General features: G+C 27.9%; 5 protein-coding genes across 8 annotated transcripts; 3 read left to right on the top strand and 2 right to left on the bottom strand.

Moving 5' to 3' along the window:
- Nucleotides 1–17223: 17223 nt before the first annotated feature.
- LOC111039721 (pterin-4-alpha-carbinolamine dehydratase) lies at nt 17224–20858 on the bottom strand. The gene is made up of 3 exons (XM_022323318.1): nt 20406–20858; nt 17654–17776; nt 17224–17586 (listed from the first exon to the last, which is right to left on the bottom strand). The coding sequence occupies exons 1-3, from the start codon at nt 20487–20489 to the stop codon at nt 17398–17400; spliced, it is 396 nt and encodes a 131-aa protein (XP_022179010.1). The 5' UTR covers nt 20490–20858; the 3' UTR covers nt 17224–17397.
- Nucleotides 20859–21392: 534 nt separating this feature from the next.
- LOC111039717 (cleavage stimulation factor subunit 2 tau variant-like) lies at nt 21393–25671 on the top strand. The gene is made up of 9 exons (XM_022323313.1): nt 21393–22129; nt 22198–22276; nt 22331–22500; nt 22577–22725; nt 22786–22893; nt 23464–23554; nt 23680–23824; nt 23891–24122; nt 24190–25671. The coding sequence occupies exons 1-9, from the start codon at nt 22084–22086 to the stop codon at nt 24313–24315; spliced, it is 1146 nt and encodes a 381-aa protein (XP_022179005.1). The 5' UTR covers nt 21393–22083; the 3' UTR covers nt 24316–25671.
- Nucleotides 25672–26240: 569 nt separating this feature from the next.
- LOC111039719 lies at nt 26241–38404 on the top strand. 3 transcript variants are annotated; one of them, XM_022323315.1, is made up of 6 exons: nt 26241–26484; nt 35312–35399; nt 36040–36276; nt 36433–36607; nt 36680–36774; nt 37954–38404. In XM_022323315.1, the coding sequence occupies exons 1-6, from the start codon at nt 26419–26421 to the stop codon at nt 38166–38168; spliced, it is 876 nt and encodes a 291-aa protein (XP_022179007.1). In that variant the 5' UTR covers nt 26241–26418; the 3' UTR covers nt 38169–38404. The 3 variants fall into 3 exon arrangements, with proteins under 3 accessions (XP_022179007.1, XP_022179009.1, XP_022179008.1); XM_022323317.1 differs by lacking the exon at nt 26241–26484 and adding an exon at nt 34318–34441; XM_022323316.1 differs by lacking the exon at nt 26241–26484 and adding an exon at nt 34627–35180.
- On the bottom strand, nt 29750–34124 carry LOC111039716 (arginine/serine-rich protein PNISR-like). Of its 2 annotated transcripts, XM_022323311.1 has the most exons (11): nt 33516–33695; nt 33248–33451; nt 32971–33191; nt 32795–32909; nt 31929–32083; nt 31691–31858; nt 31466–31568; nt 31275–31319; nt 30930–31036; nt 30663–30840; nt 29750–30335 (listed from the first exon to the last, which is right to left on the bottom strand). In XM_022323311.1, exons 1-11 carry the CDS (start codon nt 33607–33609, stop codon nt 29827–29829), a joined length of 1899 nt encoding a protein of 632 aa, XP_022179003.1. In that variant the 5' UTR covers nt 33610–33695; the 3' UTR covers nt 29750–29826. The 2 variants fall into 2 exon arrangements, with proteins under 2 accessions (XP_022179003.1, XP_022179004.1); XM_022323312.1 differs by lacking the exon at nt 31275–31319 and having other exon boundaries at nt 33516–34124.
- Nucleotides 38405–40548: 2144 nt separating the features above from the next.
- On the top strand, nt 40549–44211 carry LOC111039718. The gene is made up of 7 exons (XM_022323314.1): nt 40549–40777; nt 41605–41792; nt 41952–42156; nt 42221–42416; nt 42985–43194; nt 43258–43383; nt 44002–44211. The coding sequence occupies exons 1-7, from the start codon at nt 40723–40725 to the stop codon at nt 44123–44125; spliced, it is 1104 nt and encodes a 367-aa protein (XP_022179006.1). The 5' UTR covers nt 40549–40722; the 3' UTR covers nt 44126–44211.
- Nucleotides 44212–63016: the final 18805 nt, after the last annotated feature.

Below are 63016 nucleotides of genomic sequence, written 5' to 3'. Positions count from 1 at the left end.
GGGTAAATGGTGAAATGTACAAAAATTTCATCCCCCCCCACAACCATGACCAAATTACGCCACTGAACCTTTAGTCTGTACAGGCTAATGTGTACATGCATAGACGCATAGTCTAATAAATATTAGCGAAATAAATTACTATTATAGCAATATAAATACACCATTAAATATAATATTTGCTAATATAGAAGGTCAGTCTTACCTCAGAATCATTTTTTGTATGCAATAAGTTATCATTGAATCTAAATTTAATATAATATAATATAATGTAGTTTAGTAGTTACCTAATACAGTGACATACCTAGGCTCGACACCTAGTACTGAGTGATTCGGTAATACTTTTTTTATTTAATTAAATACTAATATATTTTATAAGTTATATTGTTTAATTGTTATAACTTTATAAGTTCATAAATAATTTGTATACTATAATAACAGTATTATGTATACCTAAATAATTTAGCATATTACTTATCTATATAATAATAATATACTTTTATTTAATTAAAACTATTATATTATTAAGATGTTAATAATTATTCATATGGTTTGATTTTTATTAAATGTCAATTCTTATAGAACACTAAATTTAATTCACTGTGAAATAAATGTTACCTATGCATATTATTTTATAAGTGCGTAAAGTGTTGGCATAATGTTGGCATAATTTTTTTTTCGATTTCAGTTCAAAAACGAGATAAGTCTAATTACTGCGTTATAGTTTTTAATATTTCAATTCAAAAACGCTATATGTGCTTATAATTTTTGTGTATTAAACCTTAAGTTAAAAAATAAGGTAATACTAGACCATTACGTCAAATACACATACCAAATTTGGTAATTATATCTCAATTGTACAATGATTTGGAGCATTTCTCCAATTCAATGATTTTTGAAACCATTATTCTCGAAAAAAAAAGTTTTTTGAGTTGTTGCAGTTTTAAACTGGGACGTCAATATAGTAGATATTTCTCAGTGGAATTTTTAAGGAATTTTCACTGGGCGACAAAAACACATTCTCAAAATAAATATTAAATTATAGTGTTATACCTACTGTGATGGAATTATTTCATACTGGCCCCTCATAATTATCAAAAATAAATATGAAAGTTAGAAAGTAGAAATAAATCGTAAAAGTTAATAAAAAAGAGTTATATTTTTTTTCAAATAAGAGGTAATTTTAAGAAAGATGTTCTATTTATTCATTACTTAATAATTATTTATTATTTTTTTCACACAGATTGTATAAAATTTTTTAATTTAAAATTGTTGTCTCTCAGTGTTTAAAAATACTACCAGACAAAATATTTTCTTTGGGTTGCATCGTGCCGCCTATATAGTTTACTAGTTTAAAAAATGCACTATTATTTTTCAGTGCTCCTCCTTGTTTAATTATTTGTACGTTGGTCTTTTTCTCGACATTTCAATATTTTAAAAGGAGTTATGAGTTATGATTAAATACCTACGTACAATATTACAATTTACAAATTGTCATATACCTCAGAAATTAAAATACCATTAAGTGACCAACGTTCAAACACTGATAATATTTATGACTTTAAGTTTATTAATAGGTATCAATTCACTCTCCTACTAAAACTATAATAACACAACATGGATTCTACAACTGAACGCAAATATGCTATGTTGCATGTTTGTGAGACGGAGACGACAAACGTGGGTGTGGCGTCCTCTTAACATTAATTACTAATTAGTATTCATGGATTCAAAACTGAATCAATTTGCTGTAATATGATAATTATAAAATGGCATAATACATTTGAGTATCCAGTGACCAGTATAGTGAGTCAAATATCAATATCCAAGGTTTTTATGTTGACTTAGAGGGAAGCTAGTGTAACACAATAGGCAAACAAATATAGATATCCATTAATTAATAACTATTAGGTGTTTAATATTGTTCCAGGGAAACAATTTTATTAATAATTAGTTTAGGTGTGTCGTTCTATAAATAATACTTAATATTATTAATTAAATTGCCAGCAGAAAAATACTTATATCATAAGCTAATAGTTAATACATAGTAAGGATACATGGGTACTATACTCATCGGCGTGTTTGCTTTGACATACCTAGGTAATTTAATATAATATATGTATAATGACTATTATTTTCAACTAATGTACAATTTTGAATGTTAGAAGTAGTATATAACTGAACTGAAAATTATTTTTAATTTGATAATTTATAGGTACCTACTTTATATCAGATTTAATATAATAAGTCGGTAATCAATAATAACACAATATTTAAACATTTAAACTTGCTTAATTTGAATATAATCGTATATATTATATTATCTTGATTTTATACACAATCTACAAATTATCTAGTTTAGATAGGTGTTTCCCTGTACAATTATAAGTCCTATGATACTTACATAAATACATTGAGACAAGGATTTTTTTATCGAGTTGCACATAGGTATATTATTATTTATTATAGGTGCAAAATTAATAATGTTAATTATTTGTCATAATGTTAATATTTACTTAGGTACCGACCACATATACATTATAAAATGTGCTACATTTAATATATTATAACTGCGGATTATTTTTAAACTAGACAAATAGATATCTATGTTATACAGACATATTTTTATGTTATTGACACAATTCAAGATTTAACGCTTGTATCATTATCCTTCTTTTCAGTACGACAGACCCAAATTTAAATGATAATCTATAAACTAGGTATATAAAATCATTACTTCCTAGTTAAAAAAATATATATATTTATATCGAAATCATATTTCTATAATTTATCAATTTATTTTTGAAATATTGAAATATTAAGGTAAATATAAAATGTTGCTCAGATATTAGAACAACAATGAACTAAACGAATTATTATTTATTAATTACTTAATAGTTAACTGTTAACTGTCAATCTTGAAGATTTGTTATCTCATTCTATCCCAACTAGGGTCTATATGGAATATGGCATGTATTTTAAGATTCTAAAAAATAAACTATGCTTGAGTCATGCTAAGCTTTGTTTTAATTTTTAATTATTTTTCGAAATATGACGTAGTGAACAGTGATTTTATCTAAACTACTAAACTATAATATTTTAAATGCACAAGACATTTATAAAAAATCTTAACTATAGGTATATATAAAAAAAATATATAATTTTTTATAATTTTGAATTATTACATGCGCGTTGCATGGTGCATCTAATTATCTGATTTTTCCAGAGGTAATAATCAGGTGAATATTTTTATAAAAAAAAACCGGTTTTACAATATTGTTACGTGGCTTTAAGCTCCCGTAACTATGATAAAACGTTGTCTATCTCTGATACGAAGTGGCAGACAAAATATTTACTAGAACACAAAAGGATTTTAATGTCAAATTTTACAAGACACTAAGTCATCATGATAAGTACAATTTACATACATTAATAAAATATACAACATATAAGAATATATATTTTACTTTACCAATGCAATACTCAGTAGCTAGCCATGAAACAAGACTGCTTTGGCGCACATATTTGATGTAGACCAAAAACTTATTATAATAGATTTAGTCAATTAATCACAAATAGTTAATGGTATAGTGGGCCTTTATGGTTAAATAAAACAAATTGCATTAAGACCACACATTCACACAAACTTCTTGATATATTTGGATATGGACGTATGTATATTATATTCATATATTTCATAGTAAAATATAAATACCGTAATCAATATTAAAGTTGAGAAAAAATAAAAATTTTAGCTAACTAGACATAGACATGCTTGATTTATGTAATTTTAAGTCGTGTCTACATGATGTAGTTAGGTACCTTGTACATATCCAATACCAAAGATAATGTTTTATAAGAAATTATTATTTTTACTTTATGAAGGTATCTAATACACCTAATATGTTTATTGCTTTTAATTAAAGCTGTTAATGTATCAAATAATAACTTTAATAACAACGTTTTATTTATGAAATTAAAGTCAATTTTTTAATTTTTAATGATTTTAATGATGTCAAATGAAATAACAATATTCTGACAGGATACGGTTAGATTGGCCAGATTTGACCAGAAAGGTACTAAGAAATATTAATCATTTCATTCGTCGTATTATCATAATCAAATATTAATAGTAATTTAATACTTTTAATTTAAATACAACTCTAAATCGTTTCTGAGCGGTTACGTATACAAAAAAATAGTGTACTGTATATTCTATAAGACTATATTTTTAAATAGATAAGTAGGTGCACCTTATTTTCAATGGTTCTAAAATGTTATTTACTAAAAAATACATTTTGAATAAAGCAAACATTTTTATTAAGAAAGCATATTGGTTTTCTTACCTTACTATTCGCCCTGCATCTAGGAAAATTAGATACCTATTGATTGTTAAATGAGAAGCCAACCCGCAATTACCACTGTAGAAGTTGTTTGAAGGTCTCCGTTTAACTGACAAGGAATTGTAACAAAGGTTTCAACTAGCGCAACTAGTGTTGAATCAATAAATACGCTTGCTCATAAAACTTACCATCAAAAATCCACAAAATAAATTGTAAAACATGAAACTATACCATGACCTATACTGACGGAAATATTTTTACTCTTTAAAGTCATGATTAAATATTTCATTTGAAAAATATCTTATAGGAAAGCATATTTTGTGTTTCGGTTTTTGTAAAGATGATTAACATTTTGTTAAAATTTCATTGTAAATATTAAATGGTAATATACATAATGACGAAAAATTTTAAATTCAAATACGTTGAATTATATCAAAATAACTAAAATCATTATATGATGTTTAGCTTAAATACTTAGTTATGCCTAATAGGCCTTGCCTATACAATTTAGTACAATTTTCATGAAATTATCTATTTCAATAAGGATTCTAAATTTTTTGTTTGGTTCAATTTTTAATTTGCTGTGAAGCATATTCTTATTATATATGTATGAGTATTGATCTTAAATTTTCAAAAATTGTTGGGTAAATTAGAATCAAAAAGAAAAACTAAATGTTACAACTATTGTTCCCACAGTGAGGGTAAAGTTATAGTAACAAGTTTATTAAAGGCCATCATTGTAAAAAAATACTAACTTGACAGACCTTTCTAACATAATCAAAACTAAAGAGTACAAAATTCTTGTCATGTGTTAGTAGTTTAGTAGTTTAGTACATAAATATATTAAATAAATAATCAAAATTTGGTTGCTACATAAAAAAGTAAGCTTGTGTTTGTTAAATAATTAATAAACATTATTTTTATTTTTCAGTGTCTTAATCACCAATTGTTATTTTGCTTATAAAATAAACATGATATCGGAAGATTGATAAATACCACCCATAATATAGTATTTACTAGTCAGTGTATTTTTTCAAATGTTTGTACTATTTTTATGAAGGTAAATATTGACCGTGTTACAATCGTATCGTACTGTACCCAGTAACCCCTACCTAATAATTACCTATTTATAACCTATTTGTTATTTATTTGATATAAATATAATATTTATTTCTAAGAAATGGCAAAAATCTTGTACTTATAAATATTTTTTCTACCTTCTATCGAACCATTCAAATCTACCAATGTCCGATCTTGCCTATGACAACATTGTCTATTTTAGACAAATAACTAGGATTAAAATGTTAACTACCCTATAATTTCGAGGTAAAAATTTCACATATGGTGGCTAGTTTTTTATAAACCTATATACAATTAAAAGCTATCAACAATTTTTAGATTTTGCACGGGGTGGTGTATAACATTTTTTAATGTTCAAACAAGGACCTGAGTTATAGGCTTATTACAAGGATACTGACAGTAGTTAGGCTATGAAAAATGTTGATATTACCTACTAATAAATTATTATCGTATGCCAATGTTTGGTTTATTTATTACAAGAAGTAATGGGTATGGATATTTACCTATACTATATGATATTAAATTATATAAATGCATTGTTTATTATTAATTATTATTATATGGAATTAAATTATTGTAACACAAAACAAAGTTGAGACAATTTGATTCTTGCTATATTGCCTAGTATAGAAGTAGGTATTTATCTGTTTTTATAACACTGCTACAACAGCCAATCGTACTGTTAATATAGGACTAACGAATGAGCACTTAGTTAATATCCCTCAGGTATTAAATGCTTTAGGTATTCCACCTAATAGAAAAATATAGAAGTTAGAAACCTAAAAATTAATCTTAGAAGTTACTACTTACTATTACAGTAGATTCTATTGCATAATATCGGAGCTTATAAAACCTTTATTCAACAACAAACGTTTAAGATCAACTAACCAGCGAAAGTTGAGTTATGTCACATTTATTATAAAAATTACGAACTGTAAAATACTATGCAGTACAGCTACCTACGTGTTTTCTCTTTCACTTTCTTTAACAGATCACATATTTTTCAATAATCTTTCTTTCTCCAAATATAATTATTACATTTGCATATACAACTTTTTGGAGAGTTTTTCTACTTAAATTACTTTCCATTTTATTTTAATGAATTCCACTCGTCGCCTCTGTGCTATCGTGCACTAATGTACTTCCTAGGTTTTAATTTAATTTAATTTTATGTAAATATTTCGATATTATATTTTACTGATTTCCTGAAAAACTGTATGAATAATAATACTTTTAATGGGATGTAACTGTTTTGTATTTAAATATTTAAATCGAAAATATAAATTAAATGAGGCAAATAGGTAGATGGTACGTTTAATATATTTTATAATATATGATACCTATACTATATAAATGTATAAATAACTCCTAAATAATTAAATTATTTATAAGATTCCGCAAAACATGTAATAACATACTTGTATTGAATATAATATTCACTTTTTAGATTTTTTGTATTATACATATAGGTACCTAACGTTGATTTAAATTACAATGAATTAGTTAATTCTTAATAATTGAATTAATGTTACTGTATATTAAAAAATTTGTGTTCTATTATTGTTGCATCTTACAAGTGTTAAAATACAGGAAATACTAATGTACTATCGACTTATGTGTTAATCATGATATTTTATTCATATTGTATTGTAACTATTATTGGCACCGGTCTAAAATAAAACATAAAATACGATAGAATGATCAATAACAGAAGGCATATTATATCAAGATTAATTATTTTTTGGTAGTGCCCACCTATAAACAACACCCAAATTGTAGTTAAGTAGGTACCTACAAACAGTTAAAAAAAACTGTTTTTGCTTCAGGTAGTGATTTATTCATACAACTATACAAATAGAAGTTAGGTACCTATAGTAGTGTGGCCTGTATTTTATCATGGTAATCATGGATCATGGTATCATACACTTAATTAGTTAAATTCTTAATTATATGATTTAGCTGTCAAAATGAAACAGAATACTGATAGGAACAAATAAATTAAAACCAAATTGATTTGAAACATTATTAACTATGATTATTACTACCTATAATAGATACTATATATAATTTATTAAGTCTTTAATTTTAAATAAAAATATTCATGAGTCAAGAGAGTGTTTCACTGCTTGTTTACATTTTAAATGATTTAACCTTACTGTAGGTATGTTAAATGTTTGTTTCAAGAGTTTCACTATAGATAGTTACATTTCCTATACAGCTGTATGTAGTTGTAATGAAACTTTACTGATCAAAATAAATGTATAGGTACTTGAAGAAATATTTAATAAAATTCTGGTTTTTAAGTTTGGTTAATAAATATATTAGAAAGGTATGGTATTTTCTACTGGTAGCAAGTAGATATAGATCTTAATATAAGTTTTACCTTACCTCTTACGTATGTATATATATAGGACATATAGCCATATAGGTACCAAAATAATAATAGGGTACAAAAAGCCAGTTGCTATTATAATATGATAAAAGTCGTGTAGCACCTTTACAATGTAAATATATACCTATATAAATAAAACCATATGTTTGTTTATTAGATGATCTATGTAAGTACATATTTACGTATTTATCTTAAAATAGATTCAAACACCATACCATTCATTAAACTTTAAATAGATAACACGCAGTGAGGAGTTAATACTAATAACACAAATTATGATGTACCTAGTTGATAATATTTAATTATATTAAAATAGAGTAATCTGAAAAATATTACCCTAATATTATGAATACTCTTCATCCTTGAAAGATAATTACCTACATCTTGATAATTAATTTAATTTCATTGGCTTTAAGATAATAACATAATATACCTACATACCTCTATAAGTGAATACAATTTTATTAGAAGGGTCCAATAATGTACATTTTTTTACAACTTTTCAGTAAGAACCAAAAACTATTTTTAACTAAAATCCTAAAATGATCAGTAATATTTTAGTTACAGTATAAACTACTTATGAAAAACCTTTTATTACATTTGCCATCTTTTTGATCAACATTTATTAAAAAAAAAATTAAAATAAATCGAAGAGGATCCAGTGAAGGTCTAACTTTTTGGTAACCAAGGTTAAACAATTATTTTAATATTAATATTTAAATTAAAAAAATTGTCTTGTTTTTTGTCCCGATCATTTTAAAAAGTAGGTATTAAGAATTTTATATTTCGACCTTCCAAAAATAACAGCTAGATCCGATTTGGTAAAAGAAACCTCCAAAGAAATTTTCGATCAGAGCATATTTTTTCCTCTAGAAAAAGTGATTCTAGGCACAAAAAAAACTACATCATTGTAAAATCAATACATTTATCTCTACGCTCAGGATCTAAAATTAAATTACACTTCTCTGTAATTTTATATTTTATTCATTTCATTTAATAAAAAAAAAAATTCAAATGAATATAACAAACTTTATTATATATTTTATAATATTGGTTTTTTGAATTATAAAAATAATGTTGTTCTCATTAAACCTAAGTAGTTAACAGGGTCAATAATTAAAAAGTAGGAAGGTACTTAAATCAAATATACTCGTTAAAAAATATACTACACGTTTAATATGCGGTGTAAAGATGATATTAAAGGCAGTAAAGATTAAAGTCTAGATAGTTTAAAGTATTGATCGTTTTTTCGATACAGAAACTAGTTCAGTTAATTTGAAATGTATAAATTTATTCAGAGCCGTAGGTACCCAGGATATTAGTACTGTTGGACAAACCCAGCTAACTAGGGGCCACTCTGTATGGATCTAGGTAAAAATTTCCGAGGTAAAATTGTCCAAAATCAAAAATTTTTGGAGTAAAATTGGCCAAAATAAACTGTCCTTGGCAATTGGCAAATTTGGTTTGAATCAAAAATAGGAAAAAATAGGAAAACTTACAGACTATAAATAAATTATTATACACATATACCAATTTAAAATTGTATTCATAACGTTGATTTAAATTTTAAAAATTCAGATAATTCATATTATGGAAAATTGTCTTTACCTAATACCTACTATTTATTGTTAGTAAATTAAAAATAAATTTTCGGTTTTCAAAAAAAAAAAAAATCAGATAGTTAACACATAAACATTAAACACATATTTAGATATGTAAAATACAATAAACATTATGTATAATGTACAAAGGTCAATGATGAACATTTTAAATAACTGTTCATACTTCTTTCATTTTCTATATTTATACTCCACACATATTTTTAAAAAATTTTCTGCAAATCAACACACATTATTTTATTTGCTGAATGTTGTCCAGCCTCTTTCTGACCTAATTTTGCTGATTAATAAACTAATTTATATTCCCATTTTTTTCAATTTTGATCCAATAATTTTTTTTTTTATTTCGAACATTTTTGATATTTTAAATTTTTTCACTCGTAACATTTTGGACAATTCACCTCGTATATTTTTGATTTCGAACATTTTTACTGTGGACATTGTTTCTTTAGACGTTTTTTAGAATACGACTATGTATAAACCATAATATGTAGTCTATTGTCTATAGCAGGGATGGCAAATCCATGGCACGCGTGCCCGAGGTGGCACCCGAAAAGATTTTGTGGGCACGCGAAAATTTAGAAATCGACGACGCCGCGGGAACTGCTTTCGCATAGCTTCCTCGAATATTATAGGACCTATTATTATAGGTTATTATTATTATTATTATAACCTATAAACTAACCTTTTTATACTAATACATTATTTATACAATCAAATTATAGTATAACAAATTATAATACTTTTTATATTTTTTTCATGGCACGCTCTAAAAAAAAAATGTCATTACTAATTTTGGGTACGCAGTGTTCAAAAGGTTTGCCATCCTTGGTCTATAGTGTATAGAAATTAGAAACCTACCTTAGGTATAAACTATAAGATGTAAATTATAAACGTATCATAATCTTCTCATAATTTAAACTTAATTTTTCATATTTTGATATCAACATAATTAATTTGTCACACAAAATACAAACAAAATCAAAACTTAACAAACGTATACAATTAATACAGTTAATAATACATAATAATATACACTATACAGTTTGATATTGAAATTTAAGTGTTTGATATTTTAGACTCCGGAGTGGAGCGAAAAATTGATTTGTCAGAAATTTGCTTTAATCTTTAACATTAAACTAGTAGAAAATTTTATCTAGTTGTTACATTGGAAGCTAAAAATAGGAAATGTTACTTTTCACATGTCAAATTATGCAACTACTTTTCTTAATTTATTCCAGAATTTGTAATCCTAGTCTTTCATTATCTAATTGACGGGATCAATTTAACTTAATTTATGTATTAATGTGGTTGATATAGGTTTAATTTTCGATAAAAAATGTGTTTCAAGTCAAAGATTGAAAATATGAATAAAGCACTTAAGTAATTAAACAATTATTGTTTGACTTAGTTAAGCGAGTTTGTACTTGGTATTGATTTTAACTTATCTGTATTTATTAAACATCGTTTTTTTTCTATTGTTCGTATTCTGTCTTCGAGTATGGAACAATTGTCTGGGATCATATCGCTATGCTACGAGTATTTCTGATGAGTGAATAGTGTCAGCTTTAACTTATCCAACGAAGATTCCTCAAGTCCTGTTTTAAAAATTTAATGCCTTCCACAAAACTACTTCCCTGCTGTCCGTGTCCATGACTTAAAATAGAGAGAAGGTGATAAAAGAATTGATAGTAATGTAGTGTATTTGTCAAACATTATTAATTCCGATAATGATGATGCTCCATTTGTATTGGGTAGATATAATTTTTTGTCTCTCTTCAGTACTTTTGACTTTTCTATTTTTTTTCTTTTGCTTTATTTTCTCCTAGGTACGCATTATTTGAAAAATAATTGTTTGTACTGCAGGATGACAAAACTGGCCAACAATCATTCCTTATTTTTATTACCTAATGTTACCTTATTAGTCAATGTTACTATTATTTAAATTATTTCATTGTCATTTTTACTATACATATTTTATTATTTACTTCAATTTTTATTTGTACGTTATTACTTTATCAGTCTTGACAAATAAAAATTGGATTTAATCAGTTTTTATTTCAATAAATAAATATATTAATAATTGGAAAAATAAAACAAGAAACGACAATACATTTAAGCAATACAAGTTCTCGACAAAATTGATTTTGGTTTTTGTTGTACAACTCAAAAAGCAATAACTGTAGAGTTCTAAAATTATTACTAAATGCCTACTTATACTGTTATTTTATTGACTTAAGGCATAGTAAATTTAATATAGTTTTCAAAATATTTCGGTTGTTTAGTTTTTTTTTGTGCTATTTATAGCCATTGAAATTGATGACTTTTTCGGTTTATTTGGATTTATTATAAGTATATAGATATTATATTATGTATAATAAAATATCTGTTTTTTAGTAAAAAATCTTGAAAATTTAATATAATAATTGTTCTTAAGATACTTCATGAATTATTGTTATCGTATTTAAAATACATCCGACTACAGCAAAGCAACTACCCCGATTTTTTTTTATATACCTACCTTAAGGTATGATTATTGAAAATGTACAGGATTGAAGGTTTCTCATGGGTGGTTTTGCAGTGATTAATAAATATCAAAAACTCATAGTCACAATTTTGTTATAACCATTTGAAGTTCAAAAATGATGACAAAATTGGATACCTCTTTCAAATGTAAACGAAAAATTTTGATTCCCCTCAATTGACATGAATTATAATTTCAAAATATAATCATTATTCGTAGAGACTGAAACTGATATAATATTACTTTGTACACAAAATTAAATTTTCACATTAAATGTATTTATTTATCGAAGTCTACTACAAATACAGCACTATAGCAGAGCGAGTTGTATTACGTTGTGTATTGATATATTATTTGGACTTCAAGAGTTCAGCACTCGAGTTGACTCTAAGCAATTAATTTCTATTTTTAAATATAGTTTTTTTAAAAACCAATCGATACTTGGTTATTGCTATATTTCATTTGATTTATAGTTAATAATAATAATTTTAAAACATGTGGGTTAGACTTGAACATGGTCTATCCGTAACGCAGGTATTCCCGACCACATAATAGTTTCACCTGTAGTAGCTGTTGGCTATTGCCTGTTTAAGTATTCGGCATGGACATTGTTTATTTATTTTTTAGATTACGTTTTTTTACAATTGACGGAACGACCACAACGTATAGTAATTGAACTCTTAAACTTTATACTCTAACCCTGTGTTTTCTTTTAAAGGTTACATGAAATGTTTCTGTCCCGTGATACTTCAAATTGAAATGGTCTTTTCGGGAAGGTAAGGAATATTGAAATACACATTTTCAACAATTTTAAAATCGATAGTCCTTTAGTGATGCGCAATGGTGCAATGCCACTTGCACTTTCTTAAATGAAAACACTACATTGAAAAGTCCTGATTTCTAAAAACATTTTAACCTTTTAACAGTGATACCAACATTAACAATGACTGGATTACAACAAGTTAAGGTTTCAATATTAAAATGAATAATTTAATCTATCAACAATCGACCTATGGTTTTCAAAATTACCATGAAAATTCAGTATTTTAAGTTGGTATATTATATTTATCCTAAATTTAACTGGTTGTAACTTGTAATTCAATCAATTTTGGGTTTAGACCCACAATTAAATGGTCAAGTGACTAAAAAAAATGAGTCTTCCCAATGCTGGTGTTGAAAATACGCGATTTTTCTTTAAAAAGGTTATTTGTATTGTGCGTCATGCACAAAACGAAAAATCAAAAGGCTAACAATTTAAAAATCGTCAAAAAATGTTTTTTTCAGACTTCTGCAGTATATGTTCCTTACACATCATTCCATATTTCGGAATTAAAAGGAAACACACTGAATACTCCTGCGTTCATCTGCTAGAAAGCCAAGGTAAAGGACCATTTTATAGTGCATGATGCAAAATGCATGTATACAGTGACCGCCGCATAGGTTACCAGAGCCAATTTCATTTATCCAAGTATCTAGGTTGAACTGGGGTGACCTCACGTCTTCCCCTTTAAACGGCATTGTTATTAATTGTTATATTTCCGTGTCCCGCTCTGTGGTCCGTGAAGCGTGTAAGAATTTTAGTAACGTTTTTTTTTTTGTTATTACAATGTCGATTGAAATTTGTATTCAACCTAAGTATCTACATGAGTATTTTTTTATAATGCCCACTTTAAAAAATATTATATTATAAATAATAGCTTATTATTAAATGGTACCTATAATTAATATTTATTGAATTTATGTTAAATTGTAGGTAGGAACTTTTTTTTTAAATGTCAGTAGGAGGTTCTTACTAATAATTATACTATCTAGCAACCTAGTAGGTACCTAGCTATATGGAATAAGCCCCCAGTACCTGTATATTATATAATATTACCATGTTGTACGAATATATACGATGTATATAATATACCTACAATAATATACATGCTACTACTTGAATGTTAATTATTTTAGATAGATAAGTACTACTGTCTGCAGTACTGGGTTAGTATATTATATACATATAAGTACAAACATATTATTTTATATTATGATACATATATCATAAATACATAGCTATCAAACACAAAATATATGATGTTTAAATGTTTAAAATATTAAACTAGGTAATGATTTTGGCCCCTGGCTGCAGTACCTACGGTTCATATAATATTTTTAAATAAAAGTTTTTCAAGGCCTTTTTTAGGATATTTTTCCAATTAGGTATTTAGTTTTGTACACCACAGCCCCACAGGGTACGCATATTATTACAAAATACTACCTAAATGATACAAACACCGTAATAAATATATAGGTAGGTACCAATACAAAATATTTAACAATGAACCTTGAACCTATTTAAAAGATATTTTACAATTCTTGGGCCCAGTACAATTTATAATTCGGGGCCTCAAATTGTCCATCTCTATTTCTTCAACGCTAACATACATTTTGCTACATTTTCCAGGATAATCAATTTTTAATAAATAATAACAAAATCTATTTAAAAAAAAAATTTAATGAAAACGTTTAGCTCTACATATAACTATATAATTACATACCAATATAGGTACCATAATATATATAAAATATATGTTACCGGCAAAAGTCGAAATCGGGCAAACCTTAGAAATGCCCGGGCAAAACGTTAACTGCCCACAATCCTTGGACAAAATGTCATAATTCGGCTTTTGACAGGGCAAACCTAGTTATGAGTTTATGATCAACCTCATTTGGGCAAAACCGTGTACTGACTTTTATCGTAAAGGCAAAACCGTAGTGTCTTAAAGACGTTCCCTAATATTAAATTCAAATAATTATAAAATAAATATTATTGTACAAATGTAATTGAATACACTTAAATAATAATAAAAATATAATGATATTAAGTACTCCTATAAAAATAAACAGACAATATTAGGTACTTTTATAATATTCAAATAATATTATGTTCTCTTGTAGTGTTAAAATAAAGAACTAAAAATAATAATACATTTATTAATACGTATTATTATATTACTATTATATCTGTGGTAAAGAGCCAAAAGCTTCCTGTGAATATAATGGGAGCCCGAGTCTCCCAATAGACACCTGTATTCGATTCTAGTTATAGAGTCCATACAATCTCTCAGGAGTAAGGAACTTCCCCGAGGAATGTGGCATTACTGCTTTTTACCCAAACTTAAAGCGGCCCTTCGAGATTTTCTCGAACGCTAGCATGGCCAATCCAGGCATGGGTAAGAGATATAATAAAACATATTGTTTTTAGTGACGAATTGTCATTTTACATTTCCGCAGAATTGACTCTTGATACTGTCGTTATTGGTCTCGCTCTAATTTTTAAAAAATGTCTCTCTTTGTGGAAATAACATTAGGTAATTAATAAGTCCTGACCTTGAGGTTTATTTTTTTGTATCAATAAGTAAGTATGGTAAGTTTATGATCGAAAAATTACGAAATAAAATGTTGTAGTAAATATTTGAAAGAGACGAAGGGGGATGTATTTTAACTCTTAAATTCATACTTTGCAAGCGAGTTGGTTATAGGGAAGCTATGGTTCAAATTTCAAGTTTATATCACCCCGTGAAAGAACGTCAAAAAAATGTTTTTCGTTACAAAAATATTTTTTTTAGCTCCATACGTAAGATACATTAATTTCAATAATCAAACACCATTGTCCATTAAACTATTATTAACTTAGCTACATTTCAAAGAAGTCAAATTTGTATTTAATATTAATGAATAATTTTTGCTAACAATTTTGTGGGCATTGATCCCCCCTTTTTTTTGAAATGTTTCATTAGATGACCGATTTTAGTGTGGATAAAATATGTTTCGGCAAAAATACAATTCTGTTAAAATACTTTTCTTATGATAAATCATTCGGAAAAAATTCTGTTCGGACGATTTATTTTCGTATATTATACGCATTCCCATTAGTATAAGTACATTTTGATTTAATTATGTATTTATATTTCTAGCTATTATAGTAATTGATTTTACTATAAGTAATGCAGTACTTAGGTTAAATTAATTTTGGGCTAAAACATCGCGTTTATAACATTATTTAGTATAACAGTATATATTTATATGATTTACTTTTTGCTTATTATTTTGGTAAACTTCAATACCAACTTACCGTAGAACATGATGAATATTGTTGTGTTCACTGGAAGTATATGTAGACAGTCTGCCATGTAGGTAGGCAAATATAGTTTAAAATGAATCTAATTTTATTTTGAAAATGTCATTGCGTATAGACGTATAGTAAAAAAATAACAACATACAAGTTTTTACACCCACAAATCATATTATTTTTAAATTACAACAAAATAACTGACATTTTATTCAAATTTAACCTTTAAATGTCTATAAAAAAACTGATTACTTTTAGATTTTTTGGTTACAGCATAAACATCTTACGAGGAACCTTGTAGGTAATACATTTTCAAGCATTGGTTACAAAAACACTTTATATATTTAGTTAGGATTTTTTTTTTTTTGATTTCTTAATTTAAAAAAAAATCTCTTATTCATATTTACATGGGATTGAATTGAATACATTGAATGATCTTTTAAATGCGCTCTCTGTCGAGGTCTATTGTTCATCAATAATAATCACTGAATGTTCACAAAAGGACTTGTGTTTGACATCTCTCATACCTTATACATTTGTACATGAATTGTTGACAAACGACAAAGTTAATAAAAAGTCATCCATTATTATATTCAGATTTGAAATTAATTACGATGAAACATATAAAAGCCAGTAACTAGCCTACCTAACCAGTGATTTGTATATTATAAAAATAATTGGATTGCACATTATATAGACGATTTCTAAGTTTTCATTAAAAATAAAATTGCTATAAAATTATAGCAAGATACCAAAGAAAATGTATTTATTCATTATTGTTATTGTTTTATTGACATAACTAATTAAACTTAGTGCCTTGCCTTGTTTTCTGTTCTTTTTTTGTCATACAAATAATTAAATAATACTTATGCATTGTATCAGTATTTATTTTAACATGATTGTTAAATTTTAAATTTATTGGTTTTATAAACACATAATTTTCCATGCATTTAATACTATTGAGTTAAATATACTAAAGAGAATACTAAAAAAATGACAAATAAAATTATCTTTTAAATATTTTGAGCAAAATTGAAGGGTTCAATTCAAGAAGAACAGGCTATTACTGCACCAAACTGTGTACCAGATATTTCCATTTTTTACGATATTAGCTTATTTAACAGAAGGAGATATTGGTTATCACACCAAAATGTAGACAACATTACTATTTATTAAAAAATGTAAAACATGTGTTTTGAATATAGTGGAGATAGATGTTTTAATACCGGACCTTTCAATTGTTTTTTTTACTAAATAACAATAGTAATGAATAATAACACATTTTGTACTTTTTCTACATATAATTTATATTTATTACAAATAAATTATGAAGATGATTTAATGCTTTTTTCTGTTTTGTCCAAAAATGTGGCAAGATTAACATCATTTGAAGACAAACCACTAACGTCATGAGTGGATAATGTAACTTGCACTTTGTTATACACATTAAACCATTCGGGATGATGATCCATTTTTTCACTTTTCAATGCTACTTGAGTCATGAACCCAAAAGCCTAGTTATTAAAATATTATAAAAGGTGAAATTAATACAATTATTAAATGAGTATACAATGTACATACTTCAATAAAGTTAGAGAATAAGAATTCCTTGTATATGGCATCTCTGTCTTTTACTAATGACCATTGATTAGAAAGTAATGGCTGGAGTAATTCTTCCCTCTGTTCTTTGGTTAATAAACTCGGCTAAAATAATAATAATAATATTTTATTAATTTTCCAACAAGACATATATACAATCCGGAAAATTAATTAATATACTTTGTTGGATCACCTCTAAAGCCATAGGCTGTGCTGGAGGTGAAAATAATTCACATACACATACTTCAGATATTAAAATATGATAAATTAAATTCTTAAACAAAATATATATATTTTACACATATTTTAGATTTGATGAATGTACTTATTGGTTATACACTAAATGTTTTTTTTGTCATAACCTTTTGAACAGTCAAAATTATTTAATAATTAACTTTGAGGATGGTTTTTGGTAGCAAGTTAGATTTAGTCAGAGAATTTTAGTAGATCAAATGTAAAAAAAACTCCCAGTACTTTTCAAATTAATTGGGAAAAACCAAAACAAAAAACCATAGAAAGTTGCTCTGATAAATGCAAAATCCATTCTGAATGGAAACAGTGTGTCAGCTAATATTGTATGATCATTGATCGTGAAAAATATATTATAATTTAAAATTTATATTTTCACCATCAATATCAGTAATGTGGTAGTTTAACTAATTTTTGTCAACAACAAATACACATAGTATATATTATGGTGAGTATTGTTATTATAATATTTCATAAAATATTACAAGCTGTAACTAACTAATAAGTCAATATTGAAGTACCATAACATGGTATAAATAGATAAAAAAAAAGTAGGCTAGTAAATAGTTTAAAATTTGGGTCAAAAATAGTCTTAAGATTTTTAAAATTGTACAAAGTGTAGAAAATAATAATTTATGTGATAGTGGAATATTTTTATGATGAATATTATTTTAATAATAATAAAATTTCAAATTCATTTAAGGGGAATTAGTTATTTTATGTTTAAATATTTATCGTCAAAAAATTTTAAACTCAATCACTCTTAAAATATGCATGTGGCATTAAATATACTTTTTTTCATTAACAGAAATCGACATAAACATACAAATAATTATATAGTAATTATGTACATATTTTTGTGATTTTCACAGATTTTGTACAAATTTGAACTTTAAACGCTTAAAAGAAAAAATTATGCATGCGTATTTTTACATATTTTATAAATTGTAATAAGAACAACTTATGTGAAGGAATCTTGTTTATTAAAAAAGTTTATTCTTTTAAATATAATAAATTTAATTTTTATTACATGGAGGACAATTAAACAATTGTCTACATGTTCAATATATTTAATCCATTCAACAATAATTATGAAAGTGTTTGATTAGGAAATCTTAGTAAATTTGTATTGCGGTTTTTAATAGGTAACTACTATAGACTTTATTTGGACTGTAAAAGAGTTAAATTGTTAGATGAGGTTTATCATAAATAATTAATATTTTAACTAAATAAATAACAACAAATATAGACTGTCTTCCAATATGCGGTCTTCTGTTGTTTTATGTACTACTTACCTAACTATAAATATTAGTATTGTATGTGTCATGTGGTCTACTATAGATAAAATTCTCAAATTGGTATTTTTATCATTTTATCTTTGTACTTCCCAGTGCATATAATCCATAAAACCAAAACTAGTAATTGAATGTAAAGAAAATGTGTCGAACAAATGAAGACTTATTAGACAGGTACTTAGCTGAGTATTGGTGGCGAGGCTTAAATAAAAGTGATAATAATTTTAATTTGTTCTTAAAAGATATAAAATTATGTTTTGAGGATGATTCATAACAGCTTTTTTTTATTTCTAAAATTGCATTCATTTTTTTTTTTTATTAATAAATTAAAATCAAATAAATTCTATTTTTTCTCTAGAAATCAATTATATTTAAATCACTAAATTTTAGGAGGTAGACTATTCTATACTGCACTTTTTAATACGATAGACCACATTCATTGGTATGATTCATATTGGGAGATAGCTAAAATATATGTATTTCTGGTAGGTACCTACAGTAAATCAATAATATACATCATGATTTGGTTTTCAATATTATTAATAATATATATTTGGATTATTAATTATTGTTTAATTTTTTATAAGCTTGTAATGGATGCCTATACTTAATATAATTTTAATCCTCCAAAAGTAATGGCAGTCTTTATAAAAAAGTATGTTTATAGTACCATATTGCTTAGAAATGATGTACACACACACTTAAGTACAGTTGATATGTTATAAATGTAGTGTATAAACCAAAAATACATTTTGCGATAGTTGACCATACCCAATTAGTTAGTAAAATACTCAGTTGGCAACGGTTAGCAAGTTTTAAGAAACCACCAATTAAAAAAATTCACATATTTAGCGTGACGGGCTGCCACCCTTTTATTTTTATTATTGCCCATAAATTAAGGCCTCGTGGACATGCCCACAAGTGATGCTAGACACTGACCACGCCCCAAACCCTTATGGGATTTTTAAAAATTATCAAGGTTTTTCTTTCTGGTAGAGGAATAATTTATTATTACAAATACTATTGACACATGAAAGACTGTGTCAAAATAGAAAACATTATCAACGGTTTTCGAGCCACAGTCAACCATAGCTGTGTTCAGAGATCTGGCTATACTATCAATACACATTACGATATTATTATATAGTTTACATTACACACCACATAGATCATCGTCTTTAATAACTCACCATTTTCCTCGTACGCTTAGTCGAATATTTAATTACACAACGGAGTACAGGCGTCAGCGTACTGTTGAAGAATACTGTCGTCATTTAGTGAACTGGTCGTAAAGAGAAAGTAGACGGACTATCGCATTATTAAAATAACGTTACGCAATATACCAGTATTTTAATATATGCGGGATTAGAACGCCGAACGGTGTAGGTTATCCGTTCCTAATGTCTATTGAAGACAAGCCTAATTGTTTTATAATTGCGGATATTATCGAGAAACAACTCGGCTCGATGTATTTGCACAGTACACGGTACTTTGGTAACGTTCGACAGTTGTCACTGTTGACTAGAGACTTTGAAACACTTTAATTATATTTTTAAGGTCATTATTTATTAGTTAATTCTTGTAATTACTAATTATAGTTATTATTATTGGGTTCTACACCGCACACCCACAGGCTCACACCAATTTCACTTATCATTTGATACCGCAATTTTCGTTATCGACGCCGGCACTTGATGATAAATGATAATGGGATCATCTTGTAACAGTTGTAACTTGTAACGTCGACATATTGTTCTGTCGTCAGCCAGCAGTCAGCAGGTTGTCGTAGCTGTCGCCACGAATTAAAATTATATACCGTCTTTATACCTATTTGTCCATGATTATATACCATTAAACCGTTTATAATAGTCGATGTAGGTATTTACAGTTCTGTGGTCCGTGTCATATTATACATCATATTTATTATACACCTAGATCTTAAGCCTTATTATCGAGGCTCTCTATTTATTCCTATATGATTATCTGAATTCGTGGTACAGTGACACCCCACACTCATCATATTGTTATATAATTTACAATAATTAAAATATTTAATACAACTACATTATGTACAAAATTGAATTTGATGACATTTGGGTTGAGGCTATTAATTTGCCACTGTCATTATCGTCTTTATAATGATTATCCACGTAATATTTGGACTGTAATACAAAAATGAAATATTTACTCTTGAAAACGACGGCTACACATTATTATTTTTACTGATAATTGATAAAATCATATAATATATTATTTTTACAAGAATTACCATCGCTTTGAATTCAAACGATGTCCAACTAACCTGGTTACGGGAGCATAATATAATACAATCGTACATAAATATTAAAATAATTAGGCATTAATATGTTTTTACACAAATCGTTTAACAAAATTAATATGCAATTCCAATTATTCACGAATTCGGCGAGATACCATGAGATAATTCTACCAGGAATTCTACCTGTATGGCTACCCTGTAGAATCGGAATTGTACTATCATAAACGTGTTATGGTCCGGCATCCACGGTTCATCAATTGATATCAATTAAAAAATCGGAATCGAATTTATCTGTTTATTTTTTTTGCAAAGAGTATTCCTATTGTGTACAGTTGTTCGTATTGATTTAATGATTTCTCCTTTGTTTGTAGTGCATTTGAAACTAGTTAACTGCTAGGTACATTTGGAATTCATTACAGCAGTGTTTGCCCACCTAACGGTTATTAATTAAATACCTATTTTCGACTCTAAATTAAATTATCATCACAATATACGTGTTTATTTTAAAATTCGTCTATATTGCTTTTCAGCAATCATAATACAACTTTTATTAGTAATCATAAATATCACCTTATTTCTATACTAATAAAATGACTGAACAAAACATTTTAGACAAGTCTATGAGAAGTGTTTTTGGTATGTTTATTAAACAGTTTTCCATAGACATATTAATAATCTAAAATAATAACTTTTTAAAATTTTAGTTGGAAATATTCCATATGAGGCAACTGAGGAAAAACTAAAAGATATATTTAATGAAGTAGGACCGGTTATATCATTCAAGTGAGTAATGTATAAATCAGTTTTTATCAAAATTTAAAACTTTGTTTCTTGTAGATTGGTGTATGACAGAGAAACTGGTAAACCTAAGGGTTATGGTTTTTGTGAATATAAAGATCAAGAGACTGCACTTAGTGCCATGCGTAATCTCAATGGTTATGAAATTGGAGGTCGTACGCTACGTGTTGATAATGCTTGTACAGAGAAATCCAGACTAGAAATGCAATGTAAATTTTAATGATTATCTTATATCCTATGATTTTATATATAAAAAAACTTATTTTAAATACACATATATTATAGCATTAATGATGGGAATGCCTACTTCTGAAAGTCATTATGGTGATGCAGTTAATGCAGAAAAAGCACCAGAGATAATAAACAACGTGGTTTCGACTTTACCACCAGAACAACTGTATGAACTTATGAAACAAATGAAAGAATGTATTCAAGTAATATTTATAAACAAATCATTAAATATTTAATTTATAATAACCGAATTTAATGTTTAGAACAATCCTGTAGAAGCTAGAAATATGTTGCTCCAGAATCCTCAACTCGGTTATGCATTACTGCAAGCACAAGTTATAATGAAAATTGTGGATCCAGAAATTGCTAAAGTAATTATAAATAAGTTATGTACTAGTATTGATTATAAATACTATTGACTCACAGTAGTATAAAATCCGTGCGTTGAATTTACTAACGATCCTGGTGCTGTTATTCAGAACTGACTGGGAAGCCAGGTTATAAGATACATTGCTTAGTGAGCAATCTATAGTTTTTATAATCAATGGAACTAGTTTAAATTATTGTTAGTGTCAATCAATATTTAATGAAACTATTATTTGTTATCTGTTATTATAATTTGCATATGTACATAATGTGAAAAAATAATTTTGATCACTGAATAATACTATTATTTGCTATCTATAATTATAATTTATTAATTATATTTCTTAAATTGATTAACTAACAATCATAATTAAATAACTGTTGAATACAATTTTCTAAAATTATTAGTTATTTTATACATTTATTTCAATATATGTAATACATGATAAATTATTTAATTATGTATAACCAAATCATAATAATAAAAATTTGCTTTTATAAAATATAATAAACATATAGTAAGTAGGCTTATATTGTAACTAAAACATTTAAGTGATATTATGATTATTTCATAGACTATGTTGCATCCTGCACATAAAGTTCCACCATCACTACACAGCTCAACAACTTCTAGAGCTCCGCCAGTTCATCAAACTTCTAATGATGGTATGCAGTATAAAATTTTTTATGAAAACTTAATTCCAATGATTTCACCTCTTTCTTAATCTGGTTAAAATAAAAGTGTTACACTAATATAAATAAATCATTTTGGAACACTAAAAATTTTTTAGATAGCATGGATTGGCAGCATAATAATATGTTTCGCGGGCAGAGCACAAGCCAAGATTTAAGACAGCCACCACCACCAAATCAAATGCCGTTCCTCCCTCCGCCACCACCATTGTTGTCCAATACTGAACTTCCTCAGTCATTTATGTAAGTAATATTAAAATAATGTATATTCTAATAACTAATTATTTTAACAATATTATATTATTTAAGGGCTCCAAGAGATTATCCACGGGCACCAGCAATTGACTTAGATAATCGATCATTTGGAGATATGTTTAGAGATCTCAGAGCTAATAATAATTTTATGACAATGCCGCCTCCATTGATTGTACAACAACCAATAGTACCAGAACAAAAGGTACCTCCAAGAATTATTCAGTCTTCTCAACCTCAAGCTCAACAAGCATCTAATCAAACAGTTAAAACAACTGATTCTGAAAAGGTATAACAATTTTGAACCTAATATTATTATGACACTTATAAGTTTAACATAATTGATATTTTTTTAGGCTGCTCTGATAATGCAAGTACTTAAGTTAACTGATGCACAGATTGCAATGTTGCCCCAAGAACAGCGCCAAAGTATACTTCAACTGAAAGAAAAAATTTCTAATTCTTCTAAAAACAAAGATTAAATCTCATTTTTTTTATTTATGTTTTTATAAATTGTTTTTATTAACAGTTATACTATTTAAATTTATGGTAATTAATAGTTATGCTAAAACTATATAAATGTATTCAAAATAGTAATTATAATAAATTGTTTTAGTTTAAAATTAAATTTTGAATATATTGCATAAAAATGTAATTGTTGTATACGAGTATGAAATATTCAGATATTCGGTAATTTCAAATTCAAGTAAATTATGTTCGTACCTGTGCAGGGGCTTTATTTGCCATTTTGTAGGGTATGCAAATGCGGATCTCAATTTTTACTGACCAAAATTAAGGGCTGCATTCAATTTCAATACGCCACCAAGTCACACCACGCCATATCCAATCAAATTATAGGATTTATTTGTGAAAGTAAATATTAAAAAAAAAATATTTCTTTTTTTTTAATTTAATCTATATTACACATAAATCGTAATTTGTATTTTTGTTGGTGAGGTTCATTTGCAATTACTCATCGCTCCATGAGTAAAACTAGCAATTTTATTTCATTTTATAATTATATTTTTAATATTTTAATCATATATTAATATTTATAACATAAATATTATTTAAATTTTGAAACAAAAAATGTTGTTTAGGTACTATCTAACAATAATTTTTGCGCCCTGCGTAAAAGCTTGTTTACTGAACACTTATTTTGTCATTGATTGGGTATTTTATATTTTTACTTTTATCTTCATTATATTAATTTTTGTATTTATTATTTGAAACCTACATAAAAATGTGTTGTCTTTAGTGATTCAAATGTTAAAATGTCATGATTTATATTCATACATTGTTGTACTTTTTTTATAGTAGTTGGTAAATCAAAACACTCCTATTTTGATACAATTTGTTTGTTTTAAATACTAGTAATGCGAGTGAAATGATCAATTTTTGTTTATGGTAATAATTGGTTCTGCAATCTGTACATAGTGATCCGGTTAATATTTTATTTTGCCAGACCTATGAAGCAACTAATATGTCACCAATTTAATACCTTTGTAAAATCTTGAATTAAATAATCATTTAATGTAATACAACTAATCATCAACTGTAAAATTCCTAATTTATGATACAGACATTGTTATTTAAGTTTTTTCATACTGTTAAATTAGTTGAAAAAAAATGATTTTTAGTATTTAAAACCATTGATTAATATTGTATAGTAAATATCCTATTATTTTTAAGGTTAATTGTTAATATAATCAATAATCATACATGGTATAATATGTAAAAATGTAAGGCTGTCATATTTCTTATAGGCCATTTTGGTGTGTAACTGAATTTTGACTGAAAAAATAAATTGTACTTAAAGCTACCACGTGAAAATTTAAGTAATTATAATTGTATATTCCCATAGAAAATTGTATGATCTTTGATTTTTATCCTATCCTTTTTTGTTGTGAGTTCAACAGTTAACGAGTTACGTATAAGAAAAATAGTGGTAAATTTCACCTCTTTACGAGGGATGGGGGATAAGCACAGAAGTTAGGTCAGGCCTTTAAGTATGTTCATTGGGAAGGTAAACATAGTGTGTAGAAAAATTCAGTAGGAGGCGAATTTTTTCCGACTGGACAAAATTTTTTCATCATGCGTAATCTAGGAACCCCATTTTCAACTTATCGTTATACACCATTACATGATTTGTATCAGCTTATTTATTTATTGTATACATGATTTGTATCAGCTTATTTATTTATTGTATACATGATTTGTATCAGCTTATTTATTTATTGAATACTTAATTTGTATTAATAACAAATTTATTATTATGAGTATGAACATTTTTCATGGTTTTACTTATTATCACTTACTAACAAAAAAAAAGTCATTATTGCGTACAAAACAAAATGATAAGTATTGATAAGAATTGTGTTAAAAGATCGTTTTCACTACGAATTAAGATATATATATCTTAATTTGTGGTTTTCACTTACATAGCAAATTGTTTATCATGATGACATGATGATGATACTGCCCCGGAGTTAGAAAACGTTAAATTAATTTAAATCAAATTTAATAAGACTAATCTAAAGTTCATTATTTAAATAAAACCTTTTAAAAGTTTAAAGTTAACCTATATGATGGATAGCCCAAAGTATGTTGACCGACCACTTCATACCAGGTTCAATTCATCAAGTTCTATGGTAAATATATTTTTTAAATTTATTTCATTTTAAAATATTTCAACCTTGAAAAACATGTGCATGGTTTCAACATATTAACACAGATTATATAATTTGTGATATTAATATGTTGTTACAAGTTTGATACATTTTCACTATATAGTATATACGTCATATTACATATACATACCTCTATATAGTAACCAGGGGCTGCATGCCAAGCCCACATTTCCAAAATAATTGTATTATTCTAAAAACATTATAATATCAAGTTTTTTGAAAATGATGACTTAGCCCCCCCCCAACCATGTTTCTGGAGACTTCCATAATTATAACTAAGTCTATATTTAACGCTCACGAGTAATGTTTGTAAACAGTGATAACTTTAGTGATTAATAACAATTAGTCTATAAATTTACCTGTATAAAAAAATTAATACGTTTTTTGAGTAGAGAATAGTTTTATAATGAATTCTACAACTTGATTCAATAATCATAGATGTTTCTTGTAAGTGATTTTAAACCAATTCTTTTATAAACTATTACTGCTCCCATAAACAAAATAAAAAAACTATAACATAATATGTATTCAATAACATCATAACAATCATACATTGAGGGCAGGAATGTAAAAATTATGATGGTTGTTTAGTTTAAAAAAGATTTAGTTTACTAAATAAGATTACCGGTATGTATGAATCCATCTGACCATCTAACAAACGTAAAACATAGCCGTTGATTTTTGTGGCTGTTGGATACATTAGTGTAAATGTTGACATAAGGATAGTGAATATCTAATAGAATTTTTAAGTTGTAATATTTTATAGTTTCATCATGGTTTAAGAACAAATTCTGAAATAGCGTTTTGTTGAGTAATTTGTAATAGGTATAGAGAACAAAAACAATTTTGAAATCGATTGAATTTTGAATGAATGAAAGCAACTTATGTTTTTTTTTAAATACAGCATAGTAATATTTTAAAATTGCATGGTTCCCACAATTTGATAACTCATGATAATTCAATGGGCAATATAGAAAAATAGGTAGGTACCTACTCATTGCATGCAATTGTATGTATTATTAATTTTTTTTGTTTTTATAATATTGTTCAATATGATAATCAATATGACCGTGCAAAAGCTGGGTAAGCTAGTAATTTTTTCAACTGGTTAAAGTTAAATTACTTCAAAACAAAACCTAACTAAATTAAAATATAAGTTAGTTTCTGAAATTTTCTTAATTTCTAACACTGTTAGTTCAAAGCTAGTTTGGTGGAAATAGTGTTTGTTAGAGTAAAAGTTAGAGGTTAGTTTTTATAAAAAATATAAATTTAAAATCTGTTTGTTCAAAGTATGTTAAGTATTACATAAGTTAATTGCTTGGTGTTTCGGTATCTAACTTAAATTATTGGTGACCTAACTGATAATTTGATCAAATGTCCCAACTTTTAAGTAGGTAGGCACTAATACTAATAACTCCTATAACTTGGAAACAAATAGGAATATCAGACAATTGAACACTGAATGTATAACAAAATAAGGAATATACATACAGTATGATATTGTATTAGTGTAATATGTATATCTATCGGCCATTATAATTATAGGCGTTGGTTAACATGTTGTACAAGAAATAGGTGAATTGTAACTAATATAAATAATTAATAAGAAATGAAATGACTAGAATCATGTTTTTATCATAAAATTGAAAATACACAATATTCATTGATAATAAATTATTTCATGGATACCTACTAATATTTGGCGTTCAGCAGTTTTGAGAAACATTTGGATTTTTGGAACGAAAAAATAATAATTAGTTACTTAATGTTATAAATGAGTTCGATTAGATTATTTTACACATTAAATTCAACTAATTAAGTTACAAAGTCAATATGAATTAAAACTATCTAGTTAAATCAGAAAGTTTACTTTAAAAGTCAATCGATTTATATAATTATCAAAAAGTATATTATTATATTTTTTCCCGAAACACTTGCCAAAAACTTTGAAGTTATATTTTATTAAGGCTGTACCCATACATTATATTATGTATATTGAATACATCTAACACAAACTAATTCTATCTAATAATTAATACCATTGTATATGTTTATGAGATTGAGACTCCAGTAAAGTTCTGAATTAATGATTTAATTGCAGATAAAAAAAAAATAACCTGGGTTAAAAACCTTTTTTTTTTGTAAAGAGGCCTGATGATGCCAGGGCCTCCTATAATTAGCCAGACCGACACTGCATTTCAGCCCAAAAAATGTTTCTGTTGTAGTTATACGACACAATGACATATACGTTTGTAGGATGGAGACAACTCGATAATTTTATTGATTTGATAAATGACTAAGTAGTAAGAAGTGTCAAATGAGACAAATATGTGGGTTCTGAGTGCTGATGTCTCGTTATAACAGTTAACTTGATTATTGGTTATTTGCTTGTAACTGTTATTAACAATAGCCTTTTTCCTCTTTTGTATATTTTATGTTAAATTATCAATTGATCCTAATAATATTTTATTTGTTTTTATAATGCACATCGATTAAACCTTGAACTCCTATGAGCTGTCAATGTTAAAACTCAATATGTTTAAAAAATACTTGTAGCGACTAAGAAGTACTCTAATAGAGACTTTAACATGAATATGTCATTGTCAATACATACAAATATTTTAAGTCCAATTTGTTAACCTATTGAGTGCCATATTAATTTTTGACAGTGGCCTTTACTAGACTATTTTTAGATTTTTCTTCTAATATTTTATTATTTGTATGAACTCAATAATAAAATGATTAAAAATGAAAATAAAATATTTGGACAATAAACAACCAATTTTTTTTACTTTTTTGCTTCTGAAATACATGAAACAAAGAGGGACAAATTCATTAGGAACTGAATAAGAAATACCAATTTTGGAAAAAATTACATTTTCAAGTTCTGTGAGGAAAGATTGAATTAGTTTATGAACATGAGCTTGGAGTTGAATAATATTTAAGTGCTCAATACTAATAGTAACTACTAATTTTAAATAAATAAATAACAGTCTACAGATCTATTATTTATAAGTAAAACATATAATATTATGAATGTACAAAATTTTATTTGTTTTAATAATTGAGATAAAATTATAAATTTCTAATAAAAAGTTAATTGGCAGTCATTATTAAATAATTAAAAATTTATTATTTTTGGCCTAATTGAACTGTTTAATTTATTTAAAGCTGAACCTAATATTATAAATATTATAAATATTATAAAAAAAATAATGCTAAAATATAATTAATTTAATAAGTCAGTATAAATAAAATAATTATTAAGAATTTTAACCTTTTAAATTATACTTGACCAGAATATTATCGTCTGTAACGTTGTTTTTTACTTTTCGATTCATTTGAACTAGAAGAACTATTTCGTTTCGTTTTGTGCTTTCTGGAATATGAGTGACGTGATACCGGCGATCGACTTCTTCTTGATCTAAAATTATGTGGAGATCTTCTATCGTAATGTCTTGAATGTGACCTACTCCTATATCTTGAATGCGACCTACTACTCTTTGATATTGAATGAGATCTACTTCTATTTCTAGAACGCGATCTTCGCTTTTTCTTTTCTGCTTTAGTTTTGCTGTTTGAAGATTTTGATTTAATTTTATCGCTTTTCTTATTTCTGTTTTTATAATTAGTACTATCGCTCTTCTTACTAACACTACTACTGCTTGATGAATAAGAACTTGATGATCTTTTGGATTTAGATTTCTTTTTTTTTTGTCCATTTTTTATATTCAAATCATTAGATAATTCTTTTTTGATTTTATCATGTCCCTTGACCATCTTCTGGCTTGATCCTTCATCCTCAGTACGCCCTGAAATTCAAGATTGTAAATTTTCTCATCATTATTTTAAGAATAATGAATTCAATTCTATAAATACAATGTTAATATTTTATGAATATTTTTATTAGCATATTATATATTATGTACTTGTAATAATTTATACTTATTATTAAAGTTTTAAAAAAAATTCCTAATACAAGCAATTACTAAATAGTAATCAAATATATTATATTGTATATTTTAAATATTATTAATTGATATTCAATTATTTTTTACTTTGAGATTATTGAATATTAAACTACAAACACGTTCAATGTACACAATGGTTTTCATAAAATTAGTAAAATATAATTTTACCTTTTGTCTGAATGTTTTCCACTACCTGACTACCATTATCATTAGTATCCCCACTGAGTTTGATACTATTATCAAATTTAGATCTCACAAGTTTTTCTCGGTCTTCTAGCTGATCCAATTCTATGAGTATTCTTGCTTCAATATAACTGAACTCACGTTGACGTTTCAATATTCTTTCCTAAAAATATTATCAATTATAAATATTTAAAAAATTACATTTGGTGATTATAAATTAATTTAATCAATTGAAGTAAAAATATAATTTACTTGAATAGCTTCATCAGAATCAGGTTTTAATTGTCTATGACCATATATTTTCTGTTCTCCATCACTTTCATCAGATGATCCAGATTCTGAACCATAAACTCCAAGCCCTTTAGAAAAAGTTATTATTTATTGCAAATTAACATACACAAAAGGAAAATTTATTTGTAGATGATGCATAACATAAAACAAAATAAAAAGTATAAAAAAATAATATTTAATTATTTATTTGATTTATTGATGATTGTCTATAGCTTCACAATATGTATCTCAATGCAAATTCAAGTAATGGAATTACCACATTAATGAATTGCATATTATTGTTATATAATAATTTCAAAAACTTACCCAGCTTACCAGCTAATGATGTTTGGTTTTGATTCCCTTGAATATCTGTTACATTGTAATTTTGATAATAATACATTTTAAAAAGAAATTAAAAATATAAAATAAATAAATTTTTTTCATACATTTAATTACTAATTTACTTACGCTATGAAACTACTTTGTGTAGAGTTATAATTATTAATAAATATTACCTGTTTGTGAAGTAGTTTTCAGCACATCTTTAACTATATTTAACATCATATCATTAGTAACATCCATTAACAATTTTGTTAGAATTTTCCGTAGACTTAACATCTGAAATAATTTCATTCAAATACAATTACTATTATATTTTAAAATACAAATATCAGAAACAATAGAACACTTAATTAGTTCTATTTATTGTAAATACTAGTAAATGTTAAAAACTGTATTACCGTATCTTCCCAGATTTGAGCTTTAGTCTTACGTGGAATGAGAGGTGTTGGGTCATTTTTCACATACTCAGTTTTCCTGGGTTCAGTATCATTTATATAATCAGAAGAAACCGGTTCAATATCATCAACATCAACCATTTGCGCTTCATGGTCAAAATTATTGGGTGACTAAGAAAATTATTAATTATTAAAACATATTTTAATATTAAAAACGTGAAAAATAAAAAAAAATGTTTACATTGGGCACTTCTTGAGTAACATTTTCATTTGTGTAACTAGAATAATCAGGTTCGCTAAAAGACTGTTCTTGCTCAATTTTTCTTCGTTTTTCTCTTTCCATTTTTTCTAGTCCCTCACGAATCCAAGCAGGTAATTGCTTTCGTTTTGCTGCATCTGATAAATTACAAGCCAAAAATATTATTATAATAAAAGAAAAAGAGACTACATTGCAATATTAATTTAGGAGTAGAAAAAATTCAGAGCTGGAACATATTAAAATACAGTAAAGTACATACAATATGTTAAAAGTATAAAAGTATTTATATGTTTTTATTATTGCTGCATTGGACAGCAACTATTAGGTATAATAAATTTATATTGATAAGTGATAAACACAGACATTTTATCATATATTTATTTATAAGTTGATCTTTATTAAAATTAAAATTAAATATAAATTGCTCAAGACCAATAAGTGATTCGTTTTAGTAATTTATTTATTAAAGAAATATTATAGATGTGTCTAGCTGGGATTGTTTTTGACAATGTAGTGATTTATTTATTATTGTTTTTTTTAAAAAGGTATTTTGTAGTTGAACTGAAGTTTATGTTAACAGTGAACACTTCAATAGCTTAATACATAATTAAAAACTATATATTAGGTACATACACAAAAAAGTTATAAATAAAGTGGATGTAATAAAATCAAATTAGTTAAAAATTAAAACCAACATGTTAGGTACTTATTCAAAATATTGAATTTTAAATTTCAAAGAAAAAAATGTTTATGTATATTTTAACTAAGTGTTGTACAAGAAATGTATAGGTATACCATTTTATACATAAAAATCACAAACACTGAGAATAATACAAATTGATACATACCCATAAATGATGGATCTTGAGTTCTATCATCTACATTGGGAATCATATTAAGTTTACTCCATTGATCTGGTTCAGTAGGCGGAGGAACACTAGTATTGGGTCCTGCCCAATAATTCTAAAAAAAAAAAGGATGAATAATAAAAAATTATTTAATATTTAAAATTACAAAACCTTACATTGGGTAGAAATGGTTTGTTTGGTGTCATCATAGGGAAAGATGGAGGTGGTTCAGATAATATAGGAGGTGTAATGAAAGGGGGTCTAAGTGGATTAACTGAATCCATAATAGGTGCTTTAGTTGGTTGAGTTGTTGAAGAAGATGCCCAATTCCAATTCCATTGTTGTTGTTGCTGCCAAGTCCACGTATTCCAAGCACTAGGTTTTTCAATATTATTTCCTGTTAAAAAAATGTTTACAGAAGTTGTTCACGTTAGTTATTGGTTATCTACAAACGTGTAACTGGACTGGCAATATTATGATCACTAAATGTTTTATTTGTTGCTGCTGCTGCTGCTACGTTTGAAGGATTCTGAGGTAGTACATGCAGGCTAGGCAAAGTGTGTTCAGAAGTCGGAATCCTAACTTGTTGTCCAGGGGGCATTGTGGGTGGAGTTTCTTTCATTTTGATCCATTGTTGAGCCAAACTCGCCCAGTCCACTAGAAGATATACATTTGTCTTAAATATAATCTTTACAACATGCATTTCACCGTGTATGCATACCTTGTTCATTTGTCATGTTTTTATACATAGCAGGATTCATATTCATCCATTGATTTCCATAAGCCATGTTTGTTGACGATGGATCCGACCACATAACCACCTCAAATGCGATTGAATCAAGATAACTTTGTTAATATCTAATCTCAAAGTCAAGGGATTTATAGTTCATGAAGTCTCAAACCAGTACACCTAATGTCAAATGACATATTTTAAACACGAGTAACTATTACATACGAGCTTAATGTTATGACGTCAAAAACAATTTCAACGTCTCACTAAGTCAAAAAAGGCGCCTAGGACTGTCAATTACGTCAACGATGTCACACCGCCGAACGTGTGATGTGGCACAGCATTGTTTCCAAATTCGTATTAGAATTACGTCCGACAATTTTAACTTTAGTTTCAATCGGTTTGGTCGGTAAACGAACGACAGCGTTAATACAGAGTACTGAGTTGCGAATTGCAGTCATATAGTAAATTATAGAGTGATTAGTAGTCAACACTCAACATTTAACATTAAACAATAAACTCAAAAGACTAATTATCATTCGTCTTTAACGAACAAATAATGTAAACGTAGTCTCGAATCGAACACTAAGTAAGATAGTGAGAAACACTTCAATGAGGGCAGTGAGGCTTGCGGATTACGATTTACGGCACTACGGTAGTCAGACGCCAGTACGGCACACGCATTATCAAATTCGATAAGAAAATGCCGACGTACCACGGTAGTGTGGTACAAAAATCTCGGTCTCGTCTATAATCCATTTTGATAATAAGATATACCAGGTCATCTAGGTATCATAGAGGGTACCTAAAGGACAGGAAATCAGATTCTTGCCAACGTTTTACCGTACTATATAGTATGAGGAATAATAAATAATATTTTTTATGCTTTGATTTGTTTGAACAGAAGGATGGATATCGTAAGGGCCTGGCGCTGTATAGTAATATTATTATTATAAATGTTGTAATAACAAACAAAACATACAAACTAGACATACCATTGGTCGTCCGTAGTCCGTGATAAGTCCATGATAGGTTCGTGACACCGAATATGACGTCTATATTAAATTAAATTTTAAAAATAATAAATAATAATTTACTTAATACATTTTAAGGTACTGTATAGAAATTTGTGGTCCGTGATAGTACGCGGCTTACTTCGTGAACAGACTTAACCATGGTTTAGGCTCATAGCGTTAACAACAAATGTTTGTTCGTGATCACTGTTTACAACAAACGGACCGTCTGAAATTCTCCGAAAAATCGATTTTTTCTCACGGTGTGCCGTGTTAACAAATGATACCACCGGACACCAAATAGGATTTTATTTCATTTTTCTCCGTGTCCCGTGCGGTTGCTAAGGTTCAATTATTGGTTCATGATAAAATTCAAACTTCAATTTTAGAACTTTCGATATATTTTAGTTTTAAATATTACATATTAGTAACTTGATTGGTATTTGTTTTTATTCCACATTTACACTGTGCATTAGCATTATTGCAGTGTAACAGTTGTGTAGTATACACTACATTATTATATTTTCTACAAAATGATACAACACATTTTTACTATACATTAGGTGTATTCATATTTTTATTTTATAATATGATATAAATTATTAAGTACGTATCTAAAATGACTCCATTTACACGTGTACAGGTAACTACTACTATTACCTAATTTTCAAATACTTGAATAATAATAATTTATAAAATATAAATTTGTTATAATATTATGTATCCTTAACCTGCCTATACACTTATATGTTATGCTAATGCTATTTATTTCAGGTTGAAAAATGTGTGAACTGTTCAGCCTATTATCCTGCTAAATCAGACCATCAATGTTTGCCAGTGACTGTTACTGTTGTCGCGCCTAGTAAATATATAATTATTTCAAATTCTTTATTGGTATAATTTAGGCAATATATTGCAGTGTTTGGAAAAAATGTCGTTCATGAACCCACGTTTACATGTTCATGTTTGTATTTAGTGAATGATACGCAAGCGTCACTATTTTTTTTAAAATTGACTTGAAGTATGTTTATATTTTAATGAATTTGAACTATTTTTAAGACGCTCAATTTATTTATCATTTATTAAATACATGTTTAAAATATATTGAATAATTACATTGTGTAATAATATTTTCTTATAATAATTCTCATTATAAAAAAATTAAAAACTTAAACTATCAACCTGGTGAACATATTCATTTTTTTAATGAGCGTTTCGAACACTGATATATTGTCCTATGCTTATAGTTAGTGTCTTAGTTCGGTCATCCTAATTTTAATAAATGTTAAATATAGTATTGATAAAATATACAATTTAAGTATATTTCATCAATGACTATAGGTATATTGCATGTACAACCTTAACTTAACTATATACTTAACTTAATCACTGAACAATGGTATTATGAAAGCAAGCTTTTAAACCAACTACTAAGATATTAATTATGCAATGAACATTTTAAAATAAGATTCAATTATATATTTTAACTTATATTTTCTTAGAAAAATTTAGGAAAATTTTACCGGCAGTGAGCATTGAAAATAAAGTATCGCTGTTATCAAGTGATGATGATGTTGGAGATAAAGTAAAAAATAGGGAAATTGAGTTTGATTTAACTTCTAGCTTAATAAGCGCTATTAAGGTCCGTCCTCCATTGTTTGATCATAGAATGATCTTAACAGAAAGATCTGAAGCTATTAAAAACATACTATGGAATGAAGTTTATGCTGAACTAAATGGTAAGGATATATGCTACAATTTTAATATACCTTTATACAAATTAAATAAATGAACGGTCACATAATGCATTCACATATTATATTATACTATTAATACCAAACAATGTGTGATATTAAGTACTGTATATAATTGGTTAATGGTTTGTAATGTTAAAGGTCTGATTACCATTGATGAATTAAAAAAGAAATGGAAGTACCTAAAAGAAAAATATGTACGTGAAAGACAAAAACCAAAAAAAAGTGAAAATACTAGAAAAGGTAGAAGAACAAAGTGGTTGCATTACAGTCATCTGTCGTTCCTGGAAGAAGTTATAACATGTCCTGACAAAAAGTAGCTATTCCATTTCTTAAAACCTTTAAATAAGTACTAAATACCTAACATTTTTAATCCAAATACTTGCAGGACTACTAGTATTTTAAATTCAAGTTTAAACAACACTTATTCTGAAGACTTTTCTCAAAGTATAGCTATCGCTAGGGAGCAAAAAAGAAAAGAAAGTATGCACATTTGAAGTAGTATGACTTAAATATTTATTTTCTGTTGTGTATATTACACCTACTTGTGATATTTTTACTCTTTATTTATTTATAAATAGTATTTTTACTCTTTATTTATTTATAAATAATATTTTCACTCATAAATTAGTTTAATTAGTGTTTTATATTTCAGTTTAATTTTGATATCTATATATGAATATTGAGCGATTGTAAACTCTGTCAGTCTTATATTCTTACTTGTAATGGTATATGGAAACGCTGTCAGTGCTAAGGATTTGCTTATGTAAAACTTATAATATATTTCAACCAAAAATTAAATAAATTGATAGTGTTAGAGAACGCTATAAATAGTTGGTACAATAGATTTATATTAGACTTAGAAGTTAGAATATCTACACAGTGTATCACACATTTTTGTTCACAGTTAAAAATATTATAACATAACATACCTAGGTTCATATTTTATGATTATTATAATCATTTATGATAATACACATTACAATAATTTATATAATTTGTTCAAATAATAATTATTATTATTATTAATTTTTATTTATTTAAGCTTCAACAACTGAGGCCATTAGCTGTAGGTTGTCCCTGTAGGGTTTTGGAACTGTAGGTTAGCCTAACCTAACTATAGGGTTATGGAACACGTATGTGTTTGTTTGGTAGAATTTCTAGTGGGCACCCGTAGGTTTTTGCCATGCCTGGTTGGGGGAGGGCGGCCTCTCTCTCCGGACACCGTGACTACCCGGAGAGAAGTGCCGCCCGCGACCGAATTTGAACCGGCGACGGTACGCATTGCAACCGACTCATTATCCGACTCCGCCCCCCTTTATTATTATTTTTATTTTTACGGATACATAACTATTATTTAATGAAGACAATTATTATTATAAAAATTATGACTTAAAAAAATAATAATTGGTATATTTTATTAATTTTACATTGTTGTTTGATTTTCTTTACTGACGGAGTTTACATGAATTGAATTTTATTTTATTTTTTTCACTGATGAAAACCCATTATACCTGGAATAGTTAACACTAAAAAAAGGTTTACATGGGCCTATAAATTTAAATATCACCCAACAGTTAACATAACTGTGCATTATTGTATATTATAAATATTAGTATATACAAGTATAATAGTCTAATAATTACAATTGTACCTTTCTAGAAAATAATCACAACTCCCGACGACACTTGCTAAATGAGCATAAAATGCCAAGCCCTGTATTATCAGCAGAACTAAACGAGGACCAACGTGATTTTGATGCTGCTTTTGGAAACTACTTAATGGCATTGATGAAAGACTTGCCTATAAAAAAGCGAAAAATGTTACAAAGTCAGTTTATAGCATCTGTTGTAACTGCTGCTCAGGATTCAGAGTGATGTGCTATAACTAGCATTTATATAATATAATATGGACAGACTCATAAACATATAAATTATTTGTATTTGTGGGAATGTTTTTTAAAATTTTTTATGAATATTAATAAATGAGATTAACAAATGTTTTTTATTATTTATTATTAATCCTCGGCAGCAGTTAGTAGCATAAGTCATTGGGATTATCAAAAAAATATACTTACATTACATACGCTTACATAAAGCGACTATTAAGCTTATACGTTGATGAGTATTATAATTTATTTATTAATTTTGAAATGATTAATTTGATTATTGACTTTGTTGAATCTTCAGAGTTGCTAAATGATGTGGATGTATTTTCTGAGATATTGTCTTTTTTTCACATACTCATGGTAATTTATAGGTATAACGTTTGATACTAATATTACAATTTACACTTAACAGTTAATACTTGAAAATATTATTTTGCTGTAGTTGCCTTTCCAATTCTATAAAAATATATAGTTTCATGATTTCATCAGAAGCTAATTATCTATAGAAAAAAAAACAGGTCAAACATTTAAAAATATGAAGTCTGTGTCACTCATAATTTTTACCTTAATATAGTAGTTATAGTTTCTCTTTCAAAATTTATATAAAAATGCAGTTTTCTAAGGGGTGTTCTTTAACGTTTTAGGGAAACAAGTATTGGTAGTTACCCAAACATAGTTGAAGTCATTCGCATACAATTTACTACTAAAATAGAAGTCTTTGTAAATATTAAATAGTTATGCTGTACAAGTAGATACTAAGAATTTTGTAGTCTGCAGAAATAATGCTGTAATTATTTATTACATAAAATACAATTTTGAGAAAAAAATATTGATGTAGGAAATTTTTATCTCCAATTGGAATATCTGATGTAGTGCAACTGTAGCCTGTGGCTATGGGTAGTAGTAATATTTGGAGAGTGAAAATTATGTTATAAATGTATATCTGTTACAGGCGATGTAAACATTGCCTGGTCAATGTAAACCACACATTTTTTTTAACCGACTAATATTATTTTTTATTACTATTATAAATTATAATCATTAACTATTTATAGTATTGATTTTTTTTAAGAACAATCATTATTAATTTTATTTATGTACCATAATATTACAAATATTTTGGATGGAATAACAAAAAAAAATTAACAAGTATCATTATTTTATTTTTATCATAAATTATAATTTTATTATTACCTATTTATTTGAACAAGATTTTGAAGCATGGCACTTGGAATTACATAGCCTATCTGCTTTCCTACATTTGGTTGTTAAATAGGCTGTACGATAAGTAACAAAAATAAGTTTATAGTGTTTCAAAAAATTCATAGATTATAGTATTATGATACATAAATAAAATTAATAATGATTGTTAAAAAAAAAATCAATACTATAGATATTAGATAGGTAATAATAATAAAAAATTAATATTAGTTGGTTAAAAAAAAATTTGTGGTATACATTGCCCGGGCAGGACCACATTGACCGGCCACTGTACGCATTGTAACATATCTAACCACCAAATTATTAAATCGTTTAATAACAGTTTCAAATGTTTTTTTTGTATACTATGTCGCTATCTATACTACCCAGCAATAAGCAATATTTATTACACTATCGTCTCTTGTCAACTATCCAATCCACTGTAGATACCTACATGAAATGTTCACTGAATGGTTATATTTGAATTTTTTTTTACACCATCAGATTTCCTAAATAAATACTCATATTGAGCTATTTTTAAATATATGAAATTTTAGATTTATTAAGTTTTTTTAAAATGAATGTCGGTAAAAAATTTTTATTCTGTCAAAAACTTGCCAATGCTGTAGTGGTCAGTCCATAGATGAATATAACAGTAATATATTAACTATGTATGGGCCAGTCACTTGTAATGTTCTTACTTCTTACTCAATAGTCATTGCAGTCGGCACTCGACACTCATCGTCGGCCACGGACAGGGGCGGCTCCAGAGACTTGGAAGGCCTAAGCCCAGTCATAGTTTTCAGATAAGATTGAGATACCTATTATTATACTTCTTTGTAATTTTGTTTTCAACAATATACATTTTTTTTAGAAATACTGGCTTGGGAGGGATCGCGGCCCCTAGGGCCCCCCTGGACCCTCCCCTGGCTACAGACTAGATATTTTAAGATATATCTTAGACCGCAGCACTGCTGTAGATGGAAATGATAGAATTAAAAAATTAAATGGATCCTATCGACAGCGGCCGTAGACCGCAGCGTCGATGTTATTTTACAACAACTGATAAGGTTCATTATCTCCTCACTGGCTCGATGATACAAGTTCGTAAGCAATGATAAGACATCAAGAATTCAAGACGACTGCCGCGTGATAAACTGCTTAATGCTCACGAGACACGAATCACGATACAGCCAAGTGCGAACGTGAAGCATTCAATCATTGTGCCTACTACTTTTATGTAGGCAATTAAAATAATATTTTCGACGAGAGTAATTGAGACCCGTTAGTCTGCAATTAGTAAGTTCGTCGGCGTACGGAAACTACAATCACGCCTCTGCACCATGGACGGTGTCGTGGAACACGTTTACGCTGATCCAAGCGTACCACCAGTTATCGGTGAGTCCACAGATCTCTACTTTATGTCATTGAATAATTTTTCTATGATACGATGGTTCTAATTATTTTCTATAACCTACTCATGTACAACACATTGTCCAAGTGTATAGAATTCCAACATAGGGTTGCCATAATTTAGTCAAGTAAAACCGGGACAGACAGAAAAATAGTAAATAAAGTATGTTTGTTACATTTAATATAATCGACTATGTCAGATTTTCCACCGTAGGCAACTTGAAAATAACTTGCAAAAAGTGCAATATGCTTCAAATTAATTTCTACCTTTTTTTTTATAAAACTCCAAGTAATAGAAAACTCGTCACGAAAGTGACATTTTCTTTTTGTGCCATAATATTACAATAACGAATAAAACAATAAAAACGAACAATCTAGGTTACAGCCTACGACCTACGTTCTAATGATGTAAAAGACATTAGTCTGTCTGTGTATCACCCGTATGGCCGTATCGATTATCGATAAAATATAAAAATAAAACATGTAAACTGCACAGTGCATAGCGCACATGGCTTGCTTGTTGTCCTTGAATATTCCCGATATTATTATTTTATTTAGCCTATAGGATTTATCAATTATTCGTTATCTTTAACATTAAAATGTTGACTATTGATTTCAATTATTTTAATTTTTTCCTAAAACCGGGACATTTAGGCGTCCTGAAAACATTTTTCGGGACACCGGGACTCAAAGTCAAAAACTGGTGACAGTTCCGGTTTTCCGGGACGTATGGCAACCCTATTCCAACACTTATGTTCGATCCTAATGAAATGTTGAGTTATATGTTGAAAGTTTTGTGTTTTATTTTGTAGCCATTACAGAAGTGGGTCATCTGAATTCAACAGCATCTTTAGATTGTGGCATGGCAATTGAGAATACATCTAATAGACCTGTATTAAAAATATTCAATCAACACGGTGGTACAGTCGAAGAAGAAGATCCTAGTAGAAAGGAAAACGGAAAAAAATACTTAATTTTGAGAAATAAAAAAACAAATCAGGTAGGCTGAATAGCTATAAATGCTTAAGTTATGACTATTAGTTAAACATTTTTTTTCATTATTCAAATGTACAATTTATTTTGTTATCTATTTTTGTTCTTTAAATATAATTGTTTACTGCAACAAGTGTAGAAACTAGAGTTTTGTTGTATTATCTAGGTTTCAGTTTATGGTGCCAAAGTGACATATCTTAAAAAGCCAGATTACTTTAAAATGAAAACGTTTGAAGACGAGGCATTGACTGATAAAAATCAAGAGTTTAACTTAGTATTTGGTACTAAAAAGTCAACACGTATTTCAAGGTCTAGAGTTAACAATGCTGTTGATGTTCCAACAGATGTCTTCAATAATATTTCTTGTTCTTGTATGTGTAGATTTTGATATAATTGCCTATTTAGTGTATCATCTTATTATTTTTTCTTTTATAGCTGATGTTTTGGAATCATCATTTTCTAAGACTAGTGAATTTTTAATATATTTACCACAGGGATGTAACCGTTTCTCTAATAAATTAGAAACAGTTTATCCAGTTTCTACATTGTTACTTGAAAATGAAATAGATTTAATGACAGATTATGCAAAAGAAGTGATAAGCATGTTACCAATTTCTTCTGACAATCAAGAGTAAGTTACTCTGAAAATTAAATTATTTATTTAAGTTCAAGGAAATTAATTTAAATCATTTTACAAGAATTAAAAATTTAATACAACGTTACCATAGTCTTAAAATATTAATTCAATAATTTTTTAATGGTAATCAGGCATTTAAATGATTATGTTTATTTTAAATTTATGTAATTTTTACATTTCAAGTGAGTGAGAAAATATGTTATAGATTAGACATTCTCATTTTTTTTTTCATAGACCATATTAACTATGTTGTGGATCAGTTGCATATTATTAATGATTAATGAATAATGAGTAAAAATACAACTATTCAAAATGTTAAATTAGTTAAATAATGTTATGTATTAGTGATACATGTAACATAGCTCATCAGCTCCAACATCTTTGTTTGAATAATATTTCAGTTTTAATTATTGAAGAAGTGTAGCTGGTAAATGAGTTTTATGTAGACATACAAATAAATTTAGCTTTTATTTTAATGCATGTTTTTGTCTTGTTTTTATTATCACCAAGTACATTTTTGTGGCTTGGGTCTATTATTTTAAATGATGTATTTAATTTGCAGTTTATCACCATTTTTCATAACAATTTTGAACCGACTATCTCATAAAACTGTTCAGAATATCTGCTTACTTTCCTTTGCTGATGGACTGATTGAATTATTGAAAACAAAATCATCTGACTTAAATTTTAAAAACATTGAAATTTATCCAAATTCTGAAGTAATAAATTTTAAGGTGTTGGATAATTTTGTTGAATACAGTGTAACGGGAAGGTAAAAACAATATTCAAAATAATTAATACATTTAATTTAGTTGTATGTATTTTAATTTTTTAGAGACTTAACATCCAAGATGAAGGATAAAGCTGTATGCCATATAATTATAATTATGATGTTAATCAACATGTATACATTTGACTTAAGTTGGATATCACCATTTCTCCCATCAAGTAGTCAAAAGAGGTAATTTCACATTATAATATTACATGTATGTCGTATGTAGTATGATGTATGTGTTTTTGGAAGTGCAAAATATTTTAGCTGATAACAGTTTATTTTTTGTACTTCCAGTTAAGTTATATATTTAAGAAGACGTTTTACACACATAAGACATAGCAAATTTTTGTTCAATAGTTTCAATAGCATGCTGTAAGTTTTGATATTAGAGTGAATTGACCTATTATCACATTTTTAGGCCAGAACCTAATACCTCTGTTCTCTTGTTGGTTATCGTACGATATTTCAATTTTTAAGTGAATTATGAGCATTTTCAAATATTATTACTTTACATACTCATAACTGACTTAAAAATTAAAATATCGTAAAAAACCAACGAGAGAACATAGATAATTTTCTTACTTAAAAGTTTGATTATAGGTCAATTAACTCTAATATCAAAATTTACAGCATTCTGTTGAAACTAGTAAATGAAAATTTTGCTATGTCGTACGTGTTAGATGGAGACAACACATGCGTGTGTGACATCTTCTTAAGATTATATTTTTGTACATATTATTTACAGATTTTTTTTTGTGTCATTTAATAATTTTTTTTTATTAATCATAGTTAAAATTATTTTAGATTGATATTGTTGATGAAGGTAGTAGGGGCATCACTACTGAAAGATGACCCAACCAAGTGCACAATGAAAATGCCATTAGCAAGTCTACCTACATTTCAAAAACTATCAAAAAAAAGTCGTTAATAACCGACTAAATTTGACTTAAAATTTAAACTTGTTTATTATTGGCAAGTGTTAATATCTTTTTAATAAAGATAACTATTTTTAATTTTTTGAATTTAGTATCAAGATTTTACCATATCCTATTATCCAATCTATCAAACATAATTTATTTATAAACAAATTATATAGGTTTTAATTTACTATAATACTACCTGTGTAATACACAGGTGTATGTATAAAAAGAAAAAAAACAGTTAATCAAATTCTATAAAATTGGTTTAACCCTAGTATTAGGAATAAGAAGGTGCTCATCATGATCTGTGTTTTCATCCTAGTTTGTGCATGTGCATCACCTTGTGTTTTTGTGCATATTGCATTGTGTAAGATGAAATATAATATGTTACATAATATATGTGATTTTGGCTTGAGTTTATTATTTGTTGCATTTAATTCCCCTTAAAAATGTTTGAAAATGTACTCTTATCAGTGAGTATACATCTTATTCCTTTTACTATGGTTTTGTCAATAACTATTTTACAATTTATTAATTTTACTGTGTTTCATATTAAAAAAAAATTTATAAGTACAGAATGTGTTTGGTTTAACCATTTAATTGATACATATAATATTTTTTTAGTATTTTATTAATATTATTTTTCACGTATTATCTATAATTATGCATAGGATTATGCATTAAATGTGATATAGTTTTGTTGGAATGTACATTATCTGTAAGCATTTAATCTTTATACTTTGATCAATTTCCTATATAGCTGTTAGTATTCTGTAAGTCGTTTTGTGCGTTAAGCATTGTATGAATTGGTCGTCTAGACAAGGTGATAACTATAGCCTTATCTGTCTTCAAAGCCTTGAACTTTACATATTGTTCCTACTGCCTTTGTTAAGAATCACTCTCAACAGTCGCTCACTGTTGTCGCCAGATACCGTTGCCGTTTATGATTTTTGTATACCTTATAGGGCAAATAGTAAGGATTCCTAGTCAAATGACTCAGTTTATAATGATATTTTCATATTTCTCCAAAACGCTATTCGTACCTAAGGCCTGTGAGCATGCTTTTTGATTTAAAACTATTGGCTATATAGGTATTAATGCATAAGTAGGTATGACAACCAATACTTTTTTATGATTGATAAGGCCATAATATATCACCTCTTCATTTGAAAAATTTTTGAGGTTCCCGAGTTCCCGAGTTCCCGAGTTCACGCGCGCGTATGTGTGTAGAGCAGGAGACAGTGTGTTAGTATTGCACAATTTACCTACTTAAACATGCTATTAATTTTTTTCTGTAAAAAAAGTTATGCTCTTTGGATTTAAATGTAGGTATACAAACCTACCTAGTAAACAATTTTTACTTTACTATAATAATACATACCATAGGCGGTCCCAGGATTTTACTTAAGGTGCAGCCGTGCAGCATAGATGGCTAATTTCTAAATGCTAAGGGTATTGGGAATGTGTACGAAGTTAGATTTACTGAGTATCAATGAACCATAATTTACTTTAGACTATTATAAATAATTTTTGAAACTAGTAAACTAGTAATTTTCTTTCCTCCGAACTTGGTTTTTCTTCATATTATGATGATTAATAATTATAGATGTGACTATAAATATACCACTGTTAGCCTAGGGTCTTCCTCCCTTTAATTCTAGCTTGATCATCAGATCTACGAGCTAACAACTATCCAGTGTTGGGTAAATTACTTTCGATAAGAAACTAATTACGTTACCAATTTATATTACATTAAATATTTTTATTTAAATTACTTAATTCGCGTTTCCCGACATTATTTTTATCACGTTATGTTACTTTTTCATTCAAAAAGTAATGCGTAATGAATTGTTACTTTTTCAAAATTTAACGACAAATTTAGTCCATAACGAATGTAATAAGAAGTAGGTATACTATTAATTATTATATATAAATTGTATAGTAGTATATGTAATACATTAATTATGTATTTACATTTTACACTATATTGATAATGGATGGATGTAATACGCATGAATAAAATAAGTAAAATGCCTGCATATTTTATAATATTCATCATTATTATCTAAAATTTTCAGAACAGTAAATACATTTTACCGATTTTTTATTTTTTCTCGATTATCTTAACCCTTAGTCTATGTCATGGACTCTACATTCATAACTTATTTTAATAACGTGGAAAATAACACGTTGCTCCAAAGAAATTACTTTTATAAGAAATTTCATTACAATTCAATTAATTTAAATAATATATAATCAAACTACTACAGCGTTACTACTTACTGGCTACTACAATAGTAATTTGTATTCTTCGTTACGTTACTATCCAACACTGAAACTAACAAAGTAACAACTAAGTTCATGATCAGAACAATATATCGTGAAATAACAAAGATATAAACTATAAAATATCTATACCTTATGAGTTATGAATAGTTATATGATTTCATTGATTTCAACCAATAAAATAAAGTGGTGGTTGTAATGTCAGGTGCAGCACAGGCTGCAGAGGCTGCACCCGTAGGACCGCCTATGATACATACCTAGGTATAGTTTATATTAACATTTATGACCGACAAGTGTACAATGGCAAAAAATAGTTCAGAAATAGAAAACAATAGGAAAGAGAAAAAAAAGAATAATATAAAAACAAGAGCATCAAAATTAGGTATCAAAATAATGTGAAATTTGTGTCATCATTGGCATTTATCGTCTTAGTGGCTTGTTTGCTAAGTAATCGGTGGTTTCATATGGGACGTAAACAGGAGTGGGTGAATCGAGTTGAACTTTGAGGTACTTACCTTAAAAAAAATTCAATTTACAATAGCAGACAATTCTACTTTGTCGTTCAATATACTTTCAATGAATATACCTAATGGCTAAAACTCACTGTATGTATTCGTACTGCTAAGGAAGATAGGCTATAAGTATAGAGTAGGTAGTAAAAACATTATCGGAGTATAATCATGTGGAGGGCAAGGGTTTTTTAATATATGCAACTTGCAAAACTCAAAAACGTACGTTGGACAGGATGGACGAAGGCATAATAATATACGCTTTGACAGACATACCAAGCTGAAATTCTTTAGACAACGTCATAACAAAGCCTAGTGTTTTAAATGTCTTACTGCATACTTGTTGAATGTGAGAATCAGGACCAAGGTTATAACTTAATAATTTGAAGCCAATAGGTCAGTGACATAATCTGATACACGTTGTATACTGTTCTCACCCAGGAAATAAGCAGTAATTGCTCCAAAGGGGGGCTCTAGGTGCCGTAGCACGCTTCCAAGCCCGTAATAAAAAAAAATGAATATTGTATGTTGTTAAAATAAAATCATAAAAATAAAAACGTAATATCGAAAGTTTTCTGACAATTATAAATTTATAACTTAGCCCCGCCTCCCCTTCCCCGTCCATATCTCTTGAGCCACTCCTGGTTATAAGGAAATAATAACGGAGATTGAATCCTACTATAAGTAAAAACGTGAGACTTAGAGAGATTGAGTGATAGTTACAATAAATTAGACCATACAGAAAAGGAATCAAAGTCTGTAGTAATTATGTGGAAACCTAATTGAAAATCTCACTCTTTTGCTAAGCTTATTGCTCCACTCAAAATCGACCATACTATAAGTTTGCACTTAAATTTTTTCTTAAACATTTAAAATTTTTATTTTTTCCTTAAACACAGTGAATTTTAGATTAAAAATATCAACCCGCCTTCTTTTACAAAAATGTCCAAAGTTTCAAAATTTTACAGTATAATGAATACATTTAGGTATTAGTAATTCATTTATCGCAGGCACCAGTATGAATTTAATAGTATATTGTAATAAGCTTATACAATATGTAGGTATAAGTATATTTTAGTAATAAACGCAGGTGTTCCACAAGGCGGCATATTATCCCCTATTCTTTATAACATTTATGCTTCAGACCAACCAACTACTCCTTATACGTCAGTAGCCAACTTCGCAGATGACAAAGCTATAATTATTCCATCAACAACGATTCCCTCACTGCATCTTCAAATCTACAAAATCATCTTGCTTACATGGAAAACTGGTTTACCATATGGCATTTTAAAGTTAATCAAAGAAAATATATCCACACTACCTTCACCCTCAGACAGGCTCCGTGTCTAAATGTATCTCTATATGGCACACCCATTCTTACTTCTCCTACTGTTAAATATCTTGGTCTAACACTTGATCAAAGACTTACTTGGGCCCACCATATAAGAACCAAAAGACTGGCTCTAAATAATCGTCTACGAATGCTGAACGCGGTATTATACAATAATAAATATACCTCCACGCGCACCAAACTTTTTATATATAAAAGTCTACTCAAACCTATGTGGACCTACTGTCTGCAGCTATGGGGTAGTGTAAAAAAAAAAACAAACGTTAATAAAATCCAAGCATTCCAAAACATTGCCCTGAGGAAATCAACAAATGCACCTCCTTACGTCTCAAATTTTTCCCTCCATTCAGACCTAAAACTAAAAACAATAGCTGAGGAATCCAAACGTTACTATAAAAGATTCCACAACCACCTAAGTGCTCATTCCAATCCACTCATCAAAAATATGGCCTCCGCTACCATACCAAGTAATCCCCTAAGACGTTTAAAACGCAAGTGGTGTCGTGATTTGTTACAATAAAAAATAAAAAAAAAAAAAAATGTATATTTTAGTTTGAAATTGGTTATTCTTATTACATAACTGTTTTTTTTCAATACTGACATTAAAAGAATTAAATAATAGAGAGTTTTGTGGTGCAAAAAATTCAATTTAAAATATTATACATAATGCGTAATGGATCCTAGATACTGTTGTGAACCCCTGTCTGTATGCTATACGTAGTATAAGATATAGTATTAGTATAATGAGCATAGTGTGTAAGCATATTATATGTGAACAAGCAGAGTCACGCGGTCTTAGGGAATTCGCTGTGTGGACAGTTTCGAGCCCGAGTGAGCCCCTACCGTGTCTCGCTGTTTGTGTAGTCAGACCATCGAGCAGGGCTCCTGTTATTTTCTTAAGTGCAATAATTATTCTGTGCAACTAAATTTCTTTTAAAATTGATTATATTAATAAAGTATTAGTGATAACTCAAACACCTCGTATTTATTACTGTCGTATATTGTAGACAGTCATCGTTATAATTATTTTACTTAGGTGGGAATATTTTTAAGATTTTAGGATAGGTCATAGGCCAAGCCTGCGAAGCAAAATGTGCTAAGGTGACAAAAATTACATAGATATAAGACGGCCGCACGGGCAGGAAAGGAGGAGTCTCCGTCGTCGGCGGGTGTGTTGTCGAGAGCGTGCCATCGACGTTCACACGGAAGAGGCGACGATCACTGTGCAGACAACTATTTGTTTATTTTGTTTTAAAAAGAATAAAAGCGTTTCCGACCCGAAAAATGATTTGTTTTATTTTGAGTAGTCACGTGATTTGCCGTACTCCTTGAATCTAATCTGTAACCGATTAATTTATGGTCGCTGAGGATTGAAAAGTCTAAGCAATAAAGTAACGATATCGACTTTTGAGAGCCAAACTGTAACCGGTTTATTTATGGTCTTTTGGCGCCTCAGACGTCGGTAGAGGTATACCATTGAAAAGTGGGTATACTAAAATTACTAATAAACAAACTCGGCTGTGGAGACGTCCATAACAATACCTAGTTAGCCAGATAAGTATAGTCATTGATTCTATAATCAATGGTATAGTGTATATACTATATACCATATACTATATTTATGTGTAGCTATACGCCTATACCTACCTATTATCTATATGCTATTTTACTTAATTATGAGTGACTATAAATCGCATATTGGACCGATATTTGTACATCTATAAAAAAAATTGACTACAAATAAAAAGTTTATTTGCAAAAAACATTTAATTTAAATATTATTCGAATTGGGTTACAAAAATATTTTCTTTATTTCAGTTGATTTATCATAGTTCTACCTTATATTTCCTCCTTTATTTTATGTTTTTACTGCAGTGACTTAATTCCGGTACATTTCCTAAACTCTTTGCAAATCCACTGGCGTCCAAAATTCTCATTTGGATGTTATAAAACCTTGAACATATTTTTAAATTATGCACATAAAAAGTATAATTAATGAGTAAATAAAGATTAATTACTTCATTTACTTATTTTTTCGCAACATTTAGGTCATAAAAACTTTTACTATTTATCTTTATTGGTTCCTTCGACTAAGAACTTACCTACATATAAATATTATATTCTATTTCAAAATGTTATATCCTATCAAAGAGGCAACTAAAATTTATAAATATTGTAATAATTTATTGGGCAATTTAGTGAACGATTTGCTAAATTAATTGAATTTAAAAAAAAATAATTTTTAACATTTTAAAGTAACACTAATATGTAATAAACTAATAATTTATAAGCAATAATTAATAAATATGCATATAGACATATTATAGTTACAACTATTAACTTACTAACGTACTTCTTTTACATCAATAATTCATATCTGTCTTAAACTCTTAACTTAAAATTACCTATACAAGTATAAATAGTGGCGGAGACACAATTATTTTGATCAAACTTTTATAAAAAAATTTTCTATTCATGGTTAAACATTTTCTCTCAAAATATTTTGACTCTTTTCAAGTTATTTATAGGAATTTTCGATTTTTTAAAATTAATTTTTAATTATTGCCAATGAAAAGTTTTTCACTCGATGAAAAACTTGAAAATATAAAATAGGTTCCTCATATTTTTTTAAAATATAAATTAAAAAATATTAAACATACTTTGGCACGATTTTTTTATAAACATTTAATGTCCAAATTTAGACAAAATTAGAAAAATGCACGATAATTTGCATGCTATTTTGAAGTTGAAATGTATAAAAGTTAAATTTTCATGGAAGAACTAAAAATGTAAAACAAGGGTTTTCGTAAGTACCTATGCATTTAATATTGTAACCAAAAAATATAAACATACATTATCATTTATCACAATTTTTCTTCATAGATTATTTGTGGGTATTTGAAGCTTTAAAAGTATGTTATTGTATATTTTTATTCACAAAATAATATTTTCAAATGTAATTTTTCTGAAATAATTAATTCTTAAAAGTAAAATAAATTTCTTTAAAAGCTACCTAAGTAGCCATAATATCTTGAAATATACTCAGTAGTCAGTAATATAGGCAATAGACTGACTTTACTCAGAAATAGGTTTTCGTAATATTTACATTGACCAATGAATCTTTACTGTACATTAGAACAGTTCCAACTTTTCAACCTTTTTTATACGTTATAGTTTACTAAAAAAATACTAATTATTTTTTTGATTGTATTTAAATATCTATTATTCTATTTAATAATAGAATCGATTAGATAAGACGTATCGGTGCATGTACAATAAAGACATATTTTTGAAATTATTATATTTGAAATTCTTTATATAGTTTTAAATTTAAAATTCTCTACGTACCTGTCGTTGATATTGGAAATACTTGAGAGTCAACCTATTTATCATAATATTTTATTGTTCTTAAATAAAAAGCTATGATTTGAAATTGTTGTTTAGTTAAAAGGTACCTACTACCAACTAACTAGTTAGTTATGCTATATATGCAGGTACCTACATAACATTACTTTAGATGATTATGTTTGAGAGAAGAGGTGTAGTATAATTTGATCTTTAATTCTTTATTTCAATTGTGAAGGTTCCAATGAAAATATTTTATACAAAATGGAAATTGAAAAAAAAACATTTAAACCTTGTAATGACTATCAAGGGATTGAAGTAGCCTAAACATATTACTGGCGTATACTAAGGCATACGCCTTTTGCCCCAATTCAATGTTCCTGCGTCATTTAATCTTATAATTTATTATCACATAAACGTTATAAAGGGTATACATAATGGGCCGAACTTAATCTTAATCTATGCAATTATGTTATTCGGAACTACATTTTAAATATCATCATTCATCACACATATACAGCTATAGGAACTAATAAGGGTAATATTATAATTCAAGCTCAAGTATTCAATATCCGCTCGTAAAATTCAAATATTTTTTATGTTGTGCATAATTCAATAAAAATTTTCATCCTGATTTCTAGTGTTCTTCATTTTAAAAACGAAATTTGTAGCATCAATTCATGTGGTAGGTACGAATTTAAATGTTATTGATTGTTGAAATATAATCGGTTCATAACAGTGAGACACTTCTGTCAGAGACTCAGATATTGCATGCGTGACATGGTTACGACATGGGTGATCGCCAAGAGCGTAACACCCATCCACAATACTTATACATTTCTTATAAACACATTTATATCATTTAATTTAATTTAATTTATTAATTTATTTTTAATACATGCACGTTAGCTTAACTATAATACAATATGTATGAACGATTTAGAAAAATAATGTCATATTGAACTTGTGAAACTTAATACATAGGTTATTTATAGAATAAAATAAGCTGCAGTAGAATTATAGTCAAAGATCTTGTACAATTAAGGAGTAGTGAATATTCAATATATATTATAAACAAAATAGTTTCAGTAAAATTTGGTTTTACTGAAACAATGAAGTGGATAGCTACATCAAACATATATTTTTAGCTACCTTGGTCGAATCTTAAGTCCATTAAAAGTTTTTAGAAAACATCGTAGATGGCATGTTATATACTAATAAGTATTTTCAATTAATTTACATATGTATTATAAGCTTGTAAAAATATTAAACTTACAACCTCTGTTATGAACTACTTGCGGGATATTTAATCGTTTAGGTCTCAGTTTTTACTTTAGGATGTCAGTTGTAGCATTAAAATATGTTAAATATGTATAGGATATAAATTTCAAATTTGGAGTCAGTTTGAAGTAATCCATTTATTTTTTTTTATTGTTAACTTAAATAAAATTGTTTATTTTCTGACGAAACTGATTACTAAAGACGAAACGAGTAATGATTGTCTACGCAACTATGGTCTCTGAATGCCAAGCGTATAATTCAATACTTGACACGATTATCATTATAATCATTAGGAAAGTTATATTCAAAAGCATGAACAACTTACTGTATTACTAAAAACTTTTTAATGAGTATTCTGATGTAAAAAAAAAAATTTGAATGTACTGAGATAATGATAGTACTGTAAACCCTATTTTTTTGTCTTTTTCTGACAGCATAATTTATTTGCACAACTATAATAATATGATGGTCATACATTCATATGGGTACCTATAAAATCATGATTTTTAGTGTCAATTTTTAGATTAAGTAACCAAACAAGAATTAAAATTACTTAAAATATATATACTTATAAAAATGTTTTTAATAAATGTTTCAATACACATTTTATCCGTAGCTTTTTTTTTTAATAAGTAGGCACCTACCTAAATTATATTTTAAAGTTTTCTATTTAAAATCATTCAATAGTACAACATCAAAAAAAAAAACTCTTTTAAATATTATGAAGTCAAGAAATAGGTACCTATATATTCTTAATATCTATTTAAAATTAGGGCATTAGCTAATGTACTAGTACACGCGTAATACGTAAAATATAATTTAAGCTATAGGAGCACATTCATAGATAATTTAAGAATAACTCACTTACCAAAATTTAATTTTAACTACTAAGTTAGGTATATGTTATCATTATTTATAGACTTGCCTTAGTGTTCAGACCATATTTGTTGAACTAATAGACAAAAACTTTCAAATTTATAATATCATCAGCTGTAGTATGAAAAGTTATTCCTACAACTAGTTACAAGTAACAATTTACGGGGTTTTGTTAACATTCTATGTATTATTTATGAAAATATGAAATTATGTAAAAACAGTGTTTATAAAGACTAAATTATTATAGAGGTTGGTGTAGGGAGGTTTTGAGTTTCAAACATTATTTTTGATCTTATTGTTACAGTTACACCAAAGGTCAAAGGATAATAATTGTACAAACTATTTGGTTAGGTACGAAAACGCAAGTCAGCGGAACGAGCATCAAAAAAGTGTTTGGTTGTACACTAGTTCAAATAATATCCTAGAAAATCGAAATGATTTTATCACTTCGTTCCCCCTCTACACTCACAGTTTGTCTTATTACAGAAAAAGTGTGCAGTGTTATAGGATTTTTTTTTCAATATGAAGACTGGTAGTGGGTAGAGGGCAGGTAGTAATACACAGTACACAAAAAGGGTATTTACTAAGTATATAATACATAGTACGATGTACTTCGATAAGTATATTATATACCCATACCCATTTAAACTGTTTTTTAATTTGAAAAGTTTTCAGAATAACTATTTGTATAAAAATCTTTTTACAGCTATACATTTTTCAAATCTTTTATCGTATTGAACAGTTATTTTTACCGTAATATTAAAATGTGTATTTTTATGAAACTGTGTTAGTATCGTATTGTTTGATCTATATTCTATATACAAAATTGTGTTTTTTCCTTAAACACTGTGGACGTTTTATTGGATGAAAGAAATACGTTTTGCTATACATTTTAAAGGTATAATACTAGCAATGTGGTGGTAATTTTACCATAAAAAAGTTATAATAAACTGAGAATATTAGAGAATACCTAGGTACTAAATATAATAATATATAATAATATTATTTGTAACTATATTCCAATTACCTATCTAATGAAATGTCGATTTCTGTTCACTTTTGTTTAAATGCATACCGGATAGGTATCTATCTAGCGGATAGGTACCTTAGAAGGAACTAAGAAGTTACAAAGGAAATATTAAAATACTTGTTTTATTGGAGAATGGTATCAATTAACAGTTCACACAACAGTCAACTGCAGTGTTCCACAAGCATAGCTTAAAAAATGAAATATGTGTTTCAGAGAATTCAATGTGGTAAGTATCTATGATAGTGTTAATGGTAGAACACTAGAACAATATCTTAAAATGACTGAAAGTTGAAGATGGTTTATGAAAATAATATATGCTACAATTTACAGTAGTAAATATTTCTGGGCATACAAAATATTGTATTATATTTGTATATAAAGTAAAAACTGTGATATAAAACTATACAAGGATATTAATGGCTGAGATGCTAAATAAATATTCAAATATTACTGTTTGTTGAAATCGTACGCATAAAACCAACCCGAATCTGCCAGGAGGCCTTTACAAACATAATTTATCCAGACAATGTTTATCTTGGAACCCAGAAAGATTTTTTTGTGATATATATTTATTAAATTTTTTTAAAGAAAAACTTTAAGTTAGTTATAAGTTAGAAATTGGTATTTAAATTCTGTGAGGTGTAGTTCTATGATGTAAAATATAAAATTTGTGATTTATTTTTAATAAATTATTGATATTTTAGTTCACTTAATTTTTTTAAATATTTAAATATTTAAAATTTTTCTTCAATACAAGTTCACATCTTATATAAATATTATTTTCTATTGATATTGGTAAGTATGGCCAATTAGATTTCCTACTGAACAATACATTTATATGATATGAAATAATAATAATGATAATAAAAGTAATAATAATCTTAACTTATATTTCACAAACGTTTTAATTATTTTTTATATATTATACTCTGTTGTGTACTATACTCTGTGAAATAAATGAGTTTCAATGAAGAAACATATATTTTAAGCATTTGACAGGCGTAAATAACTGCTAACTGTAATTTTGCTTTAATTGCCCGGAGGATTTACGTGACCATTCATAAAACATGCATTTTAAGTATTGAACAAATGAAGAATTTAGTAATTAAGAATATATTCAGCTTTGATGATTTATTTTCATTTACTCACCCCATTAAGTCCTTTATCGCAATGGGCTGGATTTACATTTTAGTGTAGTGAACTCAAATCCGGCATTTTTGTTGTGAGAGTAATTTGCTTTTCATTTATCAGCTTGACATGAGTTAATCGAAAATAAAAACTCCTCAAATATCAAAAATCGGTGTCAAAAGTTTATCAACTCAAAGTTTCAAATACCTTAAAAGTTATCTTGGTGAACTCAATTTTCTTTTCCCGTTTAACAATCAAATGTCTCGGGGGAATGAAAACTAGTAAATGCTTTTCGAATACCATGTGAATATATGATCATAGGCAGAGCACAGTACAACCCAAACTTGTAAGTTATATATACATTTTTATTTTAGTAACATAAAGACTGTATGATAGAATATCAACGCAATATAATATTTGAGTATTACAGTATGGTATATTATGTCTAATGTTTTCTAAGATTTATATATATGCGATTAGTAATATAGAGCGTATTGTGTATTGGTTGACGTAATGGGTGTATTTATCAAGTTTTTCTCGTTATAGAAAATTTGCTTTATGTTCTCCAATGTTGTTTTCTATTAATTGCAAATATTTAGATATTAATATACTGCTATATGGTATTCTGACGTATATTCAGACTAATAATGAAGTACCTTGTACCTATATTGATCATAATGTATCTTCTATTCTTCTACCATTTATTACTCATAATATATCTTATTATAAGGTATATTTAACCATTGAGTTGCTGTATTTAAAAATATTTGCAGGCACACAAAAAATTGAAAACATTGATAGTAAAATCAGTATGCTAAATATATAACACACTAATTATGTATTATATTTTTATAACTCTTACAATAGATTGATCGAAAATCGATCACAATAATTACTATTTGTATCTAGAATAACTTTACAACTGCTTTTAGAGTAACAAAAATAATTATTTTAATTTTTAATTTTACAGAATTTAAAGCTATTAACTATGCACTTTGTTTTTACAGATTAAACTGGCTTCTTGAACTTCAAAATATGTTCGACCGCAAGAGTGGATGACGTGAGTTCTTTGACAGTCAGGTGCTGGAAGGAATAATTTTATTTTGTTGCGTAGGCCGTAATGCTAAACTCAATGAAATGCTTGGACCACGTCTAAAAAAAACTTCGGGACAGTAATCCTTATTTCCAAATGAGGTATGAATTTTGTAAGTTGGTACGTGATAAATATCATATACGAAAGATTACCTTTTGTACACGAAATAAAGGTGCTCATCGAAAAATGTATAAGAAATGTTTTGATAAATTTAAAATTTAATAGAACCTTACGCTGTTGACAAAAAAATCATTAAGTTGAGTTCATGTAAAATCTTGCCTCTATAATCAGACCAAAAAAGGGCTGTTTCAAGTTTAAACCAGAACAATTTTTTTAAAGGACATCTATAGGCATGACAAGAAAGGAGAAAAAAACCAAAAGTTAAAATTGAAATCCAAATCATTTTTTTAAAAAGTATATCAGGATTTAGCAATGATAAAATATGATTCTGTTGAAGTTTGGCAGCAACTGCTGTTTTATTTCAATTTCAAGTAGAAAATATCTACTATAATATTGCAATTTATATAAGTTTTATAAAAAAAAGAAAACATCAATCAATTCATAATTGAGAATACATATCAGGTCAGAAACCTAAAAAAAAAATTTTATATCGAGATAAAGTGAAGAAAATCAAAAATGTATTTGTCGCGATCGAATGAACGGAACTTCGACTTTAGAGGTTTATCTCTATGGTATTGCACAACATTTTCAACTTCAAATGTAATTAATGAACTATCTATTATCTATTACGTTTTTTACATTATTAATTTTTAATTATTATAAATTATTTTCGTTTGTGGATTGTCATTGAGTTTCCAAGTTCATTAGAGATTTAAGATGGCTGCGGCTGCGATAACCGAGGTAAATCCATAGACACACAACGATAAACTTTACTACGGGGCATGGTGTGGCTCGATGGTAGACTTCAGTTACCAACATATTCTGAGGTCGAGTATTAGCCGGCGTCTCTAGTCCACGGATGGGTGACCGCCCTGGTTTTTATTGACGTTTCCTCGTCAAGCATACACGTCAACCAACCGTAATCCCCTAGCTATAACCATAGTTAGCTTAGAATCAATAATAAAAAAAAAAACTTTACTACATAATAATAGTAATTGTGATTTTATTATAATATATAGGTATGTCTATAGGGCGATTAGTGTGATTTTCTTAACCTAATTGTAAGGTTGTAATAGTTTTTTCAACCATTTTTCTTGCGATCAATTGTATTTTATTACTAATATTTTGAAGTAAAAATTGAGTGAACTTCTTTATACAATTTAATGATCAATAATAATTTGAACTTGATAACTTTCATCGTTATCTAATTATAAATACTAACTTGACCTAACTAAAGTGTTATTTCAATGTTTCTTAGCATTCCAAATTAATTTATTAAAATTATATTTTATAGTGGCTTTTTAATTTGAACTCTTATTTATTAATCATTTATTATGATTGTCATTTATCTTAATGTCCATAATATTTAAATAAAAACTATGTGGGTTATAGAAAAGTTCATAAGTTCAAACAGATACGTAGGTAGTTTACAAATAAATTTCGTTCGTACTACACTACTACCCAATTAGACCTTTTTTGTTTTTAAATTAAATATTTGCTCAATCCTGCCACATGAATGGATACAATCGGATAACAGAATGATTAGTGAATAATAAGAATACTCAAAGTTGCAAAATAACCATAATTTGTTATTCTTAATATATATATATACATATATATATTGCATCTAAAACAAACGTTTATTTAATTTAAATAATTATTTATAACTTCTTATCATGCAATTTTGCTGAACATATTGTTTTGTTTGTTCTTAATTTTCTATTTAATTTAACTTAAAATGTTTGTAAATATGCATAAACATATCAATCATCCAATCATCGGCCAATATTGAGATATTAAACAAACACTGTGGAAAATATCATGTTTATTATAAGCGTACTATTTGTTCTAAAGTGAACAGTGACAATGCAACAAATATTATTCATAATATTATAATACTACAATGTTTATTAATTATTATATATGTTGATATAAAACACGGTTTCTTAGTGGCCAAATAAGCTCCTCTAATATGTACCTCACGTGGAACCCAAATCACTATCAAACATATTTAAATAAATTGTCTCAAATAATAAGGCACAAGAAAAAATGCAATTTTTCAGAGCACCACTTCAAAATCCTAGGACCTCAAGCAGAAATGATGAACAATGTAATCAATTAAAAAAAATCAGATTTATAAAAGCTAGCTTAGAAATATATTTAAGACAAAACTTTGTAATAAAAAATGTAAACAAACTTTACACTAATAATCATTGTTGTTGAAGCGATTTTGATCAATAATAAAAAAAATAAAATATGCATTGCAGTTTTTGAATCTTGGTCATCCCACATTCCGATATGGTGGTTACAAAACTATAATTTTTTTGAATTTTTAATGTGCTTGTCTGTTATGGTTTTCTAATTATTTAGGTGTAAAATAATTCGGTATTTTACATTTATGTATCGCATTTTTGTTTCCTAGAAATCTGAATGTAATATAATATTTTTTATACTCCGAGTTCTTTATTATAAGAGTGTGAAATTTTTCGCTGGCGGAAACCTCTCTACTATAGCATATATAAGTACGAAGTGCATTCGTAAACCTAACACCACAAGTAGATCCGATGATGGAATTAAAGAGAAGCTGCTTAGTACTCTTCAAAGCGTATCACAAATATGATACCAACATTCATGTGTAATGTGTATAAACCAAAAGGTGTCGTATAGTACCAAAGCATATTTTCTCGGTACCTACCTAACCAATAAACTGCTAAGACGTCGTTGGAAATTTTACACTCCAGTTCAGTTTAATAGCTATGGTGGTAAATGTACATCCGTGGACCTATCTACACACACACACACACACACACACACACACACACACACACTCACTCACACACACATATTAATGATATGTTCACCATAAACTTTTGTAACACGAGTCGTTAAAGTAATTCGAATGTTTGAGAAATTGTATCTTTTTAAGACTTTTGTTTGTATAATGTGCATACGCTCAGCTTAATTCAAACAAATTTAAAAATACTTTTAGATTATATTATTTAGGATATTTTGTATTTAAATTAATACTACGTACCTATTGCATAATTAGATTTTAGAAATGGATTAGTTATATTACCTACAATTTATTATTATTATTATTTATTTATTTTCAGCATAATTCAATAGCATTATTATAATAATTATTAATTGGTAATTAGTGGGTGGTTAGCGCTCAACACAAGTATTAACGAAAATATTTTCGATCATCGACTGAATTTAAAATAACAACAATAACAACAATGAATCACCAGGAAGGCGTGAATGATAATAATAACAGTAATAATAATTACAATCATGAATCATGTAGGCGCTTATGTACCTTTACTAACTACGATACGAAGTGCCGGAAAATTTAAAACAAATAATTGTATCATAATGTGTGGGTGGATCAATGTCTCAGAGAGCCCGCCGCAGTTGTATTGCATAAGCACGCCGCTCCACCGCCGGTCAGAATATATTATGTCTGTCCAGTGCAGCTATGTATATTATTAGTCACGGGTTCCGAATTTCCCAGTTTCACGGCAGCGCGGTGGGATAACTTGCCGAAAGCGAACGGAATCGGCGGCGGCTGCGGCTGCCGTCTATAGGTATATGTATACAGACAGAAAACTGTGCGTCCGTCGGTCGTTTCGCGGGAGAAAACGGAGGCAGATAATAATATTATCGTTCCTGACGTCGGGTGGTGCAGCGCGGGGAGTATAATATAGTCTCAAGACGAACGAAAACTACCGGAAAATTCGCTCCCGGACTACCGCGGCGGCGGCGGCAGTCGACCGTATTATTTCTATTTCCCGTCCGCCGTCATCGCTCGTTTATAGCCGAAAACAGAGAAACCACCCGGCGGCGGCTTCGGCGGCGATGCCGAGCGAGGAGACCCGCGCGTATAATAAATAAAAACGACCGTGGCCCCGAAAAGTTTTTCGACCGCGCTCGTTGGGGGGGGGGGGGAGAGAGATGCAGCACTTCTGTTGCAGCTGCACCCCAGTTCGCGAGATACGGCAGCTAGCTCCGCACTCTATACGCGTATATACATCTGACGACGTCGTGAAGTCGGTGTACGACCCTCCCCGCCGACGCCCACCACAACCACATCATCCCTCGGATCACCCCTCGGACTACGCCGCCGACGCGTGATGCTAATTATAAATTATCGCCACGCCGTCAGTGTTAAACGTATATATATATATAATGTACGTGTGTGTGAAAACATCATGCCAAAACGAGTAATGTCCTCTCGGACCGTTGTTACGGTATACGGTTACTGCAGCAGTACGGTATCTACATAATATAATATTATATTGTATGTTAGACTGCAGCCGCGGCAGCTCACCCCCTTCACGCTCGTGCATAATAAAGTGATGTGTTCGCCGACGGTATTGTTATTACCATTATTCCTCGATCATAATAATGTATAATGTAGTGGCAGTAGATTTGAATTCGAACGTTTTATTTAAGCATTTTTTTTTTTTTTTTTAAGAAAATATATGGCCAACGCACAATGCAAGTCATAATATATTATAATATAAGTATACCGGCCTACGCAATTGTGTGGTTGGGTGTTTTCAACAATTTTATTTTATTTTTCATACCGACGAGTAAAATTGACGATAAAATTGTGAAACGGCGTCAAGTCGAGACGTGTATGTATAGCCCGTTTCGAAGCTACGTATGATTGGGGCGCAATAATTTTAGTACCTACATTATACTTTGTCTTTTCGCATGTATTTTCTAATTTTTTAATAAAAAGTTGATTTTATATGAGAGATTTGTGGCTCGATTAAGTGTTATCGGGTAGTATAGGTACCTACCTACAGCTTTCTTACGGTTTTTTACATTATCGCATACTCACAACTCACGAGTAATATTGATATCTACTTTGGAATATTACTGTAATATTTGTATTTTATTTCTAAAATATTTTTCGCAGAGTTTTTTTTCATATATATTATAGGTACACGCATTTAATTATTATTATTAAGGATATTTAATCTAAAGAGAAATATTTCTTTACACCTACTATAATAATAATAAAAAAAAGAGTTTGATCACGTTAGTAAAAGTCAGTTCAAAAAAGCCCCTAACCAAATCCATATAAATGTTAATTATAGGTATATAAAGATTTGAATAATAAACAGGCATGTAAAACTGACCCATTAATTTAATAATGTATTGGATCTGTAGCTCTAAAAAATGTAGATAATATTTACATGGGCGGAATTTGGTGTGCATGGTGGTGATTAACACTTTCAGTTCGGAAATTAGCACCCTAGTAATATATTCAATTTCTGGACTAACTGAAGAATAACCTTATTTTTTGTCTTCAGCACTCCCAGTTTTTTTATTGAAAACTTGCCTTAGGATATTTATAAGTTAAATTTTTATTGTGAAATATTTTTATAATAATAATTATTATTATTAAATAATGTACAGACAAACAGTAACAATACTAATAAGCTACATAATACTATGGTATGTTGGTATGAAAATAATAACTGACTCGGTAATCATAAAATATTATCCCATATCCAAGTTTTATGTGTTGTTGTATATGTTTTTTCTTTTAAATTATAAAGTGTTTCCGACAAGGTCATCTAACTTATTGATAACATATTTTACATTTTTTAACAGTTCAACAGTTGAAAGTAGCGCATAGTTATTCACAAATTATTTACAGCATTACAAGAAATGTGTTGCTATAAAATATAATTTGATATATGATGCGAATTTATATAATTTATATTTAAATATTAAAATATTTAGACTTATAGTGAAATAGTCTCGAAGTAATAAACTAAACTACACCAGTAAGTACCTAAAACTATTGTAAATATGTTATGTTTAGGTTGTTGATTGAAGTACTTAACTGACAATGATGAC

The sequence above is a fragment of the Myzus persicae genome, unplaced genomic scaffold (assembly GCF_001856785.1).
Source record: "Myzus persicae strain clone G006 unplaced genomic scaffold, MPER_G0061.0, whole genome shotgun sequence".
NCBI lineage: Eukaryota > Metazoa > Arthropoda > Insecta > Hemiptera > Aphididae > Myzus > Myzus persicae.
Note: the sequence above shows the minus strand (reverse complement) of the source record. Positions and strands in the feature narration are given on the sequence as shown.

What these genes read in the sequence shown, in the direction of transcription:
- LOC111039718 (XM_022323314.1), top strand. Translation starts at nt 40,723, where the DNA reads ATGGACGGTGTCGTGGAACACGTTTACGCTGATCCAAGCGTACCACCA. An exon ending in GAATACAGTGTAACGGGAAG is followed by an intron (nt 43,195 to 43,257) that starts GTAAAAACAATA and finishes TTAATTTTTTAG; the next exon opens with AGACTTAACATCCAAGATGA. An exon ending in CCATCAAGTAGTCAAAAGAG is followed by an intron (nt 43,384 to 44,001) that starts GTAATTTCACAT and finishes AAATTATTTTAG; the next exon opens with ATTGATATTGTTGATGAAGG.
- LOC111039719 (XM_022323315.1), top strand. Translation starts at nt 26,419, where the DNA reads ATGATGGATAGCCCAAAGTATGTTGACCGACCACTTCATACCAGGTTC. An exon ending in AGTTTATGCTGAACTAAATG is followed by an intron (nt 36,277 to 36,432) that starts GTAAGGATATAT and finishes GTAATGTTAAAG; the next exon opens with GTCTGATTACCATTGATGAA. An exon ending in ATAACATGTCCTGACAAAAA is followed by an intron (nt 36,608 to 36,679) that starts GTAGCTATTCCA and finishes AAATACTTGCAG; the next exon opens with GACTACTAGTATTTTAAATT.
- LOC111039716 (XM_022323311.1), bottom strand. Translation starts at nt 33,609, where the DNA reads ATGTGGTCGGATCCATCGTCAACAAACATGGCTTATGGAAATCAATGG. An exon ending in AAACATGACAAATGAACAAG is followed by an intron (nt 33,452 to 33,515) that starts GTATGCATACAC and finishes TATATCTTCTAG; the next exon opens with TGGACTGGGCGAGTTTGGCT. An exon ending in ACAAACCATTTCTACCCAAT is followed by an intron (nt 32,910 to 32,970) that starts GTAAGGTTTTGT and finishes TTTTTTTTTTAG; the next exon opens with AATTATTGGGCAGGACCCAA.
- LOC111039717 (XM_022323313.1), top strand. Translation starts at nt 22,084, where the DNA reads ATGACTGAACAAAACATTTTAGACAAGTCTATGAGAAGTGTTTTTG. An exon ending in GGACCGGTTATATCATTCAA is followed by an intron (nt 22,277 to 22,330) that starts GTGAGTAATGTA and finishes TGTTTCTTGTAG; the next exon opens with ATTGGTGTATGACAGAGAAA. An exon ending in ATCCAGACTAGAAATGCAAT is followed by an intron (nt 22,501 to 22,576) that starts GTAAATTTTAAT and finishes CATATATTATAG; the next exon opens with CATTAATGATGGGAATGCCT.
- LOC111039721 (XM_022323318.1), bottom strand. Translation starts at nt 20,489, where the DNA reads ATGACGACAGTATTCTTCAACAGTACGCTGACGCCTGTACTCCGTTGT. An exon ending in CTAAGCGTACGAGGAAAATG is followed by an intron (nt 17,777 to 20,405) that starts GTGAGTTATTAA and finishes TTATTATTTTAG; the next exon opens with CCGAGTTTATTAACCAAAGA. An exon ending in TATTCTCTAACTTTATTGAA is followed by an intron (nt 17,587 to 17,653) that starts GTATGTACATTG and finishes TTTAATAACTAG; the next exon opens with GCTTTTGGGTTCATGACTCA.